At 41.7% G+C, this 67,497-nt stretch overlaps 2 protein-coding genes across 7 annotated transcripts; one reads left to right on the plus strand and one right to left on the minus strand.

The window, feature by feature from the left end:
• Positions 1 to 483: 483 nt before the first annotated feature.
• On the minus strand, positions 484 to 29,694 carry LOC123582751 (transmembrane protein 202-like). 3 transcript variants are annotated; one of them, XM_045449171.1, is made up of 6 exons: positions 29,401 to 29,694; positions 27,875 to 28,019; positions 27,603 to 27,705; positions 1,865 to 2,014; positions 1,397 to 1,528; positions 484 to 926 (listed from the first exon to the last, which is right to left on the minus strand). In XM_045449171.1, the coding sequence occupies exons 2-6, from the start codon at positions 28,001 to 28,003 to the stop codon at positions 730 to 732; spliced, it is 711 nt and encodes a 236-aa protein (XP_045305127.1). In that variant the 5' UTR covers positions 28,004 to 28,019; positions 29,401 to 29,694; the 3' UTR covers positions 484 to 729. The 3 variants fall into 3 exon arrangements, 2 of the variants coding, with proteins under 2 accessions (XP_045305127.1, XP_045305126.1); XM_045449170.1 differs by lacking the exons at positions 27,603 to 27,705; positions 27,875 to 28,019; positions 29,401 to 29,694 and adding exons at positions 9,165 to 9,420; positions 9,641 to 11,625; XR_006704533.1 differs by lacking the exons at positions 484 to 926; positions 29,401 to 29,694 and having other exon boundaries at positions 1,068 to 1,528; positions 1,890 to 2,014; positions 27,603 to 28,421.
• Positions 29,695 to 29,773: 79 nt separating this feature from the next.
• HEXA (hexosaminidase subunit alpha) lies at positions 29,774 to 57,077 on the plus strand. Of its 4 annotated transcripts, none has more exons than XM_045449161.1 (14): positions 29,774 to 30,026; positions 45,892 to 45,984; positions 46,880 to 46,945; positions 48,594 to 48,640; positions 49,396 to 49,506; positions 50,387 to 50,488; positions 51,186 to 51,318; positions 51,944 to 52,124; positions 53,375 to 53,461; positions 53,730 to 53,802; positions 54,559 to 54,742; positions 54,934 to 55,024; positions 55,651 to 55,755; positions 56,834 to 57,077. In XM_045449161.1, the coding sequence occupies exons 1-14, from the start codon at positions 29,774 to 29,776 to the stop codon at positions 56,895 to 56,897; spliced, it is 1,590 nt and encodes a 529-aa protein (XP_045305117.1). In that variant the 3' UTR covers positions 56,898 to 57,077. The 4 variants fall into 4 exon arrangements, with proteins under 4 accessions (XP_045305117.1, XP_045305119.1, XP_045305120.1 ...); XM_045449163.1 differs by lacking the exon at positions 29,774 to 30,026 and adding an exon at positions 30,247 to 30,359; XM_045449164.1 differs by lacking the exon at positions 29,774 to 30,026 and adding an exon at positions 45,315 to 45,336.
• The last annotated feature ends 10,420 nt before the right edge of the window (positions 57,078 to 67,497 follow it).

Consider the following 67,497-nt stretch of genomic DNA (forward strand, 5'->3'; position numbering starts at 1 on the left):
GCTGATGGCTCAGAGCCTGGAGCCTGTTTCCGATTCTGTGTCTCCCTCTCTCTCTGCCCCTCCCCCATTCATGCTCTGTCTCTCTCTCTGTCTCAAAAATAAATAAACGTTGAAAAAAAAAAAAACAGTATAGGCCACATATAACAAAGAAATTTTCAAGCAGAATTAGATGACATCTTTCTCTAGATGGCATCTTCCTCTAGATGACATCTTTCTCTATGGGTCATTCTGCTCTGTAAGATCCCTGATGCCCAAAGACATCTCTAATCCACACACTGCACCTACTGCTAGTTTCTTTCATTCGTGATTCTAACCACAGATGTTTTATCTTAGAAATTTTTTCTTGGGGAGCCTGGATGGCTCAGTTGGCTAAGTGCCCAACTTTGGCTCAGGTCATGATCTCACAGTTAGTGAGTGCGAGCCCTGCATCAGGCTCCATGCTGATGGCGCAGAGCCTGCTTGGGATTCTCTCTCTGCCCCTCTGATTCTCTCTCTCTCAAAAATAAATAAACTTAAAAAATTTTTTTCTTAAGTGGATTTTTATTATTTTCTTTACATTTCTATAATACATATTTTGGATCCAGTGCACACAAAAGATAGCTTTACTGCTATCTCCTTCAATAGCATGGACATGACATTAGGAGAGTTTCCTAGAATCTACACAATCATTTCCAACTCAGCCCCTCTTCTGTTTTTAAAACAAGCAGTAGTTGGGTTTTCCTATCACCATCACGGTTCTGCTTCGGGGGCTGTTTTCTCTTCCTCAGTTGGAGCTTCCATATCAGACCTTAACCCTTCATCTTCAGCAGGTAATTCTTTGGTCACTGGACCAACCCCTAGCCTTGACTTCTCCGTGGGACTCGCGGTGACATTTTGATCAAGGGGAGGAAATCTGAAAGTTATGTGGTTGAGGAAGGACATGATCCCTAAAGGAGGAGAAGAATTTGAGGTGAGTTTCAGTATACAGATGGTCTTTTGGCTTTCAAAATTCTTAGTGATGTTTTAGAAGAGGTTCTAAAGACCTCTTCTTAGTGAAGCCAACCCTTCTCTCCCCCAGCACAGTTACTTTACCCTCCTGTGCTCCCATTGCATTATCTCACATGGTGAAGACAAAGCTTGAACCTCCTAGATTCAAATGATAGTTCCACAACTTTCTGTGTGGTCTTAGGCAAGTCAGTCAACCTGTGCCTGCCTCAGTTAATGGTAGAACAGGTTACTAAATCCAGGTTTCCAGACTTCAAAATCCATACTTTCTTTGCCATACCACTCTGCCTCTCCATGTATAAATGTTCCGGATAGGAACAGTCATTTCTTCTATTTCTCCTAAATTCTACCTTGCCTTCAAGAAGTGGTTTCTTCTTCTATCCTTCTAGCATAAGACAGGGGACTGACTCACCAGAAAACATGAATAAGAAGTCACTCCACCAATTAATATGATAGGCCCATAGGAGATCTGGCTCCAAGGCATCCTTAGTATGCCTGTAAACCTGTGCCAGAAACAGGATAAGGCAGAGGAGCAAGGAGATGGCTAGGACCAAAAGAAAAGATGTCACAACCCATCAGTGTCTTCAGTCTTCCTTGACCACGCACCCCCCCCAAGTCTTCTACCTCCACGCCATATGCACAGCAAGATTAAAATTTAGGGCTTGACCAATATGGGAAAGAGAAAGGGGCCTCTCCCTTCCCCCTGGTATAAGTCAGTTAAAGTGTGTTTTATGCAGTAAGACAGGGCCGGAAGCTGGCAACTTGATGTGATACTGAAGAAGAGGAAAGGGGCAAGAAAAAGAGAATAAAAGCCCCACAGAGAAACTTGATTCATTTGACAGTTTTACCCTGGCATTTCCCTGCCAGTCTAGGTCTGTACCTGAGATGAAGCTCAGTATGGATACCTTCAGATCGAAGTTGGTGGTCGTACTTCCTCTTCTAGGCAGGCAAGAGCTGATGAGCCAGCCAAGGGCAACGAGTATGGAGAAGATAGAGATGAGGAAGAAAGTCCTGGAATATTGAAGGTAATCTGCCAAGGAGAATGAGAAAGGAAAGGCTTGGGTAGTCCAGCAGGGGGCCAGCAGGGTCTGGGTAGTCCAGCAGGGTTTTCTTAAGAAAACCAGATAGAGTCTTAGAGAAGGGCGTGAGGACTAGGGAGGATGAAACAGAGCTTACTATGTGGCGTCCAGGGCATAAATAAGGATCTTATTTCCCAGCTTTTCTTTTTAATTTTTCAAGTTTATTTATTTATTTTTGAGAGAGAGAGAGAGAGAGAGAGAGAGAGAGAGAGAGAGAGAGAGCACATGCATGGGAAGGGCAGAGAGAGAGAAAGAGAATCCCAAGCAGGCTCTGAGCTATCAGCGCTGAGTCCCACATGGGGCTAGAACTGTGAGATCATGACCCGAGCTGAAATGAAGAGTCAGACACTTAACTGACTGAGCCACCCAGGTTCCCGTTTCCCAGCTTTTCATTGATACTTGGAATTTATTTACTGTGAAGGCAAAGCCTTCATTATAAAACTAAACAAATAGTTCTGGGTGCGTTAACACATTAACCTAGATGTAAACTAGCTTATAGGAAACATGACTCTAACATCACAACACAGATTAAAACATTTTCTTGTTCCTAATTCTAATTCTAAAAGTAATACATGGGGGCATCTGGGTGGGTCACTCGGTTAAGCATACGACTTCGGCTCAGGTCATGATCTCACAGTTCGTGGGTTCAAGCCCTGCCTGGGGCTCTGTGCTAACAGCTCAGAGCCTGGAGCCTGCTTCAGATTCTGTGTCTCCCACTCTCTCTGCCCCTCCCCTGCTTGTGCTCTGTCTCTCAAAAATAAATAAACATTAAACAATTTTTTTAAATACATACAAGTAATGCATGTTCAATATAAGGAAGAAAATCAGCCACAATCCCACTACCTAGAGGCAGCTACTACTGCTAGCATTTTATGTTATTTCTTTCCAGTATTTTTCTACCCTCTGTACTGAGTGGATATGATACTGCATATCAAGTGAATTTTTTCTTAAGATTATATGGTAAGATTATCCTCCAAATCACCTGTTGTAAACATCATTTTCATTTTTTTTTAATTTTTAAAAATGTTTATTTATTTATTTTTGAGAGAGAGAGCGAGGCTCAAGCCCACGAACCATGAGATCAAGACCTGAGCTGAAATCGAGAGCTGGTTCCTTAACTGAGGCACCCAGGCACCCCTGTATACATCATTTTTAATGGCTACCAAGGAGCTTATCATATTAACATATTTTACTTAATGACTTAACTGTTTTTGGACAGGTAGTTTGTTTCTATTTGTTTTTTCTCTTCCAAGTAGATCTGGCTTGTACAGGCCTTATCTTGCATCTGACCACAAAATGACGTCCCATTTACTTGAACTCCTCTCTTGTAAGATTTCAAACCTGAATTTTCTGGATTGTAGGAATTTCAATCCCTAAAAATATCTTTCTTTTTTTTTTTTTTTTTTTTTTTCTTTCCTGAAAGTCCCTCAAGGTCCTGCGTCACATTTGCTCAGGGACAGGCCTGCTAACATCCTTTTGTTCCAAAGCCCTTACCCAAATGCCATAACGCCACTTCTCTCATCTCCTGGCTCAAGATCTCTGCTCTCTGCAGATTGGATGTTGGTAAGAGAGAAGGGGCATGCTAAACATTACTTTTTCCTAACATCTCCCTAATATCAAGCAGATCCTTCCCTTAACTCCCACAGCAGTGTTTTAAGATACATGCATCTGATGTTTATAGCAGCATTACCTACAATTGCCAAATTATGAAAACCGCCCAAGTGTCAAGTATCTATCGATTGATGAATGAATAAAGAAGATGTGGTATGTATGCACACACACACACACACACACACACACACACACACAGCAGAATATTACTTAGCCATAAAAAGGAATGAAATCTTGCCATTTGCAATGACATGGATGGAGCTAGAGAGTATTATGTTAAGTGAAATTAGTCAGAGAAAGAAAAATACCATACGATTTCACTCACATGTGGAATTTAAGAGAAAAAACAAACAAGAAAAGAGAAGCGAAGAGGCAAACGAAGAAATAGACTCTTAACTATGGAGAATAAATGGATGGTTACCAGAGAGGAGGTAGTTGGGGGATGGATTAAATAGGTGACGGGGATTAAGGAGTACGCTTGTTGTGATGAACACCGGGTGATGGAAGTGACGAATCACTAGATTGTACACCTGAAACTAATATTATGCTGTATTTTAACTAACTGGAATTTAAATAAAAACTTGGAAAAAAAAAAAGAAATAGAGGATAACACACGATTGCGAGTAAATATAGTTCTTCTGAGATACTGCAGACCCTGCAATGTCTTCAGTATCCTTTAGGGGGTGCCTCCTTGTCTAGCTTTTTTCCTTTCTTAAGCCAGATGGGCTCTACCACTAAAAGTTCTCTCAGAACTTTTATGTCTGAGAATCACAGTCCGGCTTCCAGGTAACCCAGAGAGAAGAAAATATGTTAAAACTTATCCCAATTTAAGATTTGACTCTTAAGTTTTACTTCGTTCTCTAGAACTCACCACTTACATCATCAATAATAGGAAAGTCCATGAAAAGAAACCACACCCCTACCCACAGAGGTGAGTTGTTCTGTGGCCCAAACAAATTAGCCACATTAAAACATGATGACCCCAAAGCAACACATTTTCTGAAACCTGGGTTTCATAATTAGTGGGATATGTAGCCAGTGAGAACCATCAGCCTACATTGAGCTTCATGAAGCCCAGTGTGACAGGCATCATTCATGGTATTTAGCCCACTGCCCCCCACTAGACCTAGCAGCCCTTGCCTATAGTCCCCTGACTATAGCTAATTGGACCAAAGAATGGGCTCTGACCCATATTGGACTAATTTGATTCTTATGCTTGGAAATTTGGATTTGAGACTGATTCATGTTAATTTCCTCTTTTGCTTGTTTGAGCCAAGAAGATACAAAGCTAGACTGGGATCTCACTTTTTAGGATTTGCACACTAACAAGAGAAACTGAGCTGTAGTGATAAAACAAAGTGTAAACTAAGATGGGTGACAATGCAGCTCTAGAGAGACTGAGTGACTGGCAGGCTTGATTTTCTTCATCGGAGACCCCGGTCTTGTCTGGAATTTCCTAAGGTACAGCAAACTTCCTGCCTTTGGGAGTCTATGAGATTCTTCTGAATAAATAAGTTCACTCCATAGCTTATACTAGTTCAAATGAAATCTGATCATTAAAACACAAAAGTGCACTAAGATATTTGGTGTAAGTTCTGTCTAAGATATGTGACAGCCCAGCCTTTCCTCCACCATGAGAGGAAGAATTGACTTCATGTTTTTCTTACAATCTTCTCCATTTTGGCTCCTTATCTCCTGAAACCACATGAACAAGATCACTCACAACTCCAAAGGAACAACTGAAGATTTACAGCATAGAATAATCTCACCCCAAAAGGAAGCAAGTCTACTAGTCATAATTATATACAACTAATTATCTGACTAAACTAAACACTTAACTCCATAGTATAAAATGGTTGCATTTGGTTAACTTCATAGTTTTTTTCCTAATTCATTGAACAAAACAAAACAAACATCCTAAAGCTGAATTCAAGTCTCCATCTCCTATAAAACCAAAAGCTATTTCAGCTTTCAAACATCAGTTTTTACAGTAGCTTCCTTGTCAAAGTTTCAAAGATCTCAGGACCTAAGTTACACAAGGCCCTACTTGTCAATAAGAAGTTTTGGTCCAGGGAAAGAGAAGTGCCCTAGATATAAGGAACACCCATGTAGGTCACATGTATCAAAACACTGCTGAAGATTTCCTTAGTAATATTCTTTTATGGCCTTGGGTTGCAGGAATAGCAAGGCAAACCTCCCAGTTTGCTAAAGGCAATGAAGCTAATGCCCTGGGAAAAGAGGGGATGCCATTCTCAATTTGGAGAGGAAGAAGCCCACATCACACGAAAAGCTTGATAAGATCCTTGCTGGTGTTCTCATCCCAGTCAGTGATTCTGTACTTCAGAGCACCATCAGGTAGGACATAAAAGCTACCAAGACTGGAAGGGATACTACCATACTGGAAAGCAGTAATGATTCTCAGTGAATTGGGAACACTCACCATTCAGTAGTTTGGGCTGGGCAAGATCTCCTTCTATTGTTATGAAAGTAAAACTTGGTCCAGGAGGTTTTGGAAAGTGAGAGGGCCCGGGCTATAAGCCACCTCGCTCTTGTGAACAAATAAACTTAGTTAACACTAGATGCTCTTTTCCTTTACAGCTGTTGACACTCTGGAAGGAATCAATGGGGAAGCCAAGATGACGTGAGAAGAAAGAAGCATAGGAGAGAAGCCAGCCATAGGAAAAGCTAAGCACCTAGTACTCAGCTGTGCCAAAGAGATTTGGGGGTGGGATTCCTCTTACTGCACCCTAGGTCCTTCAGCAAAAATCAAAGCCAGAATAGGGAGACAGTGCTCCGAAAGGGCTAGCTCCTTTTAACTATGAAGGAGCCAGACTGAGTGAGTGCAGGTGGGGTGTGGCTATGGATTTTGAGAATGAAGAAGGTGCTGCTGAGGAGTCAGCCCACTTATTTAGTCAGATCTAAACCTCCATGTTGTTGCCATAAGGCCAAGACAAAATTTTTATTCCAGTCACATAAGGCCAAGACAAAACTTCCCCAGCCTCATGGAAAAGAAGGTGGTTTTAGAATGGAAAAGATGGAGACCTAGCACCTGGGAGAGGAGGCTGTGAAATCAACTTAGGATTTAGGTTCCTCACACAGCTTGGCCTTGTTTATTGTGCAATGGTTCTCAGGCCCTGGCTCCGGAGGGTCCACTGCTTTGACTAAAAGACCTAATCTTCTTTCTCCACAGTCTTCCAAATGGTCCAACCTACTCTCTATGGCAGAACATTCCTTTATATTATGGTTTGATCTCACCTATGCTACAGGGGAGTTAACAGAAGGGTCTGTTCCACACTTGAGACCTAGAATAAAAGTGAAGGATGGTGTCCCCTACTCCCCACCCCTTCTCCATTCTGTTAGCAACTGCTACAGCAGAGAGGCTATCAATCATCTAGAACCAGGTGAAATCAGAGGCAGAGGCACAATGGCCTAATGTAACTCCACGACAGAGGAACATGAACACACACATTCTTGAGTCCATCTTAGAAACTCACAGAAATGAAACTCACAGAAATGACATTACTGCTTTCCAGTAGGGTAGTATTCTTTCCAGTCTTGGTAGCTTTTATATCCTACCTGATGGTGCTCTGAAGTCAAGAATCATTGACTGGGATGATCCTGAAAACGCCTTTCCATGGGAAAGGGGGCTAAATTCTTGCAATTAATAGGTAAAAGTTTAAAGTTCTTGAATTTGGACAATAGTGTTTTGGGCAGTAATAACATAACAGATTAGTGAGAGCTGAACACATTCATGACATTTGGGAAATTCATTATGAGAACTGCGGACTACTTACTGATCCTAGAATTAGAACTTAGTTAACGTTGCAAACAGGATAGATACTTGACTTAAAATTGTGTACTTAAAGGACTCAGTTGACCACCTCTAAATCATTAACAGTTGGCCTCATAGGTAACATCCAGGTTCTGAGAAATAAACTATTTGCTACTGTAAGTGACAAAATTCCAAGACTCTCATTCATTAAAATTTTAATAATCTTCAAGTCCTAAGTTTTAACCTGGGCATGATTACATAAATATTGCAGTTTAATTTTTATGCCTGTATCTCTTACTCCATTTCTCTAGAAATGGAATTTGTGAGTGTAAATCTCTGGATACACATAATCATATTGCTTTGGTTATAGCCATTTACATGGTCCCCAGTGTATATGAGAGCGTCCAGCATTGTGTATCATCATTTAAAAATCTCTGCTAATGTCACGTTTGAAAAATCTTATCTTACTGTTCATTTGATTTGCCTTTCTTTAATGATTTATTATGGTTAAAATAGTTTTACCTATGTTTATTTACTAAACATTTTTAGTTTTTGTTCTGTGAATTGTCTGGTTATCAAGAATTTATTTGAGGGGCACCTGGGTGGCTCAGTTGGTTGGGCAACCAACTTCAGCTCAGGTCATGAACTCATGGTTCATAGGTTCGAGCCCCGCATCGGGCTCTGTGCTGACAGCTCAGAGCCTGGAGCCTGCTTCGGATTCTGTGTCTCCTCTCTCTCTGCCCCTCCCCCACTTGTGCTCTGTCTCTCTCTATCAAAAATAAATAAAATATTTTAAAAATTAAAAAAAAAAGAATTTATTTGAGTATTTGCCTTTTTATTAATAATATACATTTTAAAATATTAAGGCCATTAGCCTTTTATCTTTCATATTTGTTGCAAATATTTTCTTTAGTTTTTCTTTTAAGTTGAAGGTGCACTTGAATTGTCTGCCTGCCTTTGATTTTAGTCCCTTCTCAAGATCTTGTGTTTGGGTCCTGCCCTTGAGTTCCACAAGTCATAGATGCTCCAGCTCAGGTCTGAGCCTAGGTGCAACCCCTCCAACCCCACATCCAGCATCTGGAGCCTCTGCCTATCTGTATCTCTTGTGGATAATGGGAAAACTGTTTCGTGTAGTTCTGTCTTTCCTCTAAGTGTTGCTTCTGATTGAAAAACTCATGCGTATGGTATCTTCTAGCCCTAGAAACTTATTTTTCAATGTTTTATATTGCATTTTCAGATCTGCTTAAGTTCACATAAAATTTGACATTAATAATTTACTCTAAATAGCTAGCATTTGTTATACACCCTTATCTGACATGCATTTACATTCTCTTCTACTGTTGGCAGAAGAACACACTGACCTTAAAAATTAAATCTGATGGAGGCTGAGATACCTTGCTTTGTTTCCCGGTTATGATCAATTACATCTATTTCTGCAAGTGATGTTAGAATACCAACCATTCTGCTTCACAGGGACAGCTTATAAAGGCCCAATGGGTTCTTCCCAGAAAGTAAAGAGAGTATCAACTACTGAGTTGGGAAAGGTTACACTGAGAACACCAAAGAAAAGGATGGCTACATTCACAATTTGGCTGAGATCCATCCTGGACTTGGAGAGGTGAGGGCAAAGAGATCTTGGAGGAGGAAAGATGAAGGGCCAACATGGCAGAAAGCTCTGGAACTGTGGGGCCTGTGGTGTTTAATTTGGTGGAACTCACAGGGTGGTTTGGGTGTGTGGCTCCAGCACAGCTCATAGTTGCATGTGATCCAGAGTCCTGCGTAGAGCTCAAAGCCATTCTTGGTCACCAGGAACCTCACCCAGTTCAGTGGGGACATGCAGATCACCATTAGGAAACCAAAACCACACAGGCTGCCACAGAACGTTCGGATGTAGATGTGTGTCTGATTCACATGCTGCTGCCGCCTCTGGGGTGGCATTGAGGCATTCGGATATTTGTTGATGGGGAGGGTAGGCTACAAGGATGAGGGAAATATTGCCTACCCAAAAAGATAACCATTGATCCCCAGAGGCTCCTACTCATCTCTACCTTAAGTGTCTCCATGTGGGCTTGATCTGTGGCTGTCTATCCCTACCCAGGGTGATCTTTTCTCTTTCTTTAGGATACTCTATCTAGACCCACCTTTAAGTAAGTCTTCTTCCTCCCATCTGACCTACAATTAGGTACCTCCTCACCCTTTGGTAGTGCCGGTTCCCCTTAATTTTGGGAACCTTAGGATTATAGAAGGTCAAGGCCATTTGTTCCCTGCTCTCCATCTTGGCAGCCAGTTTGCTTTGTAACTGCCACGGAATTTGTCTCAGCACCTCCCACATGTGCTGGCAGCATCAAAACAGGCCAGAACCCATGGCACAGATTCCATGTCCATTTGATATTCTGGGTCTAATCAGATCAGGAACAAATCATCACATTTTAATCAAGTGCATGCATATGTGATGCTCCCACCTCTCCCTTCTCTGACCCTTTCAACTCCTTCATTAAATAAATCCGCAAATATTTTGTCAGCAGTTGCTGTGTGTCAGGCTTTGTCTTAGGTCCTGGGATATAAAGATGAATAAGACACAGTTCCCTAATAGCCAATAAAAAAGTTAACTCAGGTGTCTTCGGGACTCCATAGCTTGTGGTTAGAATTCAAGATTACGAGTAGCCTGGCATTCATGGTCTTGCCCCAACACTAAGTGGAAGGCCCTGGATGTGTCTCAATAGGCTCACGAACCAGTCTGTCAGCCATAGATCATCATGCAGTATTCCCCTCCCCACCCCCCCCACCCCCACCTTTTCTTCCTTTCTTGCTCGAGTACCTTCTCTTCAATGCCTTCTCATGAAGCCATTCAAGGGTGCTACGGTCCTGCCACTGCCAGTGCTGACAGGGCCCACTGTGAAAATGCCAGCATCCCCAGCACAGGGGGCTACCAGCCTGCGTGCTGAAAGCTACCATTCTCAATACTGCAGCAGTGTTGGGTTCTATGTGAAAGCGAGAATGGCCTTTCCCTGTTTCCACAGCCAGCACAGCTTGTGCCCAGAGTAGCTCAAAGTCTTCTTTTCAAATAATTCTCTCAGTGTTGCTCCTAACTCCTCTCCCCACAAGGGCTCAAAAGCAGTCCAAGATGCTGAACAGACACCATCCTGTTCCACATCATGGACATTTATTCAAATAAATGACCAGCTGTATTGCCAGCTCTTGTTTTCCATGAACAGATAAACTCCGATTCCTAAATTTGGGCTGAATTAGAATGCCCTATCACCCGTTTCTCCCAGCATACCCTCTCCTTGCCTGCCCAAGCCTGTCGAAACCTATACTTTGTTAGCTGGTGGGAACAACTGGCAGTTAGCTTGTTTATGTCCATGCTTTAGCATGAAGCCCTCCCTCTCCAAAAGTGTTATTTGACTCTCCGTCTACCAGAACTTAGCCTAGCGCCTGGAAAGAATAGTATTTAATGTTAAATGAATAAATGAACAATATATTTTTAAATAAAGGACAGAGGTTGGTACAGAGGACAGAATGGTTAACATTTTCAGGGGAAAATTAGGAAAGATTTATTGGAAGAGGTGATGTATTAATTGGATTTCCAGCTAAGGAATATTCCAGGTGATAGAGGTGATAGGGCACTGAGGCAAAGAGAATGATATGTCTCAAGGCAGGAAACCATGGACAGCATGAGGTTCTTGGGACATTAGAAGCAATGTGGTTCTACTAGGTACAAACTCAAAGGTGAGGGTTGAAGGGTGCAGATATCAGCAAGAGCTAGATCACAAAGAGTCCTTTAGGCCATGCTATGCAATTATATTGTGAAGTCTCAATTGCTGTAATCCGCTAGTGCCACTGGAGTGATTATAGGAAAGACTTTTCCATTTGCAGCAAACTGGCTGTACAGCATGACTGTTAGATGCACACTCATGCCTAGGGAGCTAGACATAGGCATTGAATACACAGGCCTACCTTTCAGTCCCCATTCTAGCACTTACTTAAGTAGTTCCAATACTCATGGTTAGGTTACTTGGGGCAGTTTCCTTAACCTCACTGAACATCAATTTCTTAATCTCTAAAACTGGGTTAATATTCATTCCTGCCTCATTAGAATTTTTGTGAGGATTAAATGAGATGATATGCATAAAGCTCTTAGCACAGTGCCTTCATACGTGCTCAGTAAATACTATTATTATTTATTTTTTTATAAAGCATTTTTTAAATGTTTTATTCATTTTTTGAGGGAGAGAGAGTGTGAGTAGGGGAAGGGCAGAGAGAGGAAGACAGAGGATCTGAAGCAGGCTCTGTGCTGACAAGCCGACAGGCTGACAGCAGCGAGCCCGATGTGGGGCTCCAACTCTTGAACCACAAGATGATGACCTGAGCCAAAGTTGGACACTCAACCAACTGAGCCACCCAGGCGCCCCTGTTTTTTTTTTTTAAGTTTATTTTATTTTTTAGTAATCTCTACACCCAATGTGGGGCTCAAACTCATGACCCCGAGATCAAGAGTCATTTTGTGAACAGTGTCTGATTGGCAAATGATGCAACCCTCCAGCTGTTGAAGGAACAGGTTGGGCAGTACTGGACAAAAGGTAGGATGTTCTTGGCCTGCTGGGAACTTGCTAGGGCCCAGATGCATATGACAAAACATTATTCATGCATCACTGGTGACTGGGTATATTGCCACTTCCCCCACTTTAAAAAGCAATTTGGAAAAAATAAAATAAAATAAATGAAATGAAATAAAATAAAATAAAATAAAATAAAATAAAATAAAATAAAAAGCAATTTGGGGTCCCCTGCCTATTTGGCAGCCACTGCCCCAGAGCCTGCAGGGTCCAGGAGGAGCATAGCTCAAGACAGTGGATCTTGAGTCTCCAACACCAACCCAACACAATGTGGAGTTGCTGCAGAAACCAGATTATGGGGGCTATTTAGGCTCCCAGTCCCTCCCTGCAGAAGCCTGGAGCTCTGCTCTTGCACTGATGCCCTTCACTGTGGAACTGGCGCAAGCTGGTTAAGGACTCAGTCTCTGAGAAAACAATTGGATTGATGTGAATGCAGTTTTGGAAAAACACGTGGACGATGTATACTGTAACATTCCACCACAGCAGCCAGTGAACCAGCGGAGGCACTGGCAGAGGCAGGCCCTGCTCCTGGGCCCCATGCTGACCTCGCAGAGGTCCTCCGGGGTGGGGGGGGGGGGCGGGAATGAAAAGCCAGGCCCCCACCATGGGATACTGAGAAGAAGAAAAAGCTGCTGGGAAGCTGCTAGCAAAAGACATACTCTGGGAAAAAAAATGGCTTATGGAAATCACTAGTAAAGGAGACAAAATTTGGATGACAAAACATATCATAACATTCAGGAACTGAAAAATGATGCTGAAATCACACAGAACTCTCCTTTTCATTTAACCCTAGAAATACTGAGGGGGCGGGGCACCTGGGTGGCTAAATCAGGTAAACATCCGATTTCGGCTCAGGTCATGATCTCACAGTTTGTGAGTTCGAGTCCCTCGTCAGGCTCTGCACTGACAGCTCAGGGCCTGGAGTCTGCTTCGGATTCTGTGTGTGTCTCTCTCTGCCCCTCCCCTGCTTGTGTGCTTGCTCTCTCGCTCTCTCGCTCTCCAAAATAAAAATAAACATTTAAAAAAACACTAGAAATATTGGGTAAAAGGAACTTCATACAGATCATGCCACAAGTCACAATGGTAAAGCACAAGGAATCGTCACATGCTTGAGAGCAACGCCCTATCATGGTAGCAGAAGAAGGGCGTTCCTTCCCCTGGATATGTGCATGTTTGACAAATACAATACATGGTATTTCACGAGAGGATTTTCTACAGAAGAATTAAGCAAAATGTGAGAGACGAAGTATATGCCATTGCTAGCCTGGCACACTGGTGCTTAAAGCATGCTAGGTCCTTCCACAAAAGTGTTCTTGTGAAAGCATCCCCTGCTTCTCTTCAAGTTGCTCTGGAGGACTATTAAAGAAAATTCGACAAGTGAATTTTTATTTTATTTTTTTTTTAATTTTTTTTATTTATTTTTGGGACAGAGAGAGACAGAGCATGAACGGGGGAGGTGCAGAGAGAGAGGGAGACACAGAATCGGAAACAGGCTCCAGGCTCCGAGCCGTCAGCCCAGAGCCTGACGCGGGGCTCGAACTCACAGACCGCGAGATCGTGACCTGGCTGAAGTCGGACGCTTAACCGACTGCGCCACCCAGGCGCCCCTTGACAAGTGAATTTTTATATAGTCCACCCATCTTTACAGCACAATAATGCATCATTTCCATTATCTGTGTATATTCAATCATGAAGAAAAAGAACTTAAAATAATTTCATGGCCTTGCAAAAAAAAAAAAAAAAAAGCAGTTTGGTTAAAAGAAAATAGAGTAACATGTTTGTGACCTTACAGTAGGCCAAGAATTGTTTTTAAACAAGACTTCTGGGGCGCCTGGGTGGCTCAGTCGGTTAAGCGTCCGACTTCAGCTCAGGTCACGATCTCACAGTCTGTGAGTTCGAGCCCCGCGTTGGACTCTGTGCTGACGGCTCAGAGCCTGGAGTCTGCTTCAGATTCTGTGTCTCCCTCTCTCTCTGCCCTTCCCCTGCTCATGCTCTGTCTCCCTCTGTCTCAAAAATAACTAAAAACATTAAAAATTTAAAAAAAATAAACAGGACTTCTATTCACCAAAAGATACCACTGAGAGTGTAAAAAGGCAATCCATAGAGTGGGGTAAGATATTTTCAATATGTGTATCTAAAAAAAAACTCATAGCAAGAATATAATGAAGAATTCTTACAAATAAATGAGAGAGGCAACCTAATAGAAAAATGAGCAAAGTCCTTAACTGATATTTTGCCAGAATAAAAACATATACATATATAACATAAAAAAGTGCTCAGATTCGTTAGCCATGAGGGAAATGCAAATTCAGACTGTAATGCGATATCACTACACATCCACCAGAATGACTCAAATGGAAAAGCGTTGGCAAGTATGTAGAACAACTGGAACCCTCATACACTTCTGTTGGGAGCGTAAATTGGTATGTTCACTGAAAAACTGCTTGGCGGTATCTGCTGGAGCTGAATAGATACATGTCCTTCTCATTTTAGGTAGCATGCAACAGAAAAAAAGTGTCCACATGTCCACCAAAAGATATGTATTACAATGCTCATAGCAGCACTTGTCATAATAGCCCCAAATTGGAAACTACCCAATTGCCCATCAAGAGAAGAAGGGAGGGGCGCCTGGGTGGCTCAGTCGGTTAAGCGTCCGACTTCAGCTCAGGTCATGATCTCACACTCTGTGAGTTCAAGCCCCATGTTGGGCTCTGTGCTGACAGCTCAGAGCCTGGAGCCCGCTTCAGAGTCTGTGTCTCCCCCTCTCTCTGCCCCTCCCCTGCTCATGCTCTGTCTCTCTCTGTCTCAAGAATAAATAAAAACATGAAAAAAAAATTAAAAAGAGAGAAGAATGGAAAAATCATGGTACATTCATACAATGAAATACTATGTAGCAATACAAATAATCTACAAGCACAGAAGCAATATGGATGAATCTCATCAACACAATGTTGAGCAAAAGAAGCCAGATACAAAAGACTGAATATGTATGATTCCATTTATATGAAGTACAAAACAGGCAAAATCTGTGTTGTCAGAAGTCAGAAATACCCTTGGGAGGAAGATGACTGGGGACTAGGAGGGGACACTAAGGGGACTTTGGGGTGCTGGAAATGTTATATTTCTTGATCTGGGCATTGATTACCATTCTATATGTATACTATACTTTAATAAAAAGTTAAAATATAAAAGCAAGAATCTTAAAAATGTATCATTTGTCTTAGTAATTTCACCTCTAGGAATCTATGAAATAAATATTAGTTTTATAGCTTGTTGATATAACCTCTTATCTGCTAGGAACAGTACTAGGTGCTTTACATACGTTAACCCACTTGTTTTTGTGAATCACATTTTTCCATTTCATCTTCTAATTTGTTACTGCTGACATATAAATAAGTTATTTTTGTCTATGTATTTTATAGGACCACTTGACTGAATTACTTTAATTCCAATAATTCCTTTGGATAATTCTCTTGGATTTTCTAAGTAAACATCATATCGACTCCAAATAATAATAATTCTGTCTCTTCCTTTACAAAACTTGCCTTATTGGATTGATTGGACCCTCCAAAACAATGTTTATGAAGTGTAGTAGGCATCCTTATTTTACTCTTGACTTTAATGGAACTGCCTGTATTCCTTTTTGTTTCATATGTATATTCATTTTTGTGTTAGTTTCATTCTATTTCTGTTTTGCCAAGATTTAACGTTTAGAATGGCCGTATCAAATGCTTTCTTAACCTCTAGAACATGGTCTTTCTCCCTTAGTCTATTTACCATATATGTTGCCATAATACATTTCCTAATGTTTATCTAAGTTTGCATTACAGTAATTAAATGTTTGTATAAGATACATTATTCTTTTTTGCAGATTTTTATTTAAGTTCTAGTTAGTTAACATATAGTGCAATACTGGTTTCAGGAGTAGAATTTAGTGATTCGTCATTTACATATAACACTCAGTGCTCATCACAACAAATCTCCTCCTTAATACACATCACCCATTTAGCTCATCCGCCACTCACCTCCCTCCATCGACCCTCAATTTGTTCTCTATAATTAAGAGTCTCTCATGATTTGGTTCCCTCTATTTTTCCCTCTTCTCATATGTTCAGTTGTTTTGTTTCTTAAATTCCACATTGGGTGAAATCATATGGTATTTGTCTTTCTCTGACTTATTTTGCTTAGCATAACACACTGTAGCTCCATCCACATCACTGCAAATGGCAAGATTTCATTCTTTTTGATGGCTGAGTAGTGTTCCATTATGTATATATACCACATCTAGTTTATCCATTCATCAGTTGATGGACAGTTGGGCTCTTCCATAGTTTGGCTATTATTGATAATGCTGCAATAAATGTTGGGGTGCATGTATGTACCCTTTCAAATCTGTATTTTTGTATCCTTTGGGTAAATACCTAGTAGTGTAATTGCTGGGTTGTAAGATAGTTCTATTTTTAACTTTTTGAGGAAACTCCACACTATTTTCCAGAGTGGCTGCACCAGTTTGTGTTCCCATCAACAGGGTAAGAGGGTTCCTCTTTCTCCTCAACCACACCAACATTTGTTGTTTCCTGTGTTGTTAATTTTAGCCATTCTGACAGGTGTGAGGTGGTGGTTTTGATTTGTGTTTCCCTCATGATGAGTGATGCTGAGAATACTGAGAATCTTTTAATGTGTCTGTTAGCCATCTGGATATCTTCTTTGGAAAAACATCTATTCATGTCTTCTGCCCATTGCTGAATTGGATTATTTGTTTTTTGGGTGTTGAGTTTGATAAGTTTTTTACAGATTTTGGATACTAACCACTTATCAGCTATGTCATTTGCAAATACCTTCTCCCATTCCATAGGCTTCCTTTTAGTTTCGTTGGTTGTTTCCTTTGCTGTGCAGAAGCTTTTTATCTTGATGAGATCCCAATAGTTCATGTTTGCTTCTGTTTCCCTTGCCTTCTGAGACAGTGTCTAGTAAGAAGTTGCTATGGCCAAGGTTAAAGTTGCCTGTGTTCTCTAGGATTTTGATGGTTTCCTATCTCACATTGAGGTCTTTCATCCATTTTGAATTAATTTTTGCGTATGGTGTAAGAAAGTGGTCCAGTTTCATTATTTTGCATGTCGCTGTACAGTTTTCCCAACACCATTTTTTCCATTGGATATTCTTTCCTGCTTTGTCAAAGATTACTTGACTCTGTGGTTGTGGGTCCATTTCTGGGTTTTCTGTTCCGTTCCATTGATCAATGTGTCTCTTTTTGTGCCAGTACCATACGTCTTGATTACTACAGCTTTGTAATATAGGTGGAAGTGCAGAATCATGATGCCTCCAGCTTTGCTTTTCTGTTTTAGGATTGTTTTGGCTATTTGGGGTCTTTTGTGGTTCCATACAAATTTGAGGATTGTTTGTTCTAGCTCTGTGAAAAATGCCAGTGGTATTTTGATAGGGATTACACTAAATGTGTAGATTGCTTTGGGTAGTATAGACATTTTAACAATGTTTGTTCTTCCAATCCATGAGCATGGAAAGTTTTCCCATTTTTTTGTGTGGTCTTCAATTTCTTTCACAAGTGTTCTATAGTTTTCAGAGTACAGATCTTTTACCTCTTTGATTAGGTTTATTCCTAGGTATCTTATTGTTTTGGGTGCAATTGTAAATGGGATTGATTCCTTGATTTCTTTTTCTGCTGCTTCATTACTGGGGAATAAAAATGCAACAGATTTCTGTACATTGATTTTATATCCTGTGACTTTGCTGAATTCATATATTAGTTCTAGCAACTAATGTTTTTTGTGGAGTCTTTCAGGTTTTCTACACAGAGTAGAAATGTCATGTCATCTGTGAACAGTGAATGTTTCACTTCTATGCTAACAAACAGGGGCAATCTGTAAGAATAGATTAATTCCTAGAAACATACAAACTACCAAAACTGAAACAGGAAGAAACAGAAAATTTGAACAGACCTATAAACAGCAAAGATACTGAATCAGTAATAAAAAAAATCTCCCAGCAAACAAAAGCCCAGGGACAGATGGCTTCCCAGGGAAATTCTACCAGACATTTAAAAAAGAGTCAATACCTATTTTACTCAAACTGTTCCAAAAAATTGAAACGGAAGGAAAACTCCCAAATTCTTTCTACAAGGCCAGCATTACCTTGATTCCAAAACCAGACAAAGACCCCATCAAAAAGAAGAATTTATAGGCCAATATCCCCAATGAACATGGATGCAAACATTCTCAAGATACTAGCAAATCGAGTTAAACAGTACATTAAAAGAAATTATTCATCATGATGAGGTGGGATTTATTCCTGAGCTGCAGGGGTGGTTCAATATTTGCAAATCAGTCAACATAATACACCACATTAGTAAAAGACTAAGAACCATATGATCCTCTCAATAGATGGAGAAAAAGCATATGACAAAATACAGCACCCATTCTTGATAAAAACCCTTAACAAAGTAGGTAGAGATGGAACATAACTCAAGATCATAAAATCCATATATGAAAGATCCACAGCTAATATCATCCTCAATGGGGAAAGACTGCGAGCTTTTCCCCTAAGGTCAGGAACAAGACAGGGATGTCCACTCTCACCATTACTATTTAACATAGTACTGGAAGTCTTAGCCTCAACAATGAGACAACAAAAAGAAATAAAAGACATCTGTTATTCTTCTGATATACTTCTAGGAGTATTTGTTTTTATAGTTGACCCAAGAATTATTTAGAATTTAAAAAATATAAACACGTTTAGATTTTTTTCCAGTTTTAATATATCATCGTCAAAGAACATGTCCTATAAATTCTACTTTTTTCTTCTCATCACAAGGAAAAAAATGTAACTGTATGCTGATGGATGTTAACTGGACTATTGTAATGACCATTTTGCAATAATACAAATATCAAATCATTAAGTTGTGCACCTAAAACTAATGTTATATGTCAATTATACCTCAAAAAATGAAAAAAAAAAAGTCCCACTTTTTGGAACTTAGTAATATTTGAGGTTTTTTGAGTTTTCTCAATGTTCTATAGACATTTTAAATTTTTTTTAAGTTTATTTATGCATTTTGAGCGGGGAAGAGGCAGAGGGAGAGGGAGAGGGATAATCCAAAGCAGACTCTAGGCTGACAGCGCAGAGCCCAATGTGGGGCTTGAACTGACGAACTGTGAGATCATGACCTGGGCTGACACCAGGAGTTGGACGTTTAACCACCCAGGCGCCCCGGTCTTATTGATATTTAAATACAATGTATAAAGGGGTGTGTGTGTGTGTGTGTGTATGTGTGTGTGATATCTTCTTCACTGATTTATCTGTCAACAGACACTTAGGTTGCTTCCCTATTCTGGCTATTGTAAATAATGCTGCGATAAATATAGGGGTGCACATATATTCTCAAATTAGTGCTTTCATTTTCTTTGAGTAAATACCCAGTAATGGAATTATTGGATCACATAGTATTTCTATTTAAAAATTTTTGAGGAAGCTCTATACTATTTTCCACAGTGGCTGTACCGATTTATATTCCCACTAACAGAGCACAAGGGTTCCCTTTTCTCCACATCCTTGCAAATACTTGTTATTTCTTATCTTTTTTTATTTTAGCCATTTGACAGGTGTAAGGTGATATCTCATTGTGGTTTTGATTTGCATTTCCCTGATGATTAGTGATGTTGAGCATCTTTTCATGTGTCTGTTGGAAATCTGTATATCTTCTTTGGAAAGATCGCTATTCAAGTCCTCTGCCCATTTTTAAATCACATTGTTTTTTAGTGTTGAGTTGTATAATTTCTTTATACATTTTGAATATAAATTCCTTATCAGATATATCATTTGCAAATATCTTCTCCCATTCAGTAGATTGTCTTTTTGTTTTGTTGATGGTTTCCTTCACTGTACAGAAGCTTTTTATTTTGATGTTGTCCCAATAGTTTATTTTTGCTTTTGTTTCCCTTACTTTTGGAGACATGTCTAGTAAGAAGTTGCAATGGCTGACATCAAATAGATTACTGCCTATGTTTTCTTCTAGGATTTTTATGGTTTCAGTTCTCACATCTAGGTCTTTCATCCCTTTTGAGCTTATTTTTGTGTATGGTATTAGGAAGTGGTCCAGTTTCATTCTTTTCCACATAGCTGTCCAGATTTCCCAGGGCCATTTATTGAGGAGACTTTTTCCCATTATATATTTTTGCCTACTTTGTCATAGATTGACATTTTGGTACCATTTTAAATGTCTCTAATTGGGGTGCTTGGGTGGCTCAGTCGGTTAAGTGTCTGACTTCAGCTCAGGTCATGATCTCATGGTTTGTGAGTTCAAGTCCCATGTTGGGCTCTGTGCTGACAGTGCAGAGCCTGCTTCAGATTCTCTCTCCCTCTTTGTGCCCCTCTCACTTTTCTCTCAGAAAAAAAAAAAAAAAAACTTAAAAAATAAATGTCTTCTATCAACAACATTTAGACAGTTCTTTGCACAATCTGAGTCTTTGTCTCTGATTAGCGGAATTTAACCTATTTACATATGTGATGATAGTTTAGATTGATTCGGCTTAGTCCTATCCTCATTCTTTGTATTTTCTGTTAAATACATATTCTTGTTTCCTCCTTTTTCCCTCTTATTTGCCAGAATGATCCAGTTTTCTTTCATCTTTTTCTTTTTCTATAATGACATGTATGTCATGTATGCTGTTTCTGTCTTGCTAGATCTTACTTACCAATTTCATTATACATATATTTACAATTAAGTTTAAGATATTAACAGTAGCAATGAAAGGATAATACTAATATTGAAAAAGATTGATTAAATGAGCATTTTCACACATTACTGGTGAGAATGTCAATATTTATCCCATGTTTCCAAGTATTTACAGAGAGTGAGAGGGAATTATATGGCTTAAGCCAGGAAAGGCCTAGGACTGTGGTCAATCTCATCCAAGGTACAGAACTGAAGGATGAAACTTCCAAGTGAAAACAAGGTATTAATGGTGGGATAGGATGAAAATAGATGCTGGCTTGGCAACCAATATCCTCAATGATGGTCATTGTAGTATTGCTTATAAGTGAGAAAATTTGGAAGCAACCTAAATGTGCATTAATGGGAACTGACTAATTAATTATGGAAGCTTCACAATTATGGAACTTTAACCATTCAATTCAAATGTCCTTATCTATAAACTGAGAATAATAAGAGCATCTACATATATCAAACATAAAGTTATCGTGAGGCTTAAATAAATTAACATAGGTAGAGCCCTCAGAATGGTGTCCAGCACATGATAAGTATGTTAGTGCATGTTAGCTACCATTATTATTATTATTATTATTATTATTATTATTATTATTTCGCTTTTAAAAACAGAATATTACAGGGAGTAGAGGGAGGGGAAATTGGATGAAGGTGGCCAAAGGCACAAACTTCCAGTTATAAGAAATAAATCCTAGGGTTGCAATGTACAATATGTTGACTAAAGTTAATACTGCTGTATGATATATATGAAAGTCATTAAGGGAGTAGATCCTAAGAGTTCTCATGACAAGGGAAAAAAATATATATTATATGTATCTATATGAGATGATGGACATTAACTAAACTTATTGTGGTAATCATTGCATGATATATATGTCATTATGCCATACAACCTAAACTTATAGAGTGCTGTATGTAACTATGTCTCTATAACTGGGGGACCCCCCTAGAATATTAGCTCTTTTACATAATATATTGGTTTTAAAAAATATTTTATTTAAATTCCAGTTAACATACAGTGCAAATATTAGTTTCAGGTGTACCATACAGTGATTCAGCACTTCCATACAACAGCCGGTGCTCATCACAAGTGCACTCCTTAATCCCCATCACCTATTTCACCCAATCCCCCCCTCCCCACCTCACCTCCAGTAACCATCAGTTTGTTCTCTATGGTTAAGAAGTCTGTTTCTTGGTTTGCCTCTCTGTCTTTTTTTCTCTTTGCTCATTTGTTTTGTTTCTTAAGTTCCACGTATGAGTGAAATCATATGGTATTTGCCTTTCTCTGACTTATTTCTCTTGTCATAATACATTGTTAACTGAAAGATGAGAGCATGGCAATAGTTATATCATGCTCTCATTTTTTGTTGTTAGAGATCATGGATGTATGCGCATAGAAAATGGTCTTATACAGAAATAACCATACATACTTTGTCATATATATGGTTTCAGCTCAGGTCATGACCTCACAGTTTGTGAGTTTGAGCCCCACATCGGGCTCTGTGCTGTCAGCCTGGAGTCTGCTTGGAATTATCTCTCTTCCTCTCCCCACCCCTCTCAAAATAAATAAATAAACTTAAAACTTAAAAAAAAAATGTCTATAAGACATTGAGAAAAACTGTCAAAAAACAAATATTACTAAGTTCCAAAAAGTGGAATTCTTTTTTTTCATTTTTTGAGGTATAACTGACATACAACATTAGTTTAGGTGTACAACTTCATAATTTGATATTTGTATTATTGCAAAATGATCATCACAATAGTCTGGTTAACATCCATCAGCATAGTTACATTTTTTTTTTCTTGTGATGAGAAGGAAAAAGTAGAATTCTTACAGGACACGTTCTTTGACCATAAAATATTAAAACCAGAAAAAATATAAACATGTGTATATATTTTTAAAATTGCACATATATATTTATAAATTTGTACTAAAGTGCCAGTAGTCTTTATCTTTCTGGCTTTTAAAAAAATTTTTTTAATGTTTATTATTTATTTTTGAGAGGGAGTGCATGCACAAGTGGGGGTGGGGCAGAGAGAGGGCGACACAGGATTAGAAGCAGGCTCCAGGCTCTCAGCTGTTGGCACAGAGCCTGATGTGGGGCTTGAACTCACGAACTGTGAGATCATGAGCTGAGCCGAAGTTGGACGCTTAACCGACTGAGCCACCCAGGTGCCCCTATCTTTCTGGCTTTTATGTGGTCCCTTAGCACTTAAAAGAGCTCAAAAGCATGAAATAAGCCCTGGGAAGGGTATAAACATCGGGAAGGATGATGGTGAACCCAGCAGATCAGGTGGTTGGGTCATGAGGTACTTTGGAAAACAAAACTGTAATTCCTGCATAGCTGAGTTTTTGAACTGAGAGTCATCCTTCTACATACAATATTGTGCTTTTTGAATTTAAAAAAATAAATACATATTGCTTTTATAATAAAGTAATAACAGTCATTACCTCCCCATAGAGTCCCTTCTAAGTGAATCTATTCCTTCACTAGCATCTGTTCAAAGATGGGAGTTTTGATCATCTGTGGGTTAGATGACTGCCATGTCTTACCAATAGCCACAGCTGTTATGATCAAGAATGACATCTCTTCCTAGCGGGACTAATCATATCCTGTCTCTGGAGAACTGAAAACTGGAATACTGAGGGAATAAACTAGGGAGATAAGGAGAATGAAACAGATGCAGGGGTGGAGATGAGAGTCTGGATGGGTCCTGAGAGACCACAGGGTAACCTTGATTCCTAATAGATATTACAGCCTATTTGACCTTGGCTATAGCTACCTTCTTATGTCTAGATGCTTGTGAAGATGATTAACTCCCTGCTGTTGAGCTAGTTGGAGTCTTCTTCCTCACAACTAATAGAACTCTGATACGAATAGTAAGTGTTTAACCTTTTGCACGTAGAACATGAAGAATCATTTTAATTTTTGAAGCATTCTTATATTATGTATTATCACTCATAGTAATTGGAAGGATCACTGTTTATTTGACCTTTGATTGCATGGATAGAGCTCTAATTACCTCATAATTACTTGTGTGTTCACTTGTTGAATTTGAACAATTCTTTATCCTTCCACTGGCCTCCTCCCACTATCTGCCTAATGTGGACTCAAGGAAGGTTAACGGATTTTATTGTTTTCCTAAGCAAACTTTAGGAAGTCAGCTGTCAAGGGAGAGAAAAATTGGCCAAACACAGTGACTTTATTACTTGCATCGTTGCTTCTTTCTAGCTCTAAAGTTAATTGAAAGTTGCCATGCACATTCAAATTCAATGATCGTCCCTTTCTAGAATAAGGCAGTGGGCTAAGAACAAGATGTAGACTTAGTGGACTCCATGATTAAACCGCATTCAATTCCCAGGAGACTAGATGACTGCAGGCATTTCCAGAGGCACAATCCAGTGGGGTAGAGAGAGTCCCAGTTAGGAAGGCCACACATCTGTGGTCTGGTTCCAGCCTTACCACTCTCTGGCTATATTTGCAGCTGGTTGGGTAAATGCAATATAAAAATTTATTGTTGTGCCTACTGCATGAAAAGCACTGTATTATGTGTATCAAGGAATGGATTTTGTCATTTGACAAAAATTTACTGAGCACTTACAATGTACATTCACTGTGCTAAGTGCTGGAAGTTTCACTATGAACAACATCCTATTCTTGTTCTTGAGGAATAGCACTTCAACTTTACCTCGCTGGTTCTCAGTTCTTTTATCTTAAATGAGAAGTAACCTAGATAATTTCGAAGATCATATCTAGGTCTAAACATTTATGCCTCCCAGAATTCTCCCCTAGATCTCTGTATCCCTTTTGGGGGTGCCAAGGGGGTTGTTCTGTTGTTTTAATTCAAGCAAACATTTACAAAAGAGGATTAAATAGTTTTCAAACATACATTACAAACAGTAAACATATACTGTTTGTATATTAGATTTCAAACATACACTATAGTATGTATCTAACCATGCATAGGTTTGTATGTTTGAAAACTATGTATTGGTTTTTTTTCCCAAACAACATATATTGATTTGAGTTCAGTAATGTAGTGTCTCTCCCTAAGATCTTTGTTAAGAGTTGAATCTTTCTCTGGAATTTCATGAATGCTTGATCTTTATTCATGATAGTATGAGGCCAGGAGCAGAATATTCAAACCATTGAATTTTGGCCAACTGCCTAATGTGGTTGTAACCCAAGTCCCTATGGAAGAGACATGCCGAGGATACTCCAGGCCAAGGAACACTGTAGCCAGGGCCTTGACCCAGATCTTGAATGAATACTCTACACAGGTGAGCTAGGCATTACTACCTTGGGGCCACAGGATTCCTTCTGCCTAGCCTACATCCTGCATCATGTTCCACTCCTCCCTTCTTCTGGACACCTCCTGACTCCTCTCTCCAGTTCTCTCCCAAGTGGGAGGAAGCCCCAGGGCATTTTCTGTGGCAGAAAAATTCAAAGAAGGATAATCAATCCCAGGAAGGAAAAAAAATCCAAGAGAAATATCCAAAAGGCACTCCCAACATAAGTAAGACATTTTAACTGTGCTCTTACCACAAAGAGGTCTACCCATAGCATCAGTGATATTGGACATTTTGGAAATCTGATTCACAGTAATATGCCAGTAATGTTTTCTGAAGTCAAACGTCAATAGATGGCCAAAGAACAGGAAAGTTGAAGGGGTTTGCGCTCTAGGTTTCTTGGAGTCTATAGCCTATTAGTCAAGGAAGGAGAATAGACCCAGGCAGGAGGAGAATGGGAAGAAGGCAAGGAAATGAGTGATAAATTTTAGGGCCAACTGGGGAATTCCAGTGGGCAAAGGGTCTGAATGATTTTCTCTAAAGGACTTACATAACTAGTTTAAGGTTTCATTGGTACCCCACCTCCCTAAAGGGGTTTCAGATTATGTCTGTGGTTATGGCCAGCATGAGCATTTATAACCACTGAGGCTCTAGGCATAAAGGCCTAAGAGATCAGACTGGAGCCAAGATAATCCTAGGCCAGAGAAGCCATCAGGTTGCCTGGAGCAGGATGCAGTTTAAGCAAAAGGGGTCCCTATTGAAAAGGCCTTAAACACCACATAACGATCCTAACTATATAAATTTGCCCTTTTTTGGCCTAAAAATCCCAACATCAGAGGCTGCTGCCCCAACCTGGATAGGATTTCTGATGTTTTCCCATGAGTTTATCTGACCTAGATGTAAGCTTAAAGTAGGCAAGAGCCTTAATCAAATAGCGCCTATGGTAAAGGGGAAACTAACATTTTTATCAGTATTTCTCTTCATGCACTATTGAGTCTAGACAAACAGAACTGCTCACACCCCCATAGCACTCCAGATTCTTTAGAGATCTCTGCCTAGGTTCATTCTCTTCATCCAAAAATATTCATTAAGTGTCTGTGAGCCAGACACTGTTCTAGGACTTTCTGGATCCTAAATCAAACAAATTAGATGAAGTTCTCCTCAAATTTGTAGCCCTTCTCCATGGACTGCTTTTCATCTACACATTGAAATTCTGACTATCTTTAAAAAGTTAATACAAATGCTTCCTCATTTATTCATTCTTTCAACAAATATTTGTTGAACACTTACCACATGCAGAATCCTGGCTCAGGCAGTAAGGATACCACTGTGAAAGAGATACCACTCACTCAGCATGTGGTTTGTGGGGGACACCAACAAGTAAAGAAGATAAAGTGACAGTGCCATAAAGAAGCACCCAAAAGGAAGTGATGTCTGAGTGCTTCTCAAAGTTTCTCATAGCACATGTAGGAGATGGCTCTTAGCTGGAGGTGACTGGCTAGGATGCCTAGCTGCCCCAGGCTCTGCCTGGCCACCCTAAGGGATTGAGAGGATCACTGTCTCAGCACACTTGTACCCCAGCCACAGCATACATGCTGGTCTGGTCTAGGCAAAGGCCTGAAGGGTAAGTAGTTGTGAAACTGTAGAAAAGATATTCAGAGTCCTGTAGGTGTTCATTTAACAAGTCTTTATCGAGCTATGTGCTAGACACTGTGCCTGGGGCTAGGAATACAGAAGTGAACACAGAACCTGTGCTTAAGGAGCTTTTACTCTAGCAGAGAAGACAGACAAATGGACAAGCAATTACAATACTATGACATAAGTGCTCTAATGGAGATAAGCTCAAAGGGTTATGGGATTTTACCCAAGTCTGAGAAGTCAGAGATTTACAGGATAGTAAAAATGTAAGTTTAGACCTTCAAGTAGATGGAGTGTGAGTGGGAGGTGGGAAAGGCATTCCAAGAAGAGAGTATGGTAAAAGTGAGATAATCATGGCAAATCTCCTTTTGCTATCCCCATAAGCCCTATCTTTAATACAGGTTCCCCACTATCTAAACGTAGAGCATTCCTGGGGCGCCTGGGTGGCTCAGTCGGTTAAGTGTCCGACTCTTGGTTTTGGCTCAGGTCATGATCTCATGGTTTGTGAGTTCGAGCCCTGCGTCGGGCTCTGTGCTGACAGTGCAGAGTGTTCTCGGGATTCTCTCTCTCCCTTTCTGCCCCTCCCCCACTCCCTCTCTCTCTCTCTCTCTCTCTCTCTCTCTCTCTCTCTCAAAAATAAATTAATTAAAAAAAACTAAAAAAAAATAAAGTAGAGCATTCCTATGAAACCTTTCATAAATCAAAATAGTGTAAAGCAAAGCAGCAGCAATTACCGTTAATTTATATGGAAAATTTTAATTTGAGTATTCCCAGACCAAAAAAATAATCTCTCTGAAGCTTTTCTGATACCTTTGGACACATCTTGCTAATGGGGGCCCCAAATAAATGGAGAGAAAGCGCAGATGCTCACAGACACAGTTCAAAGGTGTGGCGGCTGAGCATAGTTCCCAGGGAAGGAGCTTGACAAGGCCACTCTTTCTGCTTGAGGCACACACTGCCTCTATAATGGCTTGCTGCAAAGCAAACACTGAACACTATTTTCACTTTTTGCCTTTTTTTTTTTTTTTTTGTAAAAACAAAAATCCTCCAGATTTCTTTGGCAAAACAGGTACTGATGTGATGGAGGTTTTTCATAAAAGCAAAATGGCTTAATAACAACTTTCAAAAAGCAGGTATACCTACATGCCATCTTTTTCCACTCCTCTGTGCTTTGCCCATGCTCCCCTTCCCTGGTTGGCAAACTCTTGCTTTAGGAGCCAGCTGGAAAGTCACCTCCTTTGTGAAAGACTTCCCCAGGCAAAATTTAGTCATTCCCTCCTCTCTGCTTCTACAATGATGAGTGTATGAATCAAAATTCTGGACACATTGTCTGATAGTGAATTCTTTTTCTGATAATGTAAACTAATTTTATTAGAAGCTATAGATATGAAATTAAATTATGTTTCATTCATTTAACAAGCTCTCTTTAATAAAAGGAAAAATAGCAAAAAACAACCAAATATCATATACTAGATTATCTGTGTCCTTATTCTTGTTATTCATCTGTTAAAATTGATGGCAATGTATATATATTAATTTAAAGAATTCACACTGTTAAATAACTTTAATTTTTGCTACTATCTCTATCTGGTTTCTAAACATTTACATGGATTATGACTTTAAGTTTTTAATGGTTGTTCATTACTTTTCTGATTGATGTATTTCTTAGAGGATAATATGTTTAAAATATTCTCTCGGGGCGCCTGGGTGGCACAGTCGGTTAAGCGTCCGACTTCAGCCAGGTCACGATCTCGCGGTCCGGGAGTTCGAGCCCCGCGTCAGGCTCTGGGCTGATGGCTCAGAGCCTGGAGCCTGTTTCTGGTTCTGTGTCTCCCTCTCTCTCTGCCCCTCCCCCGTTCATGCTCTGTCTCTCTCTGTCCCAAAAAATAAATAAACGTTGAAAAAAAAATTAAAAAATAAATAAATAAAATATTCTCTCAAGAAAAATCTTTGTATTTTCATTAGTAATTTTTACAATCTCTTTATTCAGAGTTCAGCTCCTTCATTCTGTGACTTAAGTAAATGACTCCTTTCCCTTGGTACACGTTGAATATCACATAAAGGAGTGCCTTCCCACATGCTCAGTCCTGAAATCACACTTCGACCTGCTGCTCTTGTATTTACCCCTCCGATTCTGGATACCCATTATTTCCTGGATCTACAGTCCTCTTGCTGCTGTACAGCTGTTCAAGCTGTCATTATCTTCCACTTGCAATAAAAAAGGGCCCCTTAACTAGTTTATCCATGCAACCGTTCAACGTGAGATTGCTAAAAGGCCAAGTCTTTGGGATGATTTTCAATTGTCCACAAAACAAAGTGCTGACTCTTGGGATTGCTATGTAAGCCCCTGCAGGGGCCTGTCTTTATCTCTGGGTATTCCCAATCTTGCACCCAAAGTCTAAGCAATGTCTAAATGCTTGCAGTAAGTATATACTGTTTGGGGGGGAGGGGATTTGGGGGCAATTACTAAGAGATTATCAACCATCAGGGCAAGAGCCCACGCTAGAAGCGGGGAATGGGATGCCTCCAGCTCGCTCTGAAAAGTACAGATTTTTTCCAGTCATAAACACATCACATTTTTGTGATCTCGTGATAACTGTCAAGCAGAGCCAGTCAGACTCTCCAATTCCAGCCCCTTTCCGCCCCCCAGCATTTCACATCACCACGACCTGTGGTTTTCATCCTCCAGCTTTTCTGCTTCTGAAGTTCTCTGGGCCCAGGACGTCCTCCACCTCCCATCTCGTTCGCGCTTCAGGCTGGGAGACTGTCCCTTCCCGCTCGCCCACGCCACCCTCCCACCCGGCGCCCGCGCCTACTAGCTCCAGGTCGCCCGAGGCGCGGCCACGGGGCGGTCTTCGTCACCGCCGCACCGCTCCGTGAGAGGAGGGGCAGGGAGCTGGTCCTCTGGGGTCGCGGCGTAAGAGGGGAGGGGGGAGGGGGTGTCGGCCGGTCACGTGGCACGCCGATAGTCACGCGGGCGCCGCTCAGCTGACCGGGGGCTCACGTGGCCCGGCCGGCCGAGAACGAGGGGACCGGCGGGCCATGGCGGGCTGCGGGCTCTGTTTTTCGCTGCTGCTGGCGGCAGCGTTCGCCCGCCAGGCGCAGGCCCTCTGGCCATGGCCCCAGTACATCCAAACCTCCGATTCGCACTACGCCATCTTTCCGTACAACTTCCAGTTCCAGTACCACGTCAGTTCTGCCGCGCAGCCGGGCTGCTCCGTCCTCGACGAGGCCTTCCAGCGCTACCGCGACCTGCTCTTCGGCTCCAGCTCCTGGCAGCCTCCTGAACCCACAAGTGAGTCGGACCTGCCCCCGCCTCGTTCCCGGCTCTCAGAGGTCCTGCCCGGGGGCAGCTCGCCAGACCTCCTGAGACGCCCTCCTTTTGGCTTCTGCCCAACCCTGTCGTCTAGTCACAACCCTCTGGCCTCCACTTCCTCCTGCGCCTTTTCTCCAGCCGTCATCTCAGCATCCCCAGCTCCATTCTCTACTTCGCTGAGCTGACTTCTGGAGCCAGGATTTCTCCGTAATCCTGTCCCCTGGTTCTGTTTCACCAAGAATGCCTGCCGCAGGACTACAGTTCAATCTGGATATCAAATTGCTGAAAATACTGTGCCGGGAGACATCGAAGGTGATCCCTCCGACCGTGTGCAAGTGTCGCAGGGTCCTAGTGAGGCTGTGACTAGGACTGGGGAGAGGACAATAGAGCTGACACCAAAAATTGGCAAGATAAGACATTAGAGATGAATTGATCTGTGCAAAATTATATAAAAGTGTCTGACACATAGCATGCCCAGTGAGAGAAATCAGAGAACACTTCCATAGGGAAATGAATTTTGAGCAGCCATTTATTGTGGGGTGGTGGATGTAATTGGCCAGGACTGAAAGAGTATTCCAGAGAGGAAGCAAGGCTTGACCAGAGGTACAGATGGTTCTGATTGAGCTCAAAGTGCTTTGAGGGTGTGTGTGTTGAGAGTGAGGAAGAATTGTTGCATCCACAGGACTCCTGAAACAGAATGCTACGGGCACCAGTGACAGTCACAACAAAGTTTATTACAACGAGAGGCAAGGCCGACCGATCGGGACCAACACTCTTGATAAGAGTGTGGCCCCGAACAGCCGGGGTACAGAGTTTTTAAAGCCAATCACATAGTTTTATCATTATCTGGGAACAGAACAGAGAAACAGTTCCCAGATGAGTTAGCAACAGTTGCCAGATGAGTCAGAAACAGTTATCGAATGAGGTGATTATTTTAGACTTTCTGCGCTAAGTTGCAACCAGTGGATCTCCTTGACCTTGTCTCTGATGCTCTTTTTTTGAGCTTTTGTTTCCTTCATTGGTAAAGCCTGATTCACAAGAGTATGAAGTATGATTTACAAGAGTAAAAGCAAGGCTGTTATCTCTTGACCTTCAGTGTCAGAACAAAGTTGTTATCTTTCAAGCTAAGCGTTAGCCCTACAGTACAATTTAACCCTTACAGAATGAGGTTGGGGAAAGCGAGACTGAAGTCAGGAGTGCTTTGGATATTGGTTTCATCTAAAACAGAAGGGGCTGGCAGTTTTCTTTAAGTCAGTTGCTGAAAATTGTGTTTGAGGATTATTATTTCACAGCAAATTGGTAAGTAGAGTCAGCAACAGATAGGGATACAATTCTACTTTCTGGGCTTAAAATTTAGAGTTTTTTTGAAACTATTTTGGAATTTAGTTCTCAAGTGACGATGTATAGGTGTTAATGGGGAAGCCATATTTATGATTGGGCCATATGATTAACATCATTTTGTACTGTGTTTCAAGTGCGATTGAATTACTTTTGCAAATGTTCTCATTTGATTTATAGAATTAAAGGCATTTCATTAAACAGATGGTACTGAGAGAGTGACAGATAATTGAGGCAAAGAAATAAGAGTCTCAGCATCGGTAGTTCTCAACTGATAAGATGGATTAGGCTGGGGAGGATAAAAGGGTATTGTGTGTGTGTGTGTGTGTGTGTGTGTGGTAGGTCACGTATTTCTCTGAATCCTTTATGACAAGTAATGCCTTAGACAAGATTGGCAGTCAAAATGTTTATTTTGGTATAGAGCAGTTAGGGCCTGACTTGTGCAAGAAAAAAAAAATTGTCATCTAACTGGTATGTGCCTGTTCCAGTGCCAGGCACTCTGGAGGTTACAAGAAAAGTATGCTCAGAAGTAGTAGGCTTGGGTGCCTGGGTGGCTCAGTCCGTTAAGCATCTGACTTAGGCTCAGATCATTATCTCTTCGGGTGAATGTGAGCCCCGCTTCCCTCTCTCTGTGCCCCTCGTGGGATTCCCTCTCTCTCTCTCTCTCTCTCTCTGCCTCTTGTTCACTTGTGCCCTCTCTCTTGCTCTGTCTCAAAAAATAAATAAATAAATAAATAAATAAAGTTAAAAAAAAAAAGTAGGCTCAAGCTTTGCAGTCCAGTTAGAGAAATATGAAGCAAAAGGACGCAATGTATTTTAAAATGCCCAAAAGATAATTAGAATGTTTGCCACTGTTGTATAAATTAGGATAATTCCTGTATTTCTAAATTAAGCCTTTACCTCCATTGCTATGGGTCTAGAGTTTAATGAAGAAAATAGAAATGGGGATAATATGTGACAATGGGTCCTGTAAATTCTCTAATAAAAGATTTAGAGACAGATAAGAAACTAAATAAGATGTTTATTTCAATTTGTTACCTTACTGTGAATGAATGTGCTGTATTTGAGGGTTCTTATCTCTTGAGAGATAAGGAAAACTGGTTTGGATGAACATTACCAAAGACACAGAAGTAGCTTCCTTCTTTATTCTTCTTCTGGAGTCTTTCCTTTGAAACATTAGTCTCCTGAGAGGCTTTCAGATGGCTTGAACTATAATCCTTCTTCTGCAAAAACAAGGATGAATCCCTGGAGGGGAAAGCAACATCAGCAAGGCCCACCAGACCATATTTCTCTATGGGGCTGATTTTAGGAAAGAAAACAACATATGCAGTTTAAATCTTGGCTGACAGCTTTCCATCTCCTTCTTCCACCTAACTTCCTTGTAGGTTCCGGGCCAGTGTTCTTTTTAATGTAGCACAACTTCTGGTTTTGATCTGAACCTGGAATTCAGTGGAATCCATACTTCTCTGAAAAACAAATCTCTTTTTGAGGTTTGATTTGATTCTGAATTCACCTTCAGGAGTTAGCTGTAGTCCACTGATTGCTGAATGGTCTAGGAAGGTGTTTAGTATTTGCTACCTGTTTTTGTGGTTAGAGGTGTTTCTGCCAACTGGAGGGTGTGTGTTGCATGTTGTTAAACCTGTTAAATGGAATTATTCTAAGCTCTAGATACTTGATTGAACCTACCTCCCTATTTTGATTATTGAGCCACATCTTGTTTATGACTCAAAAATCTGCTTCCTTGGGATGGTACCTATCTGACATTGCCTCGAATGCATTTTTTGGGTACCTGGTGGAGTTGATAAAGCCCAAGTTTTTCAGGTAAAGTGCTAAGTCTGATTATGCCATTTGACTGAAGTCTTTGCTTTTCTGAAACTGGTTGATTGAAGCTGTAGTATTTAATGGTTATTAGAAGTTTAATGGTTATTAGAAGTTGTGATATTCACACACTCATACCTGTGAATTACTTAGGATACCATTGTCCCTGAACAGAATAACTCCTTTTATTCTAAAATGGAAGGAAGATTATTATGTGACTATCTGGATCCTTCTGCAGTCATTATCAATATTTGATTTGCTCATCCTCAGATATGAAACAAGTGACTAGTTAGTAAGTGGCATAGTTTATTACAACCTAAATCTCCTAAAATACCTCCTTTGGCCATGCCTTCTATTGCAATGCCTGAAATATAATAGATACTTAATTATTTGTTGGATATATTAAAAGGGCTACTTTGTATAAAGTAGAAAGTGCCATGATTTTTTCTATTTCTAAGATCATCATAAAGGAGATGATTTGCAGGTTTCATTTAGAAATGATTGACTTTCAAGTTTTAAATTTGGAGTATTAGCATGTGATTCCAGGGAAAGGAGGATCACACTATGCTGTGGTCCCAACTGGGACTAGTCTTCTCACAAACTTGGAGATGCCTTGGAAGTGCATCTAGGGAGTGTAGGAGGGAAACAGATAAGGTTGGGCAGCAGGGGTGGGGAGCAGGAGCAATGCTAATTAGTGCTGCACTCTAATTGTATTAGTGGCTATGTACACTTTAACCAAGGATAGGTTATTCCTGCGAAGCCTTGATGGCCCCTAAGTTTATTGTTTTAAAGTTAAGAGGAAGAAAACCATGCAGGAAGAGTGTTTTGCAGTTGAGTTACTTTTCTTGTGAAGGGGTATGTGGAAAATGGAGGAATATATAAGGAGGAGAAATAGGAAAATTTGGAAGGGGATGGGTAGCAGGAGCATAGTTTTTGTGAGGGCCAAAATAATTGTGCTCCATGTTGAATTCCAGGGCCTAGACTAACTTGGCCACCACCAGCCTCTCTTCCCACTACCTTGTGTTTTCTTTATTGTTAAATCATAATATTTCCCCAATAGCTTGGGATAGTACTGATTCCACGAAGCTCATCTTGATCAGGATGTGTGTGGGTAGCCTCGGCCTGGTTTATGAAAAATTCAAGTCTCATTTCCTTGAGCTATCATTGCTCCCCCTGGATATTCTGCTTGAAAACCTATACAGTAGACTCAAGATTTATTCAGGAGTCAGCCAGAGAATATTTAGCAATCACTTGTTTAACTATGTGCCCTCATGCAAATCACCTAATTGCCAAGTAGTTGCTGCTCCTTTTTTAATCCTTCTACATTCCAAGCATTTCTGAAGGTAACAGGGAGATAGTGATGAATGTTTTTACAATCTTTGAAGGAAGATACAGTAGAAGGAAGAACTCGGTGATTTTAAAATAAAACAACAAAAACTAAGTCTAAGCCTCAGAGCTGCCGTTCCTCCCATCTGCTTCCACCTGACTTCCTCATCTCCGAACAGAAAAGTGAAGCAGGGCATTGCAGGTTTTTTGCCGATTGGTACTTTGTTTTTGTGTTTTGTTTTTATCAGCAAGTGTGAATTCTTTTTTTCTTATGGCTGCGCAGTTTTTTACTGGGGCTCATTGTCGATTTCTTAGCCTGTTAAAGGCATAAATCTCAATCCTTTTCCTGTGGATTACACAGAAGAAAAGGAGTTTTATTGCCCACCAGTACTTCTTTTAGAAATGAAAGAGGTTACTTTTATGTTTCTGCATTTTCCTAAATTTCCTCTGCCGGCCCTGGAAATAAATGAGAAGTCAATATGCATCACCAAGAGGTTTAGCCCGTTGGATTAGGAGTTTTCTCCCACCTTCGCGGGGCCCCTGACAGCAAAGTCAGCTGACTAGAGGAGGTTGGATCTGTAGAGGTGATAGTCTTATGTGTGCAGGGTTTTCTGTGATCTGCCTCAAGGTTTATACATCTATAATCCATCATAATAGAGAAATGGATTTGCTTTCCTTCTCAATTCCTGGCTATAGTGAATAAGACCCATTCCTGTGTCAACTTCTCTTCTTCATTTCCTTTGCTTCTGTTTAAAGCTTTTGTTATTGCTTAAGATTAGCTTTGCACTCAGCCCTGATCCCTAGCCCATAGTGGTGTGCTATTGTTATGTCCACTTCCTGAAGGTGATTAGACTTGGGTATGGTGTAGAACTCTTGTCTTTGGAAGTGTGTGCTTGGATGAGGGAAGTTTGGGTGCTTACCACCTTTGGTGTCAGTAGGCAGCCTTCCCTTTTGTGTAAAGCTTTGGGAGCAAAGGAGATGGCTTATCAGGTACCTTGTGTCCTAGATGAAATAACTATTGTCATATTTGACCTTGTCCTGGTAGTAGCTAGTACTGAGATCCACATTAGTGGCTTTGGTCTTTGGACTAGAGCCACAGTCCTAGTTTGATTCAGAGTTCTAAGTTCACGTCCCTTTTATATGTTAAAGTCAGCCTATTTGCCATACAGAGTGATATCACACAGTAGTGGAGCCTTCAGGCTCCTGTGAGAAGCTCATGAAAAGCCCTCACAGAAGCTGTTCCTATGGTGTGGTTATCCCACGAGGCACCCGGATGCTGGGCTCCTCCGGCAAAGTGGCAAAACTGACTTTTTAAGAAAAAGGAAGTAGAAGGTGGAAGGAAACTAGCATTTATTAAAGAGTGTCTGGCGCTTGCTATATGTTACGCCCTTTAATCTTTGCAACAGCTCTGTTAGGTTGGTGTTGTCTCCATCTTTGAGAACTGAGACTCACAGAGGCTAAGCAACATGTACAGGGTTTCACAGCCAGTAGTGGTGGGGCAGAAATTCCAGTCAAGTCTGTTTGTCTACAGAGATTGTGCTCTTTTCAATGTGCAATCTTAGGGCAATCTACTACTTATAAATATTTTCACCACGTGTTATACCAATTAGCAATTTGGAAAACTACTGGCCTTTGGTAGGAGTAAGCTTTGATCATACTTTAGCATTAATTCAGATAATAACTTCTAACATCTAATTGCTTAATCATTAGCACTCACGTTATGAATGTTTTGATCCTGGGCCCATCATTATCAGATTCCAGTAGTGTTTCTGGCCAGCTTCCTTCTTTCCATCCATCCTTAGTACAAGTAGTATTTATTAAGCAACTATAATTTGTCAGCACTTGTCCAAGAATATGAATTGAACTGTCCTTGTCCTTAAAGAATTTACAGTCTCTAGAAGTGGGAATACAGACCTATAGTAAAGTATCGGTAAAGTGATTTTTGCTGGTAGATACAAAGTGCTTTGGGAACACCTGGCCCAAGTGTATGTGTTGGAGTGGAGGGGAGACTACATTTTGAGAAGACTTCCATTAAAAGCTGTCCTATCATCTTTGAAAGTAGTAGTTGATGGGGACGCAAGTAGTAATCCACATGGGAAGAACTGTACATGGGAAGAGCTTTCAGGAAAGAAGCCTTCATGTCATGTATTTAAGAAACTCAGTGTCACTGGTTGAAGCACACAGAGCTAGGGTGGATCAGCAAGTTAGCTATATGGTACAGAAGCTTGAGAGAATGAGTTGGAACACCTCCAGGGGACAGGAAGATTCAAAAGGTGACCATGAGAGGGTGTTAAGGTGTTGTTGGGTAACTGCTATGCTAGAATGTGGGTTAGTTCTTCCTCTTGTGTGTTGAAATCACCTAGGATGATAGTCAACCTTGGAATGGAGAGGAAGACTGGGGACCAGGTTCCAAAATCTTGGGTAAATAAAGAGGTGACCAGGATGTTGCAGAGTGTTGGTGGTAAGGAGAAGCTCAAGATTTTACAACTGAATCTCATGGGCCAGAGAAAAGAGGTGTTTTTTTTTTTACTTGATGGTAGAAGCTAGATGTCCTGGAAGCAGCTGAGAAGAAGCTGCCTCCCAGAGCAAGTTGTAGGGGAAATAGTATTCCTGGGGAGAGCCTTGCTTCAGTTAAAAGGAAATAGACTCAGGATGTTGGTAGTTCATTAACCATGGAACAGGATTCCAGAGGGCTTGTGGGGGTGGGTGATGTGTAGTCCAGGTGGCTTGGTGGAGGAGAGGAAACAACATTTATAGGAATGGGAGTGTGGGTCCAGAACAGAAATGAGCAGAGGTGTCTATATACTGGACAGAATGACAAAAGATGATAGCACTATGACATCGTAGATCCTCCTATTGGATTGCCATGAAAATAAGCTCCAGAGACCAGCAAGAGTTCATATGCCTGGGAGAATTTAATATATGGTAAAGGAAACATTTCTAATCAAAAGTGAAAAGATGTTTAGTCAATAAATATGTGTGGATGATTGGTTATCCATTTGGAAAACATAAATTGAAACCTATACCTCATGTCAAACACAAAAGTAAATTCCAAGTGGATTAAAGATCTAAAGATAAAGGCTATGTCATAAAATTATTAGAAGAATATTAAAAGAATGTTCATATGGCCCCAGAGGCAGAGGAAGCCTTTTTAAGCAAACAGATAAAGGAAAAGACAAACAGATTTGACTACATAAAGTGAAAGACAAGCAGATTCGACTACATAAAAATCAAAGCAAGAGAGCCATAAGGTTAAAAAAAATAAAGGACCAAATGGGGGAAACACTTGCAACCTTAAAAGACAAGGTTAAACTCTAAAAGGAGCTCTATAAATCAATAAAAAAAAATTTTTTAAGTGCAAAATATATGGCCAGTAAATACTAAGTGATTCTCAAATTCAGTCATTATATTTAGAATACAGTTGAGGGGTGCCTGGGTGGCTCAGTCGGTTAAGTGTCTGACTTTTTAAAAAACTTTTTGTAAATTTGTTTATTTTTGGAGAGAAACAGAGCACATGAGCAGAAGAGGGGCAGAGAGAGAGCGTCCCAAACAGGCTCTGTGCTGTTAGCACAGAGCCTGATGTGGGGCTCAAACCCACGAACTGAGATTATGACCCGAGCTGAAGTCAAGAGCCCGATTGAGCCACCCAGGGGCCCCTAGTGTCTGACTCTTGATTTCAGCTCAGGTCGTGATCTCACAGTTTGTGAGTTTGAGTCGGGCTCTGTACTGGGCATGGAGCCTGCTTGGCATTTTCTCTCTCTCTGTGACCCTCCCCTGCTCGCTTGCACATTCTGTCTCTCAAGATAAATAAACCTAAAAAAAAAATAAAAAAGTAAAATATGGACAAAAAAATGGTATATATATATTTTTTTTATCAAGCTGGCACAGATAAAAAGGAATTGAGACAGTCTAGTTTTGGAAGGATATGAAGAGATGGGCCCGTGTATGTTGGTTCAGATGTAAATCAGTACAATAATTTGGAAGAGTAATTCGGCAGTGTCATTAACTGAAATTTTTCATATCTTTGGCCTCGCATTTCTACCTTTAGGAATTTTCCTGCAGAAATCCCTCAACAGGTGCTTTAAAAAAGAATATATATATGTGGGGTGCCTGGGTGGCTCAGTTGGTTATGCATCCAACTCTTGATTTCGGCTCAGGTCATAATCTCATGGTTCATGAGTTTGAGCCCCGCTTTGGCTCCATGCTGACATTGTGGAGACTGCTTGGGATTCATTCTCTCTCCCTCTCCTCTCTTTCTGCCCCTCCCTGGCATGCACGTGCACTCTTTCTCTCTTCTCTCTCTCTCACACACACAAAATAAATAAACTTAAAGAAAAGAATGTGTGTGTGTGTGTGTGTGTGTGTGTGAGAGAGAGAGAGAGAGAGAGAGAGAGAATATTTACTAGAACATTGCTTATAAGATCAAAAACTTAGAAGCTTTCTATCATGTCCACAAAGACAAGTTGGGACTTGGAACTTTTTAAAGTATATTTCAAAAATGTAATCTTATTCAGCATTTAGAAGTAAAGATTGTAGATCTATGTATATTGACATTAAAAGATCTACAAATTGTTGTGGTAAGTGGAAAAAAGTTACAAACTATTGTGTTTAAGATCTCATTTTTGTTTCAAAAGTAATCTATATATTTAGGAAAAAAATTGAAAGACTGTGCAAAATGTTAACCAAAGTTATCTTTTGGGATTTAGAATTACAGGGAATTGCTCTCTTGTGGGTGAGGGGTGAGGAGAGAGGAGAACAGATGAAGTTTTAAAAGTAGAGGAAAAATGAAAACTTTTAACTACAACATTTACAAAAGAAGGTGGAAGGGAGAACATTCAGGATTTGTTTGTGGACTAGGTAGATTGCGCTTCTGACTAGGTATTAGTAGTCTCTAAAGGGTGAAAAGTCTTGGGACTTGTGGGAGGAGGCACTATGGTCCAGACTGAATTCAGCAGCACTGTGGAGAGGCTCTAGGCTCGGGGCAGTTGGGTTCTCAGACTCCTACTCGGATAAGAAGTTTGATAGGGGTGGCCTTGCCTCTTCCCCTATCCACAACAATGTACTTTTGCATTGGCTACTTCCCAACCTTAGAGTACCTTTTCTTCTCTTGGTAGCCTGGCAAACACCACCTCAGATTCAAGGTTCTGCTCAGAGGTCCTCTCTAAAGTGAAGCATCCCTTCCTTTGTGGAGGTAGCTGTAATATCTACCCCAGCCCTATCACACTGTTTTATAATTGTTGTTTGTTGTTTGTCTCCTACTAGACTCTGAGCTCCTCAAGGGCAGGGACTAGGGCTTGTTTTTATTTTTAACTGCCCCAGCACCTAGCATGGTTCCTGATGTAGAAAAAAAAAGCTCAATATATTCTGGTTGGAATGAAGAAATGAGTGGGAAATGAATGATTTCTAGGACTTTCATTAGCCTGAATATGGGGAGAGAAGGCCTGGATGTGACGTATATAAAGGTGGAAAGGGAAGGGGAATAATATAGGCTGGGAGAACCGACACTGGCACCAGCCTAGGAGAGTACCAGGACACAAGGGGGGGCACGGTACACCTGAAAGAGTAGGAGGGTGCCAAAAGCTGGGTTGACTATCCTAGTTTCCACTCCAGAAGCCAAACCAAATGCCACTTTATAACCAAAATGAATGTTTTCTTTATGCTGCTAAAATTCTGTGAATTAAACTCACTGATATGATAGAAATGTTTTGATTCAGGGAGGAGCAGGTTGGTGCAGGGAGAAGCTATTGGGCACTGAAGTAAAGACATAGTTTCTGGGTACCCTAATGTAGGAATGAGCTCCCCCTTCCAGCGAAGTAAAAAGACCTGAATCTTTGGATTAATGGACCAAGGGTCTTCAAAGTAGTGTCTGAAAAGACACTTTCTGTATGCCTGGGTGTCTTCTTACCATTCCCCACCCTAATTCCAGGACTTCACAAATACTAGGTGTGGGTGTATAGAAGTAATCTCGCCATTAACTCTTTGCCATTTATGCCTGATTATCATGTAGCACAAGCATTATGCATACATAGCATTAAATGTGCATTTTTTAATTCTAGCATCATTCATTTTTTCAGCAAACATTTATTGAATGACTACCGTGTGTCAGGCACTGGAAATACAAAGGCACTGAGATTGGTCCCTGCTGTTGAGGAACTTACAGCCTCGGTGAGGAGATAGACAAATAAACAGCATGTATTAAGATAAGTGTTGAAAATGTATGTATACATTGCTTCATGATCTCATAGGAAAGTCTCTTAGGAAAGGGTGGGGGAATGATAGAAAAGTTTTGTAAAAAGAAACCAGAGCTGTTTCATAATTAGGTGAGATGAGGAGACAATGCAGTTTGCTTCACTTGGAGGAAGCAATATGTGCAAAGAAAGGTATGGAGAAAATGTGGCATTTCAGGATTCTGTAAAGAGTTCTTTGTGTTGCTGTGGGACTCCCTGCACGGGATCCGAGCAGAGATCTTCATTTTAAAAGATCACAGAGGATAGTAGATTGAAATGGGTATATATGCAGGGAAAGCAATGGAGAGGTTTTGTAGTCTTTCAGGGGAGAATTTATGAGAGGCTGAATTAAGGCATTGACCCAGTGGAGGTGGGAAGGTGGTCATGATTTTGAGATAATAAGGATTTTGTAGTTATAAGACTTAATTGGGTCTTTCTTTTTCAGTGCTGTAATCTCAGTGCTTAGCACAGTGTTTGACACATGGTATTCAGTCGATAAATATGGGGTGAATGAGTTTTTAATGTACACAGAAAGGTGGGAGAAGGAGGAGGTTTCTGTCAGGATAAATCAATAGATGATACTGTTATCAAACAGAGAGAAGATCATCCAGGAAAAGGAATGAAGAGTTAGTTCAATTTCGTATTTAAGATTTGAAGGGCTTCTAAGCCATTTGAGTGTAGGCCTGTGAGCCGAGTCCCAGAAAAAGAGCATGGAAAGATAGATTTGAGAATCATCAACCTACTGTGGGGTGGATGACATTGCCCAAGGAGAGTGTAAGTGAAGAGAAAAAGAGAAGTCTGGAAGCCTGGAAACCCCTGGGAACACTAGCATGTAGGGGCTGGCAAAGGAAGGGGAGAATGAGGAAGCATATTCAAAGAGAGCTATGTCCTCTAAGCTACGGAGTTTAGTTTAAAGAACATCAGGGGTGTCTGATGCTGCCAAAAGGTCCTAGAAGAAGTGAGCAGCCACCAGAATATTACCTGTGTGACAGCAGGGATTTTTGTCTGTTTTGATCATTGCTGTGTCCCCAGCACTTAGAACAGCCTGGCACATAGTAAGCACTCAGTAAATAACTGTTGAATGAATAAATGAATAAACTGAAAAAGATCCCTTGAATTTAGTTACTGAACCACAGACCCTTGGTGAAGGCATTTTCAGAGGAGTGGTAGAAAAGGAAGCCATATTATAGTGGACTAAGGAGTAGATAGGATGTCAGAAGTGGCTACCAAGAGAGGACTAACCATGGCCAACTCTGTGATCACTTATGTGCTGGGCACTGATTAAGCCCTTTACATGTATTGACTCATTTAGTCTTCCCAACAACTCAGTAAGGTAGGTGCTAATCATGATCCCTATTTTTCATATGAGGAAGCTGCAGCACAGAGAGGGAAAATAACTGGCTCAGGATCTCATAGCTAGAAAGTGTTAGAACTAAGATTTGAACCCACATCTGTCTGGCTTTGAAGTTCAGCACCTAACTGCTCAGGCTACATTTCCTTTAGAGTTTCTTTGGGAACAGTAGGCAAGAGAAAGAATCTGTTGGAGATAACATGGAGTTGAAATCAGGAAGACTTGCAAATATTTGAATGCTGATGGGAAAGAATCAGTAGAAAGAAATAACTTGAAGATTTAGGGGAAAGGGGAAAGCATTTATACAAGAGGAGCCTCAGGAGAGATCCAGAGCACAGGTGAAAGGAAACCCCTTCCACCCAGGTAGGAGAAGGTAAAGACCAGACATGTGTTACACGTGTTTTTGTCAGGAAGGAGAGGGGAAGGTAGAGATGGATGGGAGTTCTCTTCTGATTGTCTACTGAGAGTAAAGCCAGTGGGATCAAGTTACAGGCTTGAGGAAAGTGGCTCAAGTTTGAAATAGCTGTTGCAGAGAATAGAAGAAAGGAGTGGTAGAGATGGGAGATTTTCAGGGCAGCATCAAGGGCCCAGCCAAGTTGACAGACCATGATTTTATAGTGACCAAATCCTATCATTACATGATTTTCTCTCTTCCCTCCAGCAGGATGCAGTAGCCAGGGTTGGTGCACAGAAGGCGGATGTGAGATTGATCCAGAGTTGAGGGTTTTGCTCACTGCATGCAGTAGATTAAATGATAGGTTGTTAGGAGAATTGGCTAGATTGTGTTTGAAGTGAGAGATCAGCACACCCAGGCTGAAGAGAAGATGGGAGAGGACTGAGAACTGTAGAGTAATGGAAGGGTTATGGCACTGGCATCTGGAGAAGGTTCAACAGTGGGTAGAAAAAGGGTCTCAGAGTTCCACATCCAGATCTGACCTGTCTGTGAGGAATAGGCTAAATTATGCTAAAAGGGGAGAGGTGCCAAAGGTAACTAATTTTTCGTTGCAAATACTTCTGTACTATTTGAATTTTTTTTTATCTTCTTAAATTTAGAAAAATGCAAACTGTTCAGTGAACCAGAAGAAAAGAGCAGGTGTACATGAAAGCAGGGGGATGAGGGAGCCATGGAGATAGGAGGTACTGGCCACGGAATGGGACTCTGGAGCATATTATCTGTGTGTGGAGTCACAAAGTACTAACTCTTCAGAGGAATAGCTGGAATCTGGTCCTACCTTGCCATTGTTTACAGGGGAGAAAATAGTCCTGAGATTCACTCAGCTTAGCAGCAGCTGAACCAAAACAAAACCAACCTTTTCTGATCTCCCTGCTCAGTGCTCTGTTGGCCATGCTTCTTCCTGAGCACTTGAGACTTCAGAATTTCCTGTTGTCCCAGCCAGGCTCATTGTCGAGTGTGCCGGGCCATGCTTCCTACACCTCAGTTCTTCCCAGTGCAGAGCGTGTGGGTGCATGTAGAGGCAGCTGGCCTGTCCCTTGCCTATTTCCTGCTTGCTTCAGGGTAGCAACTTGGAGGCGGAAAACCACAATGATGATACACTGTTTATATCCTTTTAAGTGACCCAGTGTCCCTCCTGTTTTGCCAGTTCTCACATTACCACTGCCTCCAGACCTTCCCCCTCATAACTTGTTTAAATAGCAGCCATGATTCTGTATCTCCTTTATCAGCCCAAACCCAAGTGAGTCACTGAGAGCATTTAGGATAGGGAATCTTCACCATAAGATTAGTGGCAGGGGGCGGAGGGATAAGCCCTTAGTTAGGGGCATTGTTCTAGGGGAAAAAATCCTTTCATTTTCATTTTCATCAGATCTTGTAAGGAGTCTACCACCCTCCCTCAAAGGGACTATGGATTTAGATATACTAACAACAAAACAGAAGCTAGATGTTTTCTTATGTTCCAAGCAATTGTTCAGATAAACCTAGTATTTGTACAGCCTCTCGTGTCATTAGGACAGTGACCATGGCAGTTGTACACGGATAGTTGTGATTTCTCCTCAGCTTGGTAGCCTGAAGTCCACGGAATTAACACTTAAAGCCCAGGACTTTTGCCCTCCTTTGGATAGATACGCAGATGATCCCTCCTCCACACAATGATACTGGGGCACTGTGATGTGTGGGATTGGAGTGGGGGTGAGGAAGAGAGGGATGAGGGCATAGTTTAAGGAAGAATATTCTTTTGTAGTTTTTTTCACTCCTCCCTCTCAGTTAAGTCCTCCTTGGTCTTTGGGGTTTGTAGAGATGGCTTCTCTGCCTGGGGAGCTTGGGAGGGCCCTACAGATTCTGCTTTGAAGGTAGTTTCTGCCCTGACAGTCTGGTCGTCCTGTCTTGCTGGGGATGAGTTTTCAGGGTTTAGACTAGAGTTGTGAGTTGGCCTGGCCCAGAGTAGCCTCACATTTCCTTCTCCCTGCAGGATTTAGGCAGGTATTAGTGTGGGATACAGGTTATTTACAGGGAGGGGAAAGAATGCATTTGCTTATGGTGGTAGGAACGGGCTCCTTATTGGCTTGCTTCTTGGCAAATCTGCGAGCTGAGATGCGGCCATGTGGTAGTGCTCAAGCAGTTTGAGCTCCTTGAAGGCTTCCTTGAAATGGCTCAAGGCTCTTGGATTCCTTGTGCCTAGAGATGGATACCGTAAGGGATCCAGTTTGGTTCTGAATTCTAACCCTGCCTTTTTCCAGACTATCCTATCCCTGACTTTGTGGTTCCATAGGAAGTCATGGTTGTGGTGGTACCAGTGTGGATGTGTGTGGCCCCAGAAAAGAATAGAAAGGGGCGCATTCGGGTTCAGGCTTGGAGCTGTACAATCAGAACCACCTCAAAGGTCACAAGGAAGAACCCTTAGGAGGAGGAGGAGAGACAGCACTTTAGTATCTTGGCTTTGGCTCTTTTATTTTTTTTGGTGGGGAGGGGTGGCATCTGTAGAACTATGCTCAATGTTGGCTCATACTGGATGGCTTCCCACTGCTAGACAGAAGTCTGCCTCAGACAGAGAACCTGTTTGGGAGAGGGAAGGAAGCAGGATGGGATGGTGACCATGTCCCTTTGCTGGGGCACCAGCTAGATTATCTCAGGCCTCCTTTGCATAGGAGATCCTTCTGTCATCTGCTTCGTGTGCTTGCATCAGCTCCTGGGCTTTTACAAAATGGGAAACCCTTCACCTGGAGCCCTCAAGAACAGTGCTACTTCAAGTGACGGTCTGCAGTGAGAGGGGAGGTACACCAGAATGTAAAACTATTCCCTTCATCAAAACAAATGTGTAATGAAAAAATGTTAGAACTGAACAGTGTGTTTATTCTGACATAATTGATTTACATTCCAGCATTGTATAAGCTTTCTGTCTATCAGTATCTTTCCTTTCAACCAGTAGCACAGTTTGCAAGTCAGTAGCTAATCTGCAGACCACACTTTGGGTAGAAGTGCTCTCGAGCTGTCTCTAGTTTAGAAGCAGTTGTTGAGGTGTTGGAATCATGTGCTTACTGGACCCAAACTAGAAATAGAGAGCCCTGGCTACAAAGAGCTGCTGCCATATCTTTGATACATGGGTCAGGGCGGGTTATGGGAGAGAGGGCAGCACAACGAAAATGAAAAAGTTGAACAAGTGATGAGGCAGTGCCTATGGAAAGGGTAAATGCCCTGTCCTCCCTTGCCTCTCCCCACACGCATGCGAGCAGAAGGGACTAGAGTTAGGGACCTTCCTATGAGACCTTGGTTTTGCCTGTTAGCTTCTGGTGACAGGTCAGCCATGTTGAGTTTACCCTGTCCTTGCAGGAAAACAGCATACACCGGAGAAGAATTCATTGGTTATCCTTGTGGTCCTTCCTGGATGTGACCAGCTTCCTTCTTTGGAGTCGGTGGAAAATTGTAAGTGCCACCCCGTTCCCTGTTCTAGAAGAGGAAGCACTTGTCTGGAGATATAATTCTGGTTGGCCTGGCCTAAGCTCCTGATGCTAGGCCCAGAGCCCTCCATGACTGTGGAGACCCAAGGTCACCAAGTGCTGAGAGACACAGAGGGGAGTCTTTTGTATGAACTCTAACCAGTGTCTGAAGGTTGACTGTGGAATGTCACATTGGCTTTTCACAGAGTCCCACAGGACACTTGTCTTCTGAACTGCATATAATTCCAATGCCATTTTAGGAATTTGCTGATTTTCTTTAAGAGAGAAGGAGTTTTTGGGCATGACTAGAGTTTTTGGACATAATGATTGAAATAAAGCCAAATCATTAGCACTGTTATGCCTCCGTGCCCCTGAGCAGCAGCAGTTGGGAACTTCTCAGTCTTCAAAGTGAACGTTCTAGTCTTGGCTTCCTCCTCTCATTCTTGGATGAAGTAGCTGAATGAAACCTGAAGATGAAGGGAGAGGAGGGTGATTACAAAGGCTTTGGGAACATTGTAACCTGGACACATGCCTCCAAGCATCCCTGTCCCCTTCATACTCTCAGCTAAAGGCTGGTGGAAACTCGTGTTTCTGGAGGGGGAGGAAACTGAACCACAAGGCAGGTGGTGTTTTTCTGCTCTAGCCAGACCCTCATCATGCATTATCTTTTAAGGCCTGCAGAGCTGCTGGGTGACCTCCCTCTCACTCTAGTCCAAGGCCTAGCTGACCTGCAGATGCTCTCCTCTGGGGATGTCTCCTCTTTGAATGGAAAAAAAATGTGATTTTTCTGCTGTTTTTTAATCCAAGGATTTACACAGAACATGTGATCTGTAATCTGAGAGTAGAATCCTTAACCAATGGAGTCATTTCTGTCATTTCAGACACCCTGGTCATAAATGATGATCATTGTTTCCTCCTCTCTGAGACTGTCTGGGGTGCTCTCCGAGGTAACATGGGAGCTGATGCTGGGACGGGGAGAAAGGGGTGATGTGGGAAGGTTGGCATCGGTGGGTTGGGAGAATAGGGCTGAGGGTCCCGCACATACCCCCACTTTAGGAAGCTTTCTTTATGGAGATCAGTTGGAGTGTTTCCCGGTCTCCCTGAAGGGAGTGTTCTCCTTACAGCTGTCCCAAGAAATTGATGGGTGTCAGCCTGTGCAGTGGCAGCAGTGGCCCTCCTGGGCAGGTGCTCGGTGGCAGCAGTGAGAGGCCCAGCAGTCTGATGCTCGGTGCCACAGGGGACAGGCTGCTTGGGAACCCCACCACAACACTGCCCGTTCGGCTTTCAGTAAACACACATTATTAGAAAGATGCATTGTAAAGGACAACCATATCACAAGAAATAGATAAATGTCAGAAAAGAAGTAAATAGTACTAAACATGCAGAACTAGATTATTTCAGGAGAAATGAAGACTTTCTTAGCTAACAGGTGATGGGCCTGTGCCCTTCCTCTTGGTTTACTGAAAAGGTATTTGGTCCTTAGATATAGACTTAGCCAGATACCTCTACTACTTTTGTAAAACTTCTGCTGGTGAATGAGTAGGGAAATTCTAAACAGAATTTCAAACCTTGTTTTGGTTTGTCTTTGTTCATTTACCCCTCCTCTTCCCTCTCCTGTGTTTTGGAGAAACAGCATGCTGATTCCCCTTTCTGCTGTCTTACACCTTTCATGCAGGGGCTAATGATTAGTCAGGTTGAGATAAGGGAAAATCTGGGACTCCAGAATTTTGGGTGTCAGAGTCAGGGTAGAAAGAAGCCAAAACGGTATAGAAGCAGTCTGCCTTGAAGCAGATGCTGAGTGACTGTCAAGGTTTCAGATTCTTTCATTCTGAAATTTTGAGACTCTGGAAATCCTTCACAGGGCCTCTGCTAGGTTTTCAGAAGAGGGGCTTTAGCTGTTGAATCCATACAATGCTCTGGACTCAGCATGCCTGCCCTTAGGCCTTACCAGAATCTAGGAGTCTGTGTCCACTGGACTGGGGCATTTGCTGCCTACCATACTTCAGCTCTCTCCTTATAGCTGGTTCCCTTCTCAAGCTCTGAAGAGGAAAGGTGGATGATTCTTTGTCTTCTAGGTCCAGCCGTGGACCCAGGCTCCTTGGAAACTTAAGCTTATGATCACTTTTTCACAATTCAATCTGGGATAATAGAAGGGGCAGTAGATTGAGGACCCTTTTTTCTCTGTTTCCTTAGCTCCTGATCAGTATTAATTATGGAAAGCCTTAAATGTGTGAACTGGCTTGTCCCTGCACCTCTCCACACAAGCACACATCTTGGCCTCTCTTAATACTCTTGTGAGTTCAAGGCTTGGAAATTATGGATAAGAGGCCTGTGGGTTTTGAGGGTGTGTTCAAGGAGGGGTACTAATCTGCTACCCTTACACTGCTACCTCCCAAAATAAAATACAGAGTAAAAATAGCTGCCGGCTTCCTAGTATCCCCTTTGCATCCGTGTGGAGACTCATGAAGCCCGTACTACATCTGCTTTTATTGTGTGCCCAGGCATTCTCCTCCCAGTCATTGGGAACCTTCCAAATGGGTGCATCTTTTTCCCCACCTCTCTAAGCCTTTACCCTGCCTCTCTACTTCCCCATAGGTCTGGAGACTTTTAGCCAGCTAATTTGGAGATCTCCCGAGGGCACGGTAAGTGGGGGCCCTCCAAAGAGGCTCCTTTTAAATCTCTGGAGTTGTCTCTCAATGTTGAGAGTCCAGAGAATAACTTCTTGCCTTACACAGAGTCCTGGTGGCTCAAGATGGCCCCAGCAAGAGTTAGAAGGAGGTGTGGGTAGAAACTGGTTTGGTAGATTTGGCCTGTTTGGAATCACTGTAATTCAGTTCCCCTGAGTAATGACCTTGAGACCACACTGCTTTAAAGAAAATAAACAGGGGCGCCTCGGAGGCTCATTCGGTTAAGTGTCCAACTCTTGATTTCAGCTCAGGGCATGATCTCACGGTTTGTGAGATTGAGCTCTGCATGGGGCTCCACGCTGAAGTGCAGAGCCTGCTTGGGATTCTGTTTCTTCCTCTCTCTCTCTCTGCACCTACCTTGCTCACGCACATGTGTGCGCATGCTCGCTCTCACTCTCTCTCTCTCTCTCAAAATAAATAAATAAACTTAAAAAAAAAAAAAAGGAAACAGATGAAAGTGAAAATCCAGAATTTGTAGGCTGAGTGGTGTGTGGGACAGCTATATCTGGCTAGTGTGGGACTGTTACTCTCTGACAGGTGCCTCCTGGTGGTCATTGAGGTAGAGATGTGGGGCATTTGGAGAGATAGTTACTCTACAGAACAGTCATAGATTGGCTTTTGAAAGATTAGGAGACTTTCCCTCATCCCCCCTCCATTCCCATGGTGAGTTCCCTTTGAATGCTGACTGCTTCAATGTTTGATCCCCACAGTTCTTTATCAACAAGACCGAGATTGAAGACTTCCCCCGCTTCTCTCACCGGGGCTTGTTGTTGGATACGTCTCGCCATTACCTGCCACTGACTAGCATCCTGGACACTCTGGTACCCAGGCCTTAAGGCCATCTTTGCCCTTAGTGTTCTGGGGTGTTGGGACAGGGATAGGCCAGTTGCCATATTCCTAAAGAGTTACAGGGGGAATGTATGTAACTTTAGGAGCTCCTCAGAAAATGGAAAAGATGACCCGCTCTTTAAAAAAAAAAAAAAAGAGGGCTTTAAATCTATCCCACTGGCTACTCTGGACCAACTAATGTCCAGGTTATCTCCAGGAATGCAGAAGGTGATTTGGGGAATTGGTTTTTTTGACATAGCAGTTTAGCTTAGGACAAAGTCATAGGAAAGATACTCAAAAGCCATAGCTGGCGATGTTCCTATTTTGAGTTTCATGAGCAGTCTTATCTTACAGTTGCTAATCCAACTCATGTATCTACCTTTTCCTTTGTTCCTCTGATGGAATCAAAGCAGTAGACACATCTGTCAGTCTTGGCTCTGAGGTTTATAGGCTATGAGATTACTAAATTCAACAATAGACTTCACAGTTTGGATAAACGTTAGTCAGACAACCTAAAACAAATGGCAGGAAGAAGTATTAGTCTTCAAGGTATTGTGGTGCTTTTGGAAGACCAGTGTACCACATCGTTTCAGCCATCCTTTCGGTGTGGCTAAAATTCATCTCAAAAAGAGGAGGCGCTGCCTCTGTCAGCCATCTTCGGATGTGCCTTGGCAGAAGAAGGAATATGCTAGGTCTTCCCTCTATGGCAGGCACTCCCTGGTCGGAAGATTTGATAGATAGACCCTATGAACACTTATCAAGAAGCTGGGGCAGGCTGGGCCTATTGAGGTATGTGGAGCAGCCTGCCTGTATGTCTACTTTGGGAAAGTGGAGAAGCTGTGGTGGGCTCATAGCATGTGCTCTGGTCTACAGGACGTCATGGCATACAATAAATTCAACGTGTTCCACTGGCATCTGGTCGATGACTCTTCCTTCCCATATGAGAGCTTCACTTTTCCAGAGCTCACCAGAAAGGTATGTCTCAATTTCTCCAAGACCCAAGTTTATGAGCTGATGTCTGAGCTTGACTATGGCCCTGCTGGCAAGGACACTGGCTCTCATCCTAACCAGCCAGTTTTAGAGACATACTGACTTAGAGGAAGGGCACTGGATTTGGAATCAGGAGACCTAAGTTTGAGTCAAACTTTGCATTAATTTTCACTGTGACAACTAGGAGATCATCTCTCCTGGTGTTGTTTGTTTGTTTATATTCTGTTACCTACCTTGTTGTCTCACTGGCATTTTGACACTCACATAAAGCAATAGATGTGATAGCTTTATGGGAAATTCTGATAAAGGTCCTTGGAGATAGTCCCTGATACCAAAGAGCTGTGTAGGTTGGGGCGCCCGGGTGGCTCAGTCAGTTGAGCGTCCGACTTCGGCTCAGGGTGTGATCTCGTGGTCTGTGAGTTCAAGCTCCGCGTCGGGCTCTGTGCTGACAGCTCAGAGCCTGGAGCTTGGTTCGGATTCTGTGTTTCCCTCTCTCTCTGCCCCTCCCCCGCTCATGCTCTGTCTCTCTCTGTCTCCGAAATAAATAAACATTAAAACAACAACAACAAAAACCTGTAGGTAGATTTTCTGATATCCAGGGAGTCCTGGAGGCATTTTGAGTGTCTTCTACTCTGCTAGCCTTCAGGAAGTGAGATTGTTTTGGGTGTCTCTTGCCTTTCAGGGGTCCTACAATCCTGTCACCCATGTCTACACAGCACAAGATGTGAAAGAAGTGATTGAATATGCACGGCTTCGGGGTATCCGTGTGTTGGCAGAGTTTGACACTCCTGGCCACACTCTGTCCTGGGGACCAGGTAAGAATAGTGTCGGATAGAGGGAGCCTACTGGTCCCCCTCAGTTGGCTTCAGGGCATTGACTCTTGGATGTGGTGTGCCTGGCCTTGGTCCCTGGAAGAATGGTTTCCATCAATAACTTCCACCTGGGAATTTAGATAGGCAGAATTTATTTTGGACAAAGGAGGCCACTTCTTAGTATTAACCTCTGGGCAGATTCTTCTCAGATGCCTTTGTCTTAATGATGCTCTTGCAATTTGTGCCCTAGAGCGGAAGAAAGATTTTGTCAGTTTGGCAGCATCAGGCTCTCTGCTTTCCTGCCTAAAGGCAGTAGGAGAGCAGCCTTTGGGAGTAAGGGTGACCCCTGCTGGAAGCAATATGTCAAGGCAAGAGTGTGTATGTTGATCGCAGTCTGGCTGTAACCCAGACTCATGATAGTGAATATATTTTTATTTCTTTGACTGTGACTAAAAGTTCATGGTCACCAGTGTATGTGAGTGCTTGATGTTCCTACTTATGTGCATTGCAGTTTTTATGAGCACAATATCTTACTTTGTGCAACTTAATGTCCTTAAGTATATGACTTTGGGGGGGGGGAGGTTTCTATGTATTTGTGACACTTATGTGGGGTTCTTTGTCGGCTTAGGTTTCCCTGGATTATTGACTCCTTGCTACTCTGGGTCTCGTCCCTCTGGCACCTTCGGACCAGTGAATCCCATTCTCAATACTACCTATGAATTCATGAGCACATTTTTCTTGGAGGTCAGCTCTGTCTTCCCAGATTTTTATCTTCACCTTGGAGGAGATGAGGTTGATTTCACCTGCTGGTATGATCCCCTTTGGTTTTCCCATTGCTGCCTGTGTGATTGCTCACTCAGAATAGAGGTTAGCTCCTGAGAGGCTACCTATCTCAGGTACTCCTCAGGGGCTAACTTCTGAGAACAGTCTCAGTCCAGATGGCTCAAGTCTTAGGTCTTTCCTCTTACCCCTGTATTGAGGCCCTACCTGATTTTGGCAAGGTTGTGAATATGAAACTATCCCTTCCTCCTGTCATGTCCTTGAGATACATATGGAAGAACCAGATATGGGCACAGAATTGTCCTGGGAAAATCCAGGATAGGGAAAAATAATTCCCACTTTTGAAGACTTAAAATAGTCTGTGAAGACACAGGTGAATTTAAGAATACTATATGATGGGGCGCCTGGGTGGCGCAGTCGGTTAAGCGTCCGACTTCAGCCAGGTCACGATCTCGTGGTCCGTGAGTTCGAGCCCCGCGTCGGGCTTTGGGCTGATGGCTCAGAGCCTGGAGCCTGTTTCCGATTCTGTGTCTCCCTCTCTCTCTGCCCCTCCCCCGTTCATGCTCTGTCTCTCTCTGTCCCAAAAATAAATAAACGTTGAAAAAAAAAAAATTAAAAAAAAAAAAAAAAGAATACTATATGTAATTGTTTTTTTTTTTTTTTTTTTTGTAATTGTTTACTAGGTATTAAACTGTAAGGCTCAAACCCTCAGATTTACTTCACTCAAGAGAGGTTGATGGGCTTCTCTGAGAAGTGGGCACTAGAACTGGACCTGGGGAAATAGTTGGCTTTTTCGAGCGGTAGAGGAGGGAGAAAACATTCCAGGAGGAAATGTGAGCAAAATATAAACGTTGTTGGGGGAGGGAAGTGCAGCAGGTGACAGCAACACTTGTACCAATCTGGAATAAAGAATCAATCTTAAGGGAAAAGCAAAATATGCGTGGGTAGGGGGTTAAACAGAGAAGCCAGAATCCAGTGTGCCAGAGCCCCAAACCAAGACCTCAAACCCACATGCTGTAGTCGAGACAAGTTAATGTGCGTTCTTGTTGAGAGTTTGAATTTAAAGCTCTTCAGGTCCAAACTCATCCTTTCTCAGCCTGTGTCAATGGCCCCCATCACACAGCTTTGTTCAGCCACACCTGCCGTATTTGGGGGCTCTGAGATCCAAAGTTGATTAGTTTTTCAAGTGAAAAAAAGAAGTTGTGGGAGGCCAGGTGACTAATCGCCAAGTTTTTGAGGCTGTTGAAAGAATTAATCTCCATTTTCTCTTGGGATTCAGGAGGTCCAACCCAGATATCCAGGCCTTTATGAAGACGAAAGGCTTTGGTAATGACTTCAAGCAGCTGGAGTCCTTCTACATCCAGACGTGAGGAAGGAAAGAGGGTGGGCAAGGTCCCTTGGGATTACCTCCTTATGGGGTCCTCTCTTTTCATACCAGGACCAGGCCCTGCTTGACCACCCTCTGGGCCCCTGAAAGGGTACTTTGTTCTATCCTTTCAGCTTTGGAGTAGTCAGCTCCCAACTGGGGAAGACACTGCCCAATTAGGAATGGGCCCCTAGCCAGCCTGAACCCCTACTAGCACCAACAGCCTAGAACCTATTTGAGCTGACCAGACCCTTTCTTTACTCTCCAGACTGCTGAACATCGTCTCTGCCTATGGCAAAGGTTATGTGGTGTGGCAGGAAGTGTTTGATAATAAAGTAAAGGTGAGCCAGGGGCATAGAGAGAAGGAGCCACCTGTAGTGCTTCCCTTTGGTCTCTCAACCCTTTCCTGCCTCTGCACAGACTGGTCCACCTGGAGTTTAGATTAGGCTTTACTGTTCAGAGCACCGGGGGCCATCTCTCCGTTTTCTCCTCCAGAAAGGTCACAGAAGTCTGAGACCTGGGTGTGAGTGTCAGAGCTTCTGTCTATCTTCCCTCAGCACAAACTGATCAAGAGTTATTTCTGCTGCTGGATTACTTAGGATTCCTGAGACTGGCATGCTGGGTTGGATTTTCCTTTCTGAGTCATAGACTACGGTCTTCCAGGTCTGGGAGCAGGGCTACCTTCTTCATTTTTGATCAGTTAGAGCCCAGCCTCTTGCCAAATGGAGGGGTTCTATGGGAACTTTATCTCATCCTCAGAAACATCTGGGGATTCTTTGACATGGTAGCTCTTGACGAGTCTCCTGGGCCCCACTGCTTGCCTCCCTTAGCTTACAGCCAGTATTACTATCTCATTGTGGACAAGGAGGCTGTAGGAGGACTGAAAGAGGAAGCAGCTGGGAGGACTCCTAGGACCAATAGAATCCCTGGCTTCTGCACTGGGCTGGGAACTCAATAGTTAGGAATCATGGAGAAATACTTTGCTGCTCGGGAACAGAGCGGCCACATACCCCTTGGCCTGGTTTGCTTGCATAAGAATGTGGGCCAGAAATCTCCTCAGTTATGTGCCATCACTGCCATTTGACCTTTTGTGACAGGTTCCTCCAGATACAATCATCCAGGTATGGCGAGAAGAGGTACCAGTAAATTATTTGAAGGAGCTGGAGCTAATTACCAGAGCCGGCTTGCGTGCCCTGCTCTCTGCCCCCTGGTACCTGAATCACATAACTTATGGCCCTGACTGGAGAGGTCTCTACGTGGTGGAGCCCCTGGAATTTGAAGGTGAAAGCAGGGGGCTCTCCTTGCTGACCAGATAAGGCTGGTGCACAGAGTGGGAGACAGGAGGGTCTGGGCTAGACCTTTCAGGTTAGATGAGATGAGCTGTTTGAAGAGAGGGCTACATTGGGAAGGTGGTAGAAACCCTAGGGTTACTCCCCTTGTTCCCAGCAGCCTGTTGTTGCTTGTTTTCTCAGGTGGCGCTCAGCAGAAGGCTCTAGTGATTGGTGGAGAGGCCTGTATGTGGGGAGAGTATGTGGACAGCACAAATCTGGTCCCCAGACTCTGGTAAGGGTTTCCTGAGGACGTGGGTGCTGGGCTTGTGGGCATGGGTTCTTCTTTATAGACTCATTCCTGTCCAGTCACCCCCAGCAAGTACCTCCTGAGAGAAGGCCTGAGAGAAGGAGCATTGGAGTGATCCTTCTGTTTGTACATTATACTCACCTACGTAACTTCCACACAGGATAAGGTTTGTTATCCTCACTTCACAGATAGAGACAGTGAGGCCTGGAAAGCACGGGTGACTTGCTTGGGACCCAGCACTTAAGTTCATGATTCCTGTGATAAGACTTCCTTAATGCTGTTTTCCTAGCAGCTTGACCAGGCCTGGCTGGGTATGCAGATTGTACATTCTGAGAACACCTGTTGCTCCCGTCATAACAGTTCGTGATGCCTTTACAACTTACTCTGGTACCATATCTTTGGGAGAGGAGGAGAGTGGGATCAATGATCTGTACCTTAATGACGATGGAGCTGAGCCCTAGAAGTCCCTAGGAGCCCTCCAGCCAGGTTGTTGCTCTGAATAACCTTGACCCTGAGTGTAGGGTGCCTAAATAAGAGAGAGTAGCCTGTGGGTGTCCAGAACCTTTGCAGGGAATGCGGGAGCCAACCTGGTACACAACCCTTCCCTCCAGGCCCAGAGCAGCAGCCGTTGCTGAGAGGCTGTGGAGCAACAAGTCGGTGACTAACCTGGACATGGCCTTTAAACGTCTGACACAGTTCCGCTGTGAGCTGCTAAGGTAAGCAAGCAGGCCGTGTTGGGGCCTTCCCACAGTGGTGGGCAAGTGGGGGCTTACTGACAGGAAAAGAATGCTAATAATAGCTAATGCTGACAGAGTGTTACTGTGTAGCAGGCACTGTTCTCAGCTCTCCATGGGCATTATCTCATTGAATCTTAACCACAGCTCTGTAAGGTAGGTAGTTTTATTCCCACTTTAGAGATAGGCAGTGAGGCACAGAGAAGTTAAGTAACCAGTCCAAAATCACTCAGAACCAGGATTTGATCCAAGCCAACTTCAAAGTCTATGTGTTTAGCCATGGTTATGCCTTTATGGACTCCTGTGACACCTGTGCCAATGTTGGGGATGGGCCTGACCTGAGTAAGGTGGTCATTTCCCTGTTTTATTTATTGACTAAGTCTTGAGGACTTGGTGGATACAGCCTAGTGCTGAGCTGAGAGCGAGCCATGGCAAGGTCTAGGCTTCAACTATCTGTAATTCACTGGGCAACTTTGAGCCTGTTCCTTACCATCTCTAAGCACGTTGCTCACTTGGATAATAAAGGAGGCATGCCCAGAGGTCCTCTATGGAGATTGGTCACATCCTGGAATTGGTGAGGCTAAAAAGGATTTCATGTCCACACCTCTGCAGGGACAGGACAGCACATTAGTTCCCCACTGCCACTGCATTTAGAGCATTTGAGCCATTAAAGGTGGGCTCAGTGGGCCAAGAACACTAGGCACCCCTTAGGCATCAGCTCTTTTCTAAAAGTACTGAGTTATTTGGGACTCGGGTACAGAGATAAGCAGATTAGAAATAGGGATGTGTCCCCCCAAATTCCTGGATGTCTCTGTATCAAAATCACCTGGAGCGCCTGTCAGATTCTTGCCAACACATGACCCCAGTCCGAGCAAGAATCTCTGGAAATGAGAGATACCTGAGCAATTCTGGTGTACAGGGGCAGGTTGAAATCCACTGAAATAGGAGAAGTCGGGGGGTGGGGGAAGACTGTTGGTTGTGGTGGAGGTGTTGCTGGGGCCTCAGACTGACTCCTGTCTGAATGGCTCATCTCGCCCTGTTTCTTCATGTCCTCTTGCAGGCGAGGTGTCCAGGCCCAACCCCTCAATATAGGCTACTGTGAACAGGAGTTTGAACAAACCTGAGCAGCCCCAGGCACTGAAGAGGGTGCTGGCCCTAGGAGAGTGGTAGTGGGGCCAGGCTTCCACTGCATCCCGGCCGGGGGACGGAGCCCCTTGCCTACGTGCCCCTGTGCATGGAGAGAAGGGGGCCAGTGTTGGCACTAGCATCCAATAAAGAGTGATGTGGCTTTTTTCCATAATGAACATGGACTACCTGTGTAAGAAAAATGTGAATGGCTCTGGGGTAGTGAGTTGCCTTCACTGGCCTTCTGCTCCTGAGAGTGTTCGTGCTTATCAGGGCCCAGCCAGGTTGGGCTCAGTTTCTGCCCCTGGAGGAATCTTACAAGTTGAGGGCTGGGAATGAAACCCTGTGCAGCCTATGACTTGTGTGACACCTCTCCCACCCCTGACACGTAGTCTAAACACATACCCCCATCCTCAGTCTGCTCACTTCCCTCCAAGTGCGAGGCCACTTGGACCTCCAAGGGTTCCATGTATGGAAGAAGGCATATTAGCAGCCCGAGGAAGTTCTGGGAGAGGGAAGGGCTCTCCCCCATACGTACTCACACACTTCCCACCCCTAGAGCTTTTCTTCTGCTATGGATTTCTTGTTTCTTGTTTTGTTTTGTTTTGTTTTGTTTTGTTTCTTTTTCAATTTTTTTATATAAATTCTAGTTAGTTAACATATAGTGTAACATTGGTTTTGGGAGTAGAATTTAGTGAATCATCACTTACATATAACACCCAGTGCTCATCACAAGTGCCTTCCTTAGTACCCATCACTCATTTAGCCCATCTCCCACCTACCTTCCTCCATCAACCCATTATGGTTTGGTTCTCTCTCTCTTTCTTCCCCCTTCCCATATTCATCTGTTTTGTTTCTTAAATTCCATATATGAGTGAAATCGTATATTTGTCTTTTTCTCACTGACTTATTTCACTTAGCATAATACACTCTAGCTCCATGCACACTGTTGCAAATGGCAAGATTTCATTCTTTTTGATGGCTGGGTAGTGTTCCATTGTGTATATATACCACTTCTTCTTTATCCATTCATAAGTCAGTGGACATTTGGGCTCTTTCTGTAGTTTGACTATTGTTGATAATGCTGCTACAAACATTGGGGTGGATGTAGCCCTTCAGATCTGTATTTTTTATCCTTTGGGTAAATACCTAGTAGTGTAATTGCTGGGTTGTACGATAGTTCTATTTTTAACTTTTTGAGGAACCTCCATACTGTTTTCCACAGTGGCTGCACCAGTTTGCATTCTCACCAACAGGGTAAGAGGGTTCCCCTTTCTCTGCATCCACACCAACATTTGTTGTTTCCTGTGTTGCTAATTTTAGCCATTCTGACAGGTGTGAGGTGGTATCTCATCATGGTTTTGATTTTATTTCCCTCATGATGAGTGATACTGAGAATCTTCTCATGTGTCTGTTAGCCATCTGGATGTGTTCTTTGGAAAGAAATCTATTCATGTTTTCTGTCCATTTCTGAATTGGATTATTTGTTTTTTGGGTGTTGAGTTTGATAAGCTCTTTACAAATTTTGGATACAAACCCTTTATCAGCTATGTCATTTGCAAATAGCTTCTCCCATTCTGTAGGCTGACTCTTAGTTTTGTTGACTGTTTCTTTCACTGTGCAGAAGCTTTTTATCTTGATGAGGTCCCAGTGTTCATGTTTGCTTTTGTTTCCCTTGCCTCGTAATTTCTAATAAGAAATTGCTCTGGCCGAGGTCAAAGAGGTTGCTACCTGTGTTCTCCATTCTCCTTCAAGATTTTGACCTCTCACATTGGGGTCTTTCATCCATTTTGAATTAATTTTTGTGTATGGTGTAAGAAAGTGGTCCAGTTTCATTCTTCAGCATGTCACTGTGCAGTTTTCCCAACACCATTTGTTGAAGAGACTTGTCTTTTTGTCCAGTGGATATTCATTCCTGCTTTGTCGAAGATTACACTACCATACAGTTGTGGGTCTATTTCTGGGCTTTCTATTCTCTTTCATTGATCCATGTGTCTGTTTTTGTGCCAGTACCATACTGCCTTGATGACTACAGCTTTGTAATATAGCTTGAAGTCTGGAATTGTGATGTCTCCAGCTTTGCTATTGTTTTTCAGGATTGCTTTGGCTATTTGGAGTCTTTTGTGGTTCCATACAAATTTGAGGGTTGTTTGTTCTAGCTCTGTGAAAAGTGCCTGTGGTATTTTGATAGGGATTGCATTAAATGTGTAGATTGCTTTGGGTACTATAGACAGTTTAACAATGTTTGTTCTTCCAATCCATGAGCATGGGATTTTTTCCCAATTTTTTGTGTGGTCTTCAATTTCTTTCACAAGTCTTCTATTGTTTTCAGAGTACAGATCTTTTACTTCTTTGATTAGGTTTATTCCTAGGTATCTTACTGTTTTTGGTGCAATTGTAAATGGGATTGATTCCTTGATTTCTTTTTCTGCTTCATTATTGGTGTTCAAAAGAAATACAACAGATTTCTGTATGCTATGCTGATTTTATATCCTGTGACTTTGCTGAATTCACGTATTTTAACAATTTTTTGGTGCAGTCTTAGGGCTTTCTACATAGAGTATCATGGGTTTCTTGTTAATTTAATTTTGTTCAACCATTATTTAAATATTATTGAACATATATTGTGGTCTTGACATGGTGGTAGGTGTTGACTTTGAAGGACTTGGTCCCCAGAGGCCCTGGCCAACTCCCCAGTATGCCAGCAGTTTCCACCTGCTGCCTCCTACCCATTTGCAGCCCAATAGCATCTTCTCAAAGAATTGATGGCCCAGCTGAGACCAAGAGAGGAAAGCCCCTGAGGGCCAGGAGGTGGGCATGTGGCTCTGGAAGAGGGTCTTTGCACATGTAACCAGTTTTCCCTAGGAGGAAATGGCTCGTTGTTGGACCAGACTGCCCCTTGGTGGTTTCGTGTTCAGAGGTAATGATACAGCCCAGAGGCTGGGGCAATAGTAGACAGCAGCTGTTCTGGATGAAGATTTTGTTGATCATTATTTAATTCTTTTACCTGGTCCTAGGCTGAGAGGGCAATGGAGCAGTCTGAGGCATTTCTTTTAGAAAGTTTCCATTCAGGTGGATACAGAAACTTGGGAAAGGCAGGCTGAGAAGTGGTCTGAGTAAAACTGGTCCTTAAATGGCATCTTTCAGTCCCTTTATCATGCCCCCTTGGAGACCTGGTTGGAGGTACACCAGCCCTGCTTTCTTGTATTGTTTTTACAGGAATGAGGTGGGTACCTTTTATCAGCAGAATCCTTTTGGGGACAGGGTTTTCACACAGACCAGATTAGCCAAGCCCAGGGCTCTGGCCTAGAGAGATGCAGGTTAAGCCTCTACCATCTGCCCTACCAAAGAAGCCCCCTTACCTCCATTACCCAGAGAAGCTTGTGGGGTGGTCCCAGGCAAAGACCCTGTACAAACGCTCCTCACTTCAAATGCACTGCTTTCTTCTTAATCATAACTAACATTGTTACTGTTTGGGATAATGTTAAATAAAAAGATCAGACACTTAGGTTGTAAGTCTCAATGAAGTCAATAAAGGAGGAGGCCATGAAAACACTGTTGCAGCAGTAAGTTTCTATGATTTCTTATTCCTATTATAAGCATTTTCTATAATGTTACTATTTTTGCAATTAAAAAAAAAAAACCAATGTGGTCCAGTTAAGATTTTCACCTGTGGGATGTGCTGTTTCCCAACCTCCCCCAAGGCTCCTGTGGGCCCACTGATCATGAGGGTACTTACCTGAAGATCCTCACTAGACCTCGTGCTGCTGACAGGTCAGAGACACAGAGACAGTACCTGCAGCAAATATCCAGTCTGTTCTAGTGCACAGAATCACTGCTTCTCTATCTCCCCTTCTTTCATTTGTCTGTGAATTTAGTGCCCCATCCTGCAGAGGGTCAGACCGCTCTGGCCTGCTTGTGTTCCTGGTGCACCACCGGGCGGCAGGGAAGTGCCCAGACTGATTTCCTGGTTCTTCATCTTAGTGCAGAATCCTGCTCTCCTATGAATCTTAGCAAGGATGCCAAGTAGGCCTAATGGGAATAAAAGTAAAGGAGGAGTGAATGGAGGCTAGGAGGACATTCAGCCTCCCCTCTCTTTGGTAGGAGTTGAGAGCATGTGCCAGGTATCCCCCCTGCTTAGAATCTCGTGTTTTCAAGTGCACCTCTGTACATTCACATAGGGATAGGAAAGCAGAGGACTTGAGAGTATAGGTGCTCTGCAGCACTAATGATGCAGAACGGAAGGGGTAAGGAAAGCCGAACGATAATGCAAAAGGGTGAAAAAGGGTTGTATGGATATAGACTGAATTTAATTTATACTGATGAACATATACATGCCTGGTGGCAACAATTACTTCATTCTAAAGCTTAAATTTTTATAGCTTTTGTCAAAACAGGCCACAACAGTGTTGTTTTATATGCTTCCCCCCCCCCCCCACTAAGAAAGAAAATAAGTAGAAACTGGGTACTTTATCTGTTAAAATCATTCTGTATTTTTCTTTATAAATAAACTCTGAAAATTTGAAAATTAGTATCCTTTTATTCCAACTGTTAATAAATATATAACATAAATACGTATTAGCTAATTTCAGTGAAATGTTTCCTTGTTGAATTTTTTCATTACCATTCACTCTATGTATACATCTTCACAGTCCTCACAGTTGTGTGTGTGTGCATGTGTGTGTCTGTGCGTGTCTGTGTGTGTGTTCCTGCATTTTTCAATGAGATTTTTAAAATGAAGAAGTCCGTGAGCCTTGCTTATTTTCACAGTAATTACTGTACTCCAACCACATTCATGTTATGTCTTTTCTACCACAGTAACTACTTATATCTTTTAATGATTTTAAGTGTTTCAAACAAAAGTGTAGAGAACAAAATAATAAACACAGAATAATCACCACCCAGCTTTATCACATTTCAATAGTTATAGTTGCTTCAGATTTTTTTAGAGATGAGATACTATATATGTCCCCTTTCCCAGTCCCAGGCCCTTACCAAAATAACCACTTTCTAGAATTTATTTTAAATCTCATTTCCTTTGGAGTATCTGAGACTTACTTCTGATTTTTCTTCATTGTTAATAAATTTTTATATTTTACTTTATAGCAAATTAAGAAGGAATGTTTTAGAAGACACCCCCAAAAGAGCATTGTGTGTGTGTGTGTGTGTGTGTGTGTGTGTGTAGAGACCAGCTGGCAGGCAGACATGGGCTGGGGAGAGGGGCATTTCTACTGTGCTAGTGTGCTGCTGAATGTAAGAGAATGCATGATGGAAGTATCTGGATAATCTATTCTAAAAGAGAAGATACTAGAACATAGGAATTGTGAGAAAACTATGCGAATGTTTGATCTAGACTCACATAAGTCAGAAATTTGAAGGTACTTGGAGATCCATCTAGGGAAACAGTGCTCCTTCATTCTTATGTGCTTTGTGTGTCAAGCATTGTTATAAGTACTTTATTGGATATCAGTTTATTTAATCCTCATCCTAACCAGTGAGTTAGGTATCAATATTATTCTCTCACTTTTTATTACTTTTTTAAAAAAATTATCACATAGGTAAGGAAACAGACACAGAAAAGTTAAATAGTTACACAGCTAGGCTGAGTCAGGATTTGTACTTAGGCAATATGGATCAAAGCTCACCTAGTTAATTCTACACTGTACCTGCACCTGGTCATTGGCTACTGCCCCACACTGCACTCTTCCTCTCTCTTTTTTTTTTTTTTTTTTAATTTTTTTTTTTCAACGTTTATTTATTTTTGGGACAGAGAGAGACAGAGCATGAACGGGGGAGGGGCAGAGAGAGAGAGGGAGACACAGAATCGGAAACAGGCTCCAGGCTCTGAGCCATCAGCCCAGAGCCTGACGCGGGGCTCGAACTCATGGACCGCGAGATCGTGACCTGGCTGAAGTCGGACGCTTAACCGACTGCGCCACCCAGGCGCCCCTCACTCTTCCTCTCTTGGACACTACACTTAGGCACACGAATAAAGCTGGGTACTCAACTACATCTGGGTTCGAGTCCATTTCCTCCCACCTTGCTCTACAAACCTTTTCATTATAGATGGCTCTTTTCTTTCTTCACACAAATAGGTGTAATATGTCCATTTTCTGCTTTTAATTTTTTCAAAATCGCCCCTAAGTTTCAATTCACTTAGGATATGCTAGTTTTCCCTTTCAAAGTGATGTATCTCTTGAGTTCTCCATCATTCCCTGACATTCTACCTGTATTAATCAGGACTCCTGTAGTTGCAAAGAAACACCTCAACCTGGTTTAAGTGAAAAAAGGTAACATTGTATCTGTAACTGCATGCTTCATGTAACAGGAGTCAACAATTATATGATCCTAGGAATAAATCTAAAAGATGTGACTTTCTAGAGAAAAGTACTAAATTTCTGAAAGACACAAGAAGACCCAGATGTAGATAGGTAACATGTTCATAAGTGAGAAGACCCAAAATTGTAAGGATTTAAATATCTGTAGATTAAATGTGAGTCAAATTAAAATCCAAATTTTACTTTTTATTCTTAATTTATCTAACAGGTAACAGTTTGTTAAATAATAACACCAACAGTGTATTTGGTTAATATACCTTATAAATAAATGAAATGACAGCAATGTTATCAAAGATGAGAGGGAAGAATTGGAAATACTCTAAGGCTCTTGTACTCTTTGTGAAGAAGTATAGTGTTATTCAAAAGTACACTTGAATTAGTTGTAAATGTATTTTACAAAACCTAAGGCAACCGCTAAAAAGGTTAAAAAAGAAAGTGTAACTGATAGGCTAATAAAGGAGAGAATATGAAATACCCAATTAAAACCATAAAAGACAAAAAAAAAAGTAGAATACCAAAAATAGAAAAAAATGAAGGGCAACAAATGGAAAACACAAATGTGTTAGGTAGTAATCTACCTTTATCAATGATCACTTTAAATATGAATGATCTAAATACACCAATTAAAAGAAATTGTCAGAATTAAAAAACTAAGACCCAACTACATGTTGTCTTTAGGATCTCACTTTAAATATAAAGACACAGATGGATTACTAGTAAAGGAATGGAAAAAGATATACCAGGCTAACATTGATTGAAAGAAAAACTGGAAAAGCGATATTTCAGACAGAGCCAGCTTGAGAGCAAGGAAAATTATCAGGGAAAAAAGAGGGCATTACATAATGATAAAGGAGCCAATTTCCCAAGAAGACATAATCCTTAATGTGTGTGCCCTAGCAATAAAATATAAAAATACATGAGAGAAAAACTTATAAAACTTCAAGGAGAAGCAGACAGATGCACTATTATAGTTGGAGTCTTCAACTTTATCGATTGGAGACTCATTGACAAATTCAGCAGGTAGAAAATTAGTAGTGACAGAATTTAACCTCATTTAACATAATTTACCATCAGCACTCAACTAGATCTGTGCATTCCCCTTTAGTTCACATGGAACATTCACCAAGTTAGACCACAGTCTGGGGCATAAAACACACCTTAATACATTTTTAAAAATTGAAATTATACAATGTATGCTCTCAGCCCACAATGGAATTAAACTAGAATTCAATAATAAGTGTAGTCAAAAATCCCCAAATATTTGAAAATTAAACAACATAGTTCTAAATAGCACATGGGTCAAGAGAAATTTTAAAAAATGTTTTAAACGGGGGCACCTGGGTTGCTCAGTTGGTTAAATGTCCAACTCTTGATTTTGGCTCAGGTCATGATCCCAGAGTTGTGGGATCGAGCCCCACATCAGGCTCTGTGCTGACAACGTGGAGCCTACCTACACTTCTCTGTCTCTGTCTCCCTCTGCCCCTCCCCTCTGCTTGCATGCACTCTCTCTCAAATTAAAAAAAAAATGCATATTTTAAATGAATATGCAAACACATCAAATTTTATGAGATGCAGGAAAAGCAGTACTTAGAAACTTATAGTACTGAATATATATATTAGCAAAGACGAAAGATCTAAATAAGCTCTGGGACACCTGGGCTACTCAGTTGGTTAAGTGTCCAACTTGATTTCAGCTCGGGTCATGATCTCACAGTCATGAGATTGAGCCCCGCATAAGGCTCTGCATTGATAGTGTGGGGTTTGCTTGGGATACTGTGTCTCCCCCTTTGCCCTTCCCCCACTCTCTTTCTCAAAAATAAATAAACAGTAAAAAATCAGTAAACCTCCAGCCAATCCAACCAAGAAAAAAGACACAAATGACTCTTATCAGAAATGAAAGAGGAGCCATCACTATTGACTCCACGGGCATTAAAAGGATAATAAAGGAACATTATAGATAACTCTATGCCCACAAATTTGATAACCTAAATGAAATGAATCAGCTCCTTGAAAGACACAATCTACCAGAATTCTCACAAGGAGAAATAGATAATCTAAATAGACCAATATGTACTAAAAAATTAATATTGTTCCAAAATAGCACCAGGCCCAGTTGGGTTCACTGGTAAATTTTACCATATATTTGAAGAAGTTGACACCAATTCTCCACACTGCCTTCTTGAAAATGGAGGGCAGCATTATCCTAATACCAAAAACAGATAAATACATTACAAGAAAGGAAAACTACAGGCCAATATCTCTTCTGAACATAGATGCATAATACTCAACAAAATATTAACAAATCCAACAATATATACAAAGAATTATACACCATAACCAAATGAGATTTACTCCAGGATGCAAAGCTATTTAAACATTTGAAAATAATGCAATCCATTGCATCAACATGCTAAAGAAAAATTATATGATCATATCAACAGATATAGAAAAAGCATTTGACAAAATCCACAATCCACTCATGATAAAAAGTCTCAGTAAACTAGGAAGTGGAGGGATGATAAAGTACATCTACAAAAACCCTACAGCTACCATCATACTTAATTGTGAAAAGCTAGATGCTTTCCCCCTAAGAGGAACAAGGCAAGGATGTCCCCTTTCTCTACTTACGTTCAACACTGTAATAGAAGTCCTTGCTAATGCAGTAAGAACAAGAAAAGGATATAAGGGGAAGGAAGGAATAAAACTGTAGATGGCATGGTTGTCTATGAAGAAAATTCCAAAGAATCAACAAAAAAATTCCTAGAGCTACAAGAAATTATAGTAAGGTTTCAGGATGCAAGGTTAATACACAAATGTCAATTGCTATCCTATATACCAACAGTAAATAATAGGAATTTGACATTAAAACACAACACAATTTATATTAGCACCAAAAAATTAAATATTTAAGAATAAATATGTACAAGATCTATATGAGGAAAACTACAAAACTGTGATGGAAAAATCAAAGAAGATTTAACAGATATTTCATGCTCTTGGATAGGAAAATTCAATATTATCAGTTCTTCCCAATGTAATCTATAAATCCCAATCAGATTCCCAGCAAGTTATTATATGGACATTAACAAGCAGATTCTATGTTTATATGGGAAGGCAAAAGACCCAGAATAGCCAACACAGTATTGAAAGAGAAGAACAAAGTTAGAAGTCTGACAATATCTAATTTCAAGACTTACTATAGTCACCATGATAAAGACAGTTTGGTATTTGGTGAAAGAACAAACAGATCAGTGGGATGGAATAGAGAACCCAGAAATAGACTAACAAAATCCTGTCAATTGAACTTTAAAAAAGGAGTGAAGGCAACTCAATGGAGAACACTATTCTATTCAACAAAGTCCTAGAATAACTGGGCACCCACATACAAAAAAAAAAAAAAAAAAAGGAACATCCAAAATTAATATAATACAACATATTAATAGAATAAAAGACAAAACCCACATTCTTAGTCACAGAAAGAGCATTGGACAAAATAGAAAACAGATCTATGATAAAAAGCTCTCAACAATATAGTAAGAGGAAGGAATTTCCACAACCTGATAAAGAGTATCTACAAAAAAATCTACAGTTGACATTATACTTAGTGATGAAATCCTAAATGTTTTCTCCTAATATTAGGAACAAAGCAAGGATTCTCACCTCTTATATTCAAGATTACAGTGGAGGAGAATCATATGTTCCAATTTTCTGAATTTAGGTAATGCTTACTGCAGATGTGTGCTATAGACATTAATGTAATGATAGTATAGTACATATTAGAAACAAATGTGCCCAAGGTAGGGTTTATATATCATATAGCATACACTAAAAACAAAATTGCCTGAGGTAGAGTTTGTATATCATACATGATCATAATGAGTATTGCCACTATGTAGGGGAAAGAACTCTGGCCAGAGATCTGGATTCCATCAGTATCTTGTTTTTTATATACATAAAAAGAGGAAACTGAACTAGATATAGCTAAACTTTGTCAGGCCCTATAATTCTGGGATTATTCGCTTGATAAGTTTTATTATTATTATTATTATTATTATTATTATGTTTTAATGTTTATTTGTTTTTGAGAGACAGACAGAACACGAATGGGTGAGGGGCAGTGAGAGAGGGAGACACAGAATCTGAAGCAGGCTCCAGGCTCTGCGCTGTCAGCACAGAGCCCGACGCCGGGCTTGAACCCACAAACCGTGAGATAGTGACCTGAGGTCAGACACCAAACCGACTGAGCCACCCAGGCACCCCT

Source organism: Leopardus geoffroyi, chromosome B3 (genome assembly GCF_018350155.1).
Source record: "Leopardus geoffroyi isolate Oge1 chromosome B3, O.geoffroyi_Oge1_pat1.0, whole genome shotgun sequence".
NCBI lineage: Eukaryota > Metazoa > Chordata > Mammalia > Carnivora > Felidae > Leopardus > Leopardus geoffroyi.

Coding starts and splice junctions, on each gene's coding strand:
- LOC123582751 (XM_045449170.1), bottom strand. CDS start 9,778: ATGTGGGAGGTGCTGAGACAAATTCCGTGGCAGTTACAAAGCAAACTG. Junction 9,421..9,640: donor GGAACCGGCACTACCAAAGG/GTGAGGAGGTAC, acceptor TCATCCTTGTAG/CCTACCCTCCCCATCAACAA. Junction 927..1,396: donor CTTCTTATTCATGTTTTCTG/GTGAGTCAGTCC, acceptor CTCCTCCTTTAG/GGATCATGTCCTTCCTCAAC.
- HEXA (XM_045449161.1), top strand. CDS start 29,774: ATGGCGGGCTGCGGGCTCTGTTTTTCGCTGCTGCTGGCGGCAGCGTTC. Junction 46,946..48,593: donor TGTCTGGGGTGCTCTCCGAG/GTAACATGGGAG, acceptor ACTTCCCCATAG/GTCTGGAGACTTTTAGCCAG. Junction 48,641..49,395: donor GGAGATCTCCCGAGGGCACG/GTAAGTGGGGGC, acceptor TGATCCCCACAG/TTCTTTATCAACAAGACCGA.